Here is a 54,214-nt window from a genome sequence, read left to right on the forward strand (position 1 = left end):
GACGTACACCGCCTCCTCCCAGTCCCCAGACATGGGGCCAGGGGCCACAGAAAGGCTTTGTTTGGTGTGCTGTACCACAGGCCACCCTGTGCTGCTCGTGGGCAACCATCAAGGGAGAGGGGATCCCATCAAGAGCCACATACTGCAGCCATCGTACAGAAGCAGAAAGGAGAAAGCATCTGCCTTTGCAGCGGACCCAAGGACACTGATGGAGAGGCTCTGTGAACCCCAAACTGCTCTGAGCTAATGTCCACCATTTGGGAAACAGCTCCAGAAGCCGCAGATGAGGGAGGCGCTCTGAAAATCACAGACCATTCCATATTCTCAGGGTCAGTGGTTTTTGTGATGTTTCTGAGGAGTGGTGAGAGTCTCCTGTGCTGCCCTTGGGAGAGGAATGGGCCCATAGTGAAACCAGAGATCCCGGCTGCTTCCCATCCCGGATTGAAGCTGCTCAGCCAGACGCCAACATGCAAGCACAGCTGAGGACACCGGCTGCTTCTCCACGTCTGTCTGCACATCATACCTCAGAAATGATTGATTCATTACCGAGACCAAACAAAAAAAGTTGCCATTTATTCCCAAGGAAATAATTAATTAGACAGAAACATATCGTCTCCCAGCTGCCGCTGACTTGCAGTCCTGTGAAAATAGGCCAGGATTGCATCTGGATCCCTCTCTGCCACAGCAAAGCTTTGGCTTTGGGGAAGCCCCACACACTGGGGAAGCTGGTTGCGCACCAATGCCCGGACTTGAGGGGCAGAAGAGGGGGAAGGGGTGAACAGGCGACCAGCGCCAAGGCCCTCCAGGGCAAAGCAAACTGCCTCCTGGCTACTTTTACACCCCAGGTACATCTACGCCCTGCAGCGCAACACCATCCGCTAGAAACTGGAAGCAGCAGAGCACAGCAGGAAGGATAATTAACCTCGGTAACGAGGCTGCGCCAGCAGGACTGTGTCCTACCCGAGACCCAAGACTTTTGTGGGTCAACCCACTGCGCTGCAGCATCCCCTGCCTTTTCCCCGCTCCCTTGTACCACCGGCATCTGGGGCCAGCCCTGGCATGGCTCTCACACCTGTTTGGCCGAAGAAGATTTCTAATGACGACGCGGACCACGGAGCAGGGTCCAGGGCAGAGCCAGTCCTCTTGGCCCAGCTCCCAGAAAGCTCCCTGCCAGGTTTAAAAGGTGCTAAACTATTTAAAGAGGGGGGTGGGGGGAAGGCTAAAGGGCTTCCTTGCAGCTTGAAGACCCGTTTCTGGAGTCAGATTACAAGCAGCTTTTGGGATGGAAGCAAAGATCCTTCCGGTGCCTTGCTCCCCTCCCTTCCGCTCCCCCCTTGCACCTTCTCTTGCCAAGCTCCTGTGATGAAGCAGATCAGCAAAGCACTGAAAGGGCTTCTGGTATTGTCCCTAATGCTATAGAAAACAAGAAGAAAACATAGTTTTTTCACCTTCTTTTCATCCCTCTTGACTTATCACTCTTCTGATCTTCACTGGCTCCCCTTATTTTTTTTTTCTCTCTCTCCATTTCTATTTAGCCCGTCTTCTTCTCAACCCACACCCACAGCATATGGTACTGAGGGTCACTTAAGGACAAGGCCCTCCCCTGCCCCTGCTGCTTGAGTTCATCCTCACACCACTGCCAGGAACTGGCCATGGTGGAACCCATTCCATGAGCCGTGGCTATGAACATGGGGAGGGACAACACTTCCTTCCCAAGGAAGAAGCCGACTAAACAAGGCTGAAACTGGCTTTACTTTTTGGTGGGACACACTCAATGCAAAGCTGTTTTACCAGCCTGGGCACTGCATAAATACCAGGGGTTTTTTTTTTAGGCAGATACTTTTTTCCCATTGTCACAAAATCCAGGTGAGGAACCATCACTCTTTGACCAAACCCCAATTGCATGAGGAGAAGTTGGGTCACCTTGTCTGCTGCTGGAGGAAGAGATCAGTAACCCCCAGTGCCACCAGCAATCACACCGCTCCACTGCCTGAGCAGAAGACAAGTGGCATGACTTCACACATGAGAAGTAAGTCTCGAGGGTTAAACAAACTAAGTTTGCTGGAGGAGTTATTCTATTTTTCAACAACAGACAGAAAGCCAATGGCCTGCCCAAGAAGACCAGTAGTTGTCCTGACTGAGCACTCCTTCGGTTGTGGGTGGCAAACGACTTAAATAGCCATGGGCAACCTCACCCTCCCCTTTTGGATTTGGAGGAGGGGCAGCTTGAAACAGGTCCCTCCCTCAGTAACCCAGGTGAAAATAAAACGATGTTCAACCAGAGAGCAGCCCTGAAATTTGCCTGGTGTTAGATTCTTGCTTTAAAATTCAATCCCAAATGTCAAAGCCCTGGTCCTGCTAGTGACAAAGAAAGAGGCTATTGAACGACAAAAGTACCTAAATGTTTGAAGAACATTTTAGTCCCCACAAAATGAAATTGCTGAAGGAATTTGCACAGCTTCCCGCAGTCTAGTTACTGAATTACTAAACCAGTTTCTCCCAACCACTTACAAAGCAAAATTATAATCAACTGTAGGATCTGGTATTATGAGTACTCAAGAATGAGCTTTTACAAAATAGAAGCTAAAAGGTTTGCAGATCTGTTTCACATCTGCGACCCAGATATAATCAGCTCCTTCTCGTTCCCTCTTTTAAAGCATGCCCACAGCATCTGACTCGTGCTGAAGAGAGGTCCAAAGAGCTAAAAAGTTCCGAGTGGCTCTTAAAACTTCCAGAGAGGCTGAATCAAATGTGTTTCATCAAGAACTCCCTTCTCTCTGCATCCACTTTTCATTTATGCTACCTTTTCAAGGAGAAAGAAAAAAAAAAAAAAGACTACAAAGACTGTAGATGTCTATGCATTTGGAAGCCTGATTTTTGCCTTTGGAAGAGACTTTAAATGTTTCAATTTACAGAATAGCATCATCGCCTAGAGCTATCTGTGGTGTCTCTGTTTTTAAAACCTTTGTACCTTCATGTTTCTAAGGGTGCTGGAGGGAAAAACCACACCCTGTTCTCCAAGGTCTCTTCCCCTGCCTTCGCATTGCAGCCTCCTTGTCTTACTGTCTCTCTCGAGGTTTTGCTCCTTCCTCTGTATTTCGATATGTAAGCAAGGTGGGCGCACTGAGCTATTCTAAATGCACATCCACAAGGCAAAAGTTATCTCCCTTCTTCCTCTTCTAAATTGTATTTAGTGCTGCCCACATGGAGCACAAAGACTGCTTGTTCCCTTTGTCTTGGCCCCACCAGCAAACAACCATTCTCCTCCTCCTACGGGCAGGACCCACGGGTTTTTGGGAGGCCTGCAAGCAGCAGTACTGCTGCATGAGGGCTCTTGGCGTCCCCAGGTTATTTGCATTAGCTGAGCTGGAACCAGAGCAAGCCCCAAGTCATGTACAGAAGTGGCCGTCTTCACCCCGTTCAGCTCCCCAGATTTTAGAGGAAGGGAAGATCAGCTCAGGGTTTTGGAGACGGCAGTCCTGCAGCAGCCCCCAACCTGCTCACAGCCCACTGTATAAGCAGTAGCCAGGAAAAAACAGCTCAAACCTTTTCCGAGTTCGTTATGGAGGGGGACAAGGAGATGGGGAGAAACTGGAAAACAGCTTTCTTCCCGCTTGAGGTACTCTCCATTTCACTAGCAACGTGTCAGCATAAACCCACATGCACACTCACAGCAGGGCTGTAAAGCTTGTTACAGCATTTCAAAGCAACCCGGACAGCCTTGTTGGTAGATAGTGATTTATGCACATGCAGTCACCCCACTACACCGTCCCTACCTACATCTGCAGGCACGTTATGCTCGCTGCTCTCCCTTCTCTCAGCACCTCCTGACCCGGCAGTGCACGGATGCACACATGAAAAGGGAACAGACACCCCTGCACCAGTGGATTATCTGTCAGTACGGGAAAGGACTGTAACCTAAACCCATCAAACCTTCCCAGTCCAACATAAACTCAGGAGGGGCGCTGAAAGACAAATCAAAGCGCTCCGCTTGGCCAACTCCCAGCGCGCCTTCCCTTCCTGCGCGCTGTTGTGAGACACCACGTCCTGCTGAGAGACCCCCTTCCCCTTGCACCCACCCCACCTGCCCCGAGCTCCAGCCCGCCCCCCCCCCCAGCTTGCCGCACATACTTTCCCTGGAAGCCCTCAAATCCAGTTCCTCCCTGTAGCTCCCAGCAGTTCAGGTCCGGGGCTGGGACAGCAGAGCCAGTACACAGCAGTGGGAGAAGCTGTTTTGGGGCTTGAAGCCCTGCCCACCTCGACAGTCAGATGTTTTATTGAACTACTAATTCAGCTAACAGTATTGTACGGTAAGGTGTTGCTAGTGCTTCACTCAAGGCTCTGGGGCCAGTCGCCTAAGGTGGCAAATTCCTTTCTTAACCCATTTGTTATAGCCTGACTGCATGCAGCCTCTTTGCCCCGTATCTCCCCACTGAATTCTCCAAAGCTGATGTCTTCTGACTGTCCGTAACTGCGAAGCCTGGTTCTATCACCTACTGGGGTCAATCGATCGTATTTCTTATGAAGCCACACTTCATCCCTGAGCCCTGCCCAGCATCAAATACATTTATCTGCCCTGGTGGCTGTAGCTTTGCTGTCTCGAGGTAGCTGCAGCCCTGTGCCCTCACGGCTGGCAAGGGCACTGCAGGACAGTCCTCTCCTTCCCAAGTGACCCCAGGCTGCTGCCTCCCTCAGGCGGAAGGTTCAGCACACCAAGTCCCTCCAAGCATTGCTGCATCCCCTTTCTGTCAAAGGCTTGGGTTGGTAACGCTTAACCCAACGTTGCACCTGAAGCTCCCTCGCACCTCCAAGACCCCTGCAATTTCAGCAGAAGACTTGGCCAAACCAGAACAGCACCCTCAGCTCTAATTTCTGCTGAGCTACGTGCCACAGCCCCTTATGATTCAGATACCTGAGCTCTGGGCGAAGGCCCGGGAAACTGGTCCCTCTAGCAAAGCCTGTTCCTTCCATCAGCTTCCACAACCCGCAGCAGGAGAGAAAGTGCCACAAACGGCAGCGATCGGGTGTTGATTCGGTATCAGCGTTAAGCCACAAATGAAACAGAGCGTGATGAACTCGCATGTAAAGACACAACTCTCAAGGCTAAGAGCCTAGGACGAGCCCATTATCTTGTCTGTGCCAAATTCCTGCTTCTTACACACCTGCAGCCAGCTCCCACAGTGTTTTTACCCGCACAGCTCCAGTCTGGCAAGTCAGGTCTTCCTCCGAGGGGCAGGAGGGGACCATCAATGGCTGCGCACCCACGGCAGGCTCCGCAGGGCGGCAGCGGCGTTATTTCCTCTCCCTGCCCACTTTCAGGAGCTGCACTGCAAACAGCCCAGGGCTGGGCACTGCCAAAGCACCAGCAGGATGAGGGGGACAGATCAAAAGCAGAGAGATCACGGAAGGGCAGGAGGCAGGACGGAGCACACGGCCATCCCACCCTTCCTGCTTCCTCCCGGGCTTTAGTTCAGTGCTCTGTAGCCTAAAAACATCCATCTCCTCCCCCCCTCCCCAAGCAGAGAATTACCCACGTGGACGTTTCTCTCCATCAGCGTTTATACGTGTGCTGCTTATCTCCACAACTGTTGCATTGTATTATTTTTTTTCCACCACCCAGCAGCATCCTGTGGATTTTTCCAGCAAAGCTACGGAGAAGCTCTGCCGAGCCAGAGGCCAGGTACTCCCCATTAAAAGGGGCTTTCCTGAAGAGGGGGTACCAAAGACAGTCTCGGAAAGGCTGCTTCCATGTTTTCTCGGACACAGCTGCCGGTTTTTCCCAGCTCTGGGCATGCTGGTGACGGAAAGGGGAGGTGGGGAGAGCTACACCCACGGGCGCTGCTGGGGCGAGATCCCCGCACGACGTTAGAGCAGAAGGCAGGCTGGCGTCCACGCAAACAAGGAGCACTGGCTTTTCCTCCTCTCGCCACTCGTCCTCCCTGCCAGCTCCAAATAAGGAACTTTGCCACGAATCCGGCACTTCATAATTCATGTGCGAACGAGGAGGGAAGACAGGAGGCAGAAAAACCTGTTCCCACTCCAGTCATGGCACCCCCCCCGCCCCCCAGCTGCATTTGCTCCCCATCGTTTGAGATTTCAGGTGTTCAAAGCCAGTCTTTCTTCAGGAGTGATAAATGAGTTTGCATTTTACTGTGGCAGGGCAGATCAGAAAGGTCTAGAAGGAGGGTGACAAAAAGACAGCCTTCAAAGAGGTTAAGCCACATGTTTGCAGGGCCCCTCCCAGCCACCGCTAAGGAATGCTTGAAGGCCATTTCTTTTTTTTTTTTTTTTGCCTCTTTTTGTCTGAAAGGATAAGAGGAAGGAGTGGGACAATCGAATCTGGTTTCAGTTTATTTCCAGAATTTTACTGTACAAAATATGCAAAGTGTAAAACGGTTTTATGTTTCAGTTTAAAAACAACAAAACCCCATCCAGCTATAACTTAAGAGAACCCAGCTTGGAACAGAACAAGTTACTAGGCTAGACCCACAGTGCATTAATGTCACAGACACCAGGAATTTGCTTAAGTTCACAATTAGAAAAGAACAGAAAGACCATGTACCCTTGCAGTTAAAAGTCACATGTGCAAAGAGGGGGGGGAGGGGGCGGAGAAAGAAATGCTGGTTAGTGTCTATTAATTAGAAAACCTTGGCAAAACCCATCTTACTATAACAGAGTTTGTGTAGAAAAAGAGTATTACACAGTGATTAAAAGAAGGTGAGGGAAGGGCATTCGCTCCCACCCCCTTCCCCAAGACACGGTAACGCTGAATCAAAAGAAACAGGCACAGAAGAGTGTAAGATTCCTTCACAGTTAACGCCTGTGCAGGTAGCGAGCCACAGCATCCCCCCCAGTGCACGCTGGAGGAGATAGATAGATACCCCCAAGCTTCGTTAGCGCTGGTGAGAGGTGCCCGGGAAGCGTCCAGAGGGAAGGATTCCCTCTCTCGGCAGAGCACACCCCGGGCAGGGATGGTTGCCCACAGGGCTTCGGTATGGTACAGGGATAAAAAAGTAGTCTCTTGGAGGGATGCGGAGGGGCGGACGATGCCAGCCATACCGCTGGTGCTGCGGGAACCCAGCTCAGGAGTACCCCAAAGCGATCCGCCTCCCATCACAGAGCAGCTGTCGGAAACGGCAACTTTTGGTCATCATCTATCGGAGGCAGCAGCCTGGACGCAGGAGGATGCATATTCCTGTAGGAGACTTCATGGCCCCAAGCCATCTCTTTTAGGAGAACAGAAATTTGCAGGGGGTTTAATTTATTTTTTTTAAAAAAAAAAAAAAAAAACAAAAAAACAAACCAAAACAACCAAAACCAACCACCACCCAGCAGCTCAATCCCAAAAGCGCTTCCTTCTTAACACAGTTTAAAACACTGAACCACCAAGCCTGGCTTGAGGCTTTAGCCATGTACAATGCACACATCTATCAGGGAAAAAGCACACAGACACACAAGCTGAACGAGGAAACAGACGTCTGCGCATGAACAGGTCTCGTGAAACCTCTCACACGGCAGGGCAGAACCGAGGGCAACTGAAGAGCAGAGCCTGGGAGCAGACTACGGCATTTTTGCAAAAGACTGGAAGAGTTTTGTTTTACCTTTGAAAAGGGCAGATTTACAAGTTTTGGTAAGCAAGATGAAATTGGCTTGAACAGGTTTCCACGTTTAGCACGGTAGGGATCTTTCCATTTTCCTCAGCAGCAAGTGTTGGAAGCGAGCACATCTCAAACAAGACTTTTAAAAGCTACTTATGCAGGGCCAGCTTCAGAAACTGCTTCCCCACAGCTTTTGGCATACTTGGCAACAGCCGATTCCCAAGGCTTTGCATGGAGATTCCCATCCCAAAGGAAAAGGTTAAGAGGCTCCGATTTGTTCAGACCTCCCCTAAATTCGCACCTTATCATGAGCTGCCCCCAAGCTCCAAGCTGTAGCCCCAGCACCTCCCATCCCAGTGGATATTTGCTCTGCCTCACTATGGAACTTCAGGGAAAAACATGGGAAGGGGAGGATGGGAGCTGGAGTGACTGAAGTGGCTGGAAGGAAAACTTTTAGAGGCACAAGTCAAAAAAATAGCTATAGCAGAGGCTGAAAAAAGATCTGCCTTTCTCTGCAATATCCTCCTTCCGCAGGGGAATCGCTCTTGAAGGCACCCAAGACAACGCCAGAAGCAGAAGCTGGCCTTGCTCTGCAAGCAAGCTGCATCACACCACCCTTTCCATGCGCGTCCATCCCACCCCAGCTGCCCTGCTGCCTACAGGGGTGGGTGGGTGGCAACGTCTCACCTCCACAGGGTGAAAAACTGGTAGTTGGAAGCAGCACCCCCACCTCCCCAAGCTGACCACAGGGACTCGTTGAGGGACCACACGCACGCTATTGAGAGGAGCGCTAAAATGCTCACGCTTCTCAGAGCACTGCAGCCACGTGACAATGAGGGGCTAGGAGGTGCGCTAATAACCTTCACACAGCCCCAGTTAGAAGGCTGGCAAGGTATTAAGGGTCTGATATCCACCCCTAAACTCCTAAAAGCTGTAAGAAGTCTGAATCTTTCACTCTTTAGCTATGAAAGAGAAAGCCAGCCTTCGTGGGAACCCACAGCCACTTCCATCTGCTCCGTAACAGTTGAAAGTCTTAGCTGCATCTGGTTTTGGAACATCTCAGCATGGTTTTGCATTTAGGCTGTAACAAATCCGAGCGCTAAAAACCAAAGCCTTTAAAGTATCCAAGCAGCATATTTGAGAGTCATAGGAAAAACGCCAAATGTGGAAGATAGGAGTGGGGCAACACCACTCCTGGCTAGGCAACACGGCACCTTTAATCAAGGATGTCCAGTGCAATGATATCTAAGGAGGACACTGTCCACTTCAGCACAAACAGGGTTATCTTATAAACCACTTGAATTCTAAAAAAAACAAAAACAAAAACCAAACAAAACCAAAACAAACCCCCAACAATTCCCAGCCAGGTATGAGCATCCAAGGCTGGGAGAGAGGAGGGAGAATATGTGCAAGGAGACAGTGCAGGATAGGAGAGGCATTCGGAGGAAAACAGCCTGCACTTGGCTGGCAAACCCTACAAGCCTTATTTATGCTCAGCTCTTGGCAAGCTCTGCAGAAGTAAGGACTGCAGGATTTTGGATCAGCGCTTCATTCCCTGTGACTCGATTCTTACTCATTAGCTGGCTATAAACAGAGTTAAACAAACCAGCCTGCTCCCACTGCTCAGTATTTTTATGAAGAGTCTGAATTCCTATAGATGCCACAGATCCATCTGTGGATCTCAAAGCACTTGATGACAAGTTGGGAGTTTAGCCCCACAACACCCCAGTGAGGTAGGTATGACGGCGGTCCCCTGATTTTGCGTGGCGAGGGGAAATAAGAGAGACCCCCCCAAAATAAAAATGTCATTAAAAACCCCAACAAAACCAGGGAATACTCAGGAGTCCCAATTTCCCCTTTGAGTCTGTCCTCACCCCTAAGGTTTATCTCTAAAGAGGTGGTTTGAGAGGCCAAGTCCTCTCCTTCGGATTTCATCAGGCAAAGCACCCACGCTGCTCACACAGGGAAGCGCATTTAATGTAGGAGATGGCCCCCACTGAAGGTATCCTTCTCGGCAGCAGGCAGAAAAGGCAGCGCTGAACCACAGCACACAGATGAGGAAGCAGACGCAGAGCGAGCACGTGCCGCTTCTGTCTGGTTGTCCATGTGTTTAAGGATTCAACGCAATTAAGACATGAGTTTCCTGAGCAGATACTGACAGAAAACCACCCTTGTCGGGGAGGGAAAAGGAAAGGAAATCCTGGGAAAGTAAGGAAGTTTTGCAGGTGTCAGAGACAAGGTGCTCTCATGCACATGGCACACCCAAGCCCCTGGCGAGGTGGTTCTTGTTCTGGCTTCACAGAAATGAGCCAATTCAGCCACAGGCAGTAGCCTCCACACAGGTATAAGCGCTCCATAGTCTCCCAAGCTACTCCCCGTCTCCCCCACCTTGCTGGTTATGCACATCATAAAAGCCAGAGACAGGCATCTTTAGGAGAGCCAAGTGTGAGATGCTATATGCTCCCCTTCCCTCTCCCCCCCGCCAAGGAGGGAATAAAATAATCTATTTTTTGAAAAATAAAATACTGCAAAGGCCACAGTCAATAAATGAGTCCCCATATGGACTCCCAGAAAGCCTGACCTAGAAAGAAACCCAAACACTAAGTTTAGAGAAGGGAAAACTCTACCTGCTTCCCATCCTTTAAGGGACTGATCCCACCACGTACCGTGCCATCTGGTTTCTTCACAACCATGTCCGGCACATTACATGGAGAAGACAGGATCCAGGTGACTACCACACACTTGTAAGAAAGGTGCAGGAGACTGCAGGTGTCACTTGGATGGCGAATCACCACTTTGGACCCTCACTCACCAGGGTGCTCCCCTGATCCCAAGAGGACTATTTGCAGGTGCTGTTGGACACGCAGCTCCATTGCTGCTGAAGGTGGAAGAGGTCGGACCCCCTGCCCTGTCCCCTGCATCCCTGCTTAAGGTGGCTGCTCCCTCCCACTGGCTCGTGGTGGGCACCGTCAGCCCACACCAGCCATGCCATGCAGGACCGGCAAAGCCCCGCTCCCTGCTCTTAGCCAGGCCACCTCGCACTGGTGGGAGTGGGGGGCAGCCCCACAAGCTGGTGAAGGAGCCCAGGGAAGGCCTGGGGAAGGCCAAAGGGGATGGGAAGGGCTGTCACAACTCCCCTCGGAAGATGATGCACCCTGGCAGCGAAAGGCACTGGCTAACGTACCTTGCTGAACTGGGACCTTCTGCGTTAAGACATCTGTATGGAGGGCAGGTCAGATCCTGCCTGACAGAGACATTTGCAAGGCAAAAGACTCAGGGGGTGGGGGTAGGGGGAGAATGAATCTAGCGTTTGCATGCACACACGCAAATTTACCACCACCAGAGCAGGGGGGCTTCTTGGAGAAACCTGCCTAAAGGCAGGTCCCTGCCAGCCTTGGAGATGGCTCCAGAGTCACACGATGCCCTGTGCTGGCAATCTGACTTCAGATATCACTTTAGGGTCATCATTAAAAGCAAACCTTTCAAAACTCTGCAAACTTCAGACAACAAAAGTCATACACGAAAGCTGCACCGATAGGCAAAGGTGGCCTTACAAACCAAACTGCAATCTAAGACCTACACAACCCTCACAGGAGCAGGTCCCGGCACTGAGCAGAAAGTCCTGCAGTACAGAAAGCCCAAGAAAGGCAGGCAGATTTTCAACATTCAGACGTAGTTTGGTATTTCTTAGCTATAGCTGAAGGTGTACGGTGGGGAAGGACACACTGCAGTGTTTCCCAAGCACAGCAGTTCTCCAAAGCAAGTGCACGTGGCAAAGATCAGCCCTTCCCTGGCTCCTCTCCTCAAGGAGGGAAGTGCTTTTCCCCTTCTTTCCTCCAGATGCACTTGACGCCAGCTGGAGAGGGAGAGGCGCATTCCTACCTGCACCCCCCTTCCCCTCAAAGAGGCCGTCAGACATAGGGAGGGTCTGTGATTTATCTGAGGAGGAGCCAGGTACCCACCTACCCTGTCCCAGTGCAAATACGCAGCCCTTGCAGGTGCAAAAGTAACTGGCGGTAAGGCAGACCCCGAGGGGACTGTGACTAGAGGAACACATTGGGAAAGCCAGGCAGCAGGGGGCAGAAACAGGGAGCCCTGGGAGTGCCCGACACAGATGCGGGCAAACAGGAGAGAGGGAAGCAGGTGAGAGATAACAGGGAGCTGTGCCACGCAGAACAGTTTCACTAAAAAGCACTAGTAAAAACAAAAAATAAAATTAAAGAAACAGAAGCGCTGCAAGATGGGCTGATCCAGTTGAAGACAAACAGCTTCAGAGACACAGAGAGAAAAAACACACCCCGCTACTCTCGTACAGGTCCAGCACTGACAGAAGAGGGCACACAGAGAGGAGGAAAAGAATAAAAGTCTTCAGTCTCCAGAACAGGTGGCTCACAGAAGCAGCCCTCTCGCACCCGTTCTTTGATGCCCTCTCCTCCCAAAGCGAACAGGGACCAAAAAAACTCCCCCTGTGCAAGGCAGGTTTCTAGTGCGGAGAGGTGAGCGACGCGCTCTCAAAGACAGCGACAGGTCGCAAAAGCAGAGACGCAAAAGCGCAGGCGTGCGCATGGCGTAAGGCAGCGCTCCAGCAAAAATACCGATGTTGCAATCGTGCGGAGAGAGAGAGAGCGTGAGATTTACAGTATGCCTAGAAAGGTGGGGGGGGGGGGGTAAGAAAAAAAATCTGTTCTGTCTCCAAGGCTGAGCTAACTGAGCCAAGTCACCCTGTCGCCTCTTAAGATATTTCTTTCTAGATAAGACAACCCAACTCCCCCCTCCCCTTTCCAAATAAAGTGCAGATGGTCAAATATTACTGGTCCATCATCTGCCAGTTTCAGTCAGCATTGGGGAAATTAAACCCAAAAGCACAATATTGAAAAAAAAATAAAAATCCCCAAACAACCCACCCTCAAAATCCCTTAGACTGAAGTCTCAGACTGTAAGCGGAGGACAAATTTATGAGATTTAGGGTCTATGAACTCTTCCGAGAGTTTGATGAAGGGGATTTTCTTCACATTAACAACAAGGCTGAAGTCCAAGCACTTGAGGACAAAAACAATGCCGTCTTGTAACCCGCTTGTGACCGCTTCCTCGCTGACAAGCGTCCACTGCTTGGAGAACCAGCGATCCCTGTCGTACTGGAGGGTTGGGCCCGGGTTGAGGTAACGCTCCAGGAATGCCTGCCAAGAGAGGCACACGCGTTAGTGCTGGCCCTGCAACTTACTCTGTGTCGATGCTCTCTTCCCATTCCCAGGCACAGCTCCATGCGCATGGGCTTGCCATGCTGCAAATGGCTTCAGCATCCGTGCTTCAGGAGACATCCTCTCCCTAGTCCGTCCCAGCTTTTCAGACACCAGGAGCAGACACAACCAGCAGGAGATCCTCTTTCAATCCATCCCAGCAAGCTTGCAAAGTTATGGCCCCAACTTCTGCTGTCAGCACTGCCATCCAGCAGCAGCTCAGTAGAGCAGACGACATTTCTCCCCCACCAGCCCCATAACCCATCCCAAAATTGCAGTGCCAGAAAGGCAGGTGGGACAGGTGGCCTTCCTTTCTTCAGGCCAACCTAGAGGTGGAAAGCAGAGGTTTCCATGTTTGCAGCCTGACTGAGGCTGCAAAACTGAAAGCAGAACAGAGAGCGCCGTTTGATGTCGCTTGAGTTTTAAAGTCTCCTTTGCAGTCTAAATGGCAGCAGAACTCCCCCCTGCATACCAGGGTGAGGTCCCAGGTGGATCCCAGTAAGACGGTGCTAAGCCCCATCTCTTGACAGCATTTATGCTCTTAGCGTAGTAAAGTCCTGGGTAAATGCCCGGTAGTAAATTCTTGCATTTCTAACCCTTCTCTAGGATTGTGGGGTGTTCTTGGAGGTGAAGGTGGAGAGTGGGAGGGAGATCGTGTGACCCGTTTCCCTCATCATTCAGTCCCTCCCTGTGTCTGCAAGTCAACAGTCACAGTCAAGGTGCGAAGCAGCAAACTGACATTTGAGCAAGTGGCCCATAAATTAGAAATGCTCTAAGAAGCGGTCCAAAATGCAGCACTGTAGAGGGGTGGGGGGGGGAAGGTCCTTTGCAGGTTGCCATCTGCATCATGTCATCATGCTGCTACTGTGAGCCAGCTGGGAGAACATCCTGTGACTCCAGGAACAGGAGACTGGAGTCTTGGACACTCCTTTGGTACTCCCTCTGCTGAACTGGATATGAGAACAATTATCTCATAAGCACTTTCAAATAGAAAGAGACAGATGACGATGTAGAGGAAACATTACTTCCTTTTAAGACCTGATACAACCTACAATGCACTGATCATATCACAGAGAGCAACCGTAAAAACCTCTGCACACCTCCCCTGACAATTTTCTGTTCTGCATGTACACACAGATGTGCCATCCCTTTCTCCCTCCTTCCTGCACCAATGTTAGAGAAAGCATTACCTTTGGTGTCATGTTGTTGGTGATGCAGAAGGACAAGTGTTGCAAGATGCTCTCCATGCTGTGGTACTGTTGCTGGCGGGTGGTGCGAAGGTACTTCTGCAGAGCTCTTGCCATGGAGGGAAAGATTGCCTGGGCTGCTTCTCGGGGGTCCATCATCTCTCCTGGAGCTTTCTGCTGTTCCTCTGCCTGGAGGCGTTTGATGTGAGTGAAAGCCTCCTCTACTGCAACCACAAGCCTGCAGAAGGAAAACCAGCACAGAAAGAGTCACAACAAGAGAGGTAGGATGGGTCTGTGGTTAAGGCAGAGCCTAGGAGTCAGGATTTACAAGCTCCTATTCCCATCTCTGCCACTGACTCACTGCCTGCCATCACACCATTTACATAAAATCTTCTCTACTGACAGTCTGAGAGGCAGACAGCAGCTTTTCTTTCCTTGCCCAAGCCGTCCAGCAACTGAGGGCCATAAAACAGGATTAAGACTTTAAAAGCCTGAGTGTCGTACTTGGTTCTGCCAACACAGCATAAACATCAGCTACATGAGTTAAACAAGACACAGCTGCCCTTGGGTTTAATGCACGTCTCTGAAAACAACGGTTCCAGCATACAGTACTGCAGCATGAAGCGTAAGGACGGGCAAGCAGTGAGGAAGGGGCTGGCTATAGCCTAGCATGACCCAGGACACAGACTGCTCCGTGACTCTCTGTGCTCAGAAGCTGCCATCCGCTCCGATTTACACCACCTGGGTACAGACCTTGTGCCACCGAATGATTGTTCTGCACCCCTCCACTCCCGCCTTCACTCCTAACACTGAAGCTACAGACATCCTCTGCAAACCATTCCCCTGTTGGCACAGGTGAGCAAACACTAAGACCACACCATAGGAAGGCAAACAGATGCCAAACGACACTTGCAAGCATCTAAGGACTAAGGAACAAGCGAGGGCCTACGCTGCAGTAAGTGAGGAGAAAGCAATGATAGTGGGAGAGCCACCCAATAAAACTCTTTTAGCCCTCCAGACAGGACTTGTTTCACACTAAATTTCCACTCAAGTCACCAACCACTGTCCACACTGCCCTGAACACCCAAAGCATCTTAAAGCCAGGGGAAGCTGCGTCACGACCAGCAGAGGTATAGCATACTGCATTCAGACTATATATGAGGAACAGCATGAGAAGCCCTCATCCCTGCCCATTTTGTTTAATTTGGCTTGGGAGACGTGGGGGGTGGAAATCAGTTTCTAATCTCCTCACGTCTTTTTGTTACCGCTCTGACCTTTCTCCTTTGAAACATCTGGCCTGGTCCTCTAGTGACTGATGATTTTCCTCTGACTAAGCAGCTGTTCTAACCAAACTCGGCAACCAAGGGAGCTGTGCGCGAGTTACGATGCTACACTGCATGGAAAGGAACGTTTAGTTTCCTATTGCTCCAAGGCTGGAAGAGAGCCCAAAAGACAACGGCTACGGAGCACAGGTCAGACCGGAGCAGGCTATGGGGGGAGACACTGTGCCAGCACTTTCCTGATGAAATATAAACTGCCAAAAGAAAACACAAAACAAGACAGCTCCTTCCAGTTACGGCACATTCCTTCCAAACACAGCTCAGTTCAGGGGTGCCTGCCTGTAAGCAACTTGCCTCAAACTGTTAGGTACGTTAACTACAAACTGTAATTAGGTTCCAGAGCAAATAGAGGCACTATCGCAGGTCACCTCAACAAAGCATCAACTCTGCAGCCCATGTGCGACTGGCAGGAAACATACCTGTGTTCCAAAATAAAATGCAACCAGTTCTGGTCAAGCCTTTCCTCCCCAAGCCCCTGAAAAGGGAAAACTGCCCCTTTTAGTAGTCTGCAAACACAAATATTCTCCTTGCCCATGAACAGGCAACACCAAGTGCTCCACCGATCCTGCCCCTGGATTACTTGTGCTGAGACGACAAGCCTGGGCATGGGGAAAATAATGGGATTTCCTACAGTAAGTAACTACAGATTTGTCAAGCACTGGACTGCTCCCTAATCCGTGACATTGCCATTAGCTTATCCGGCATAATATACATGAGCTCCGCTTTATGCACGTTCTTCAGATAATTCCAGTTGCAAGCTGTCACTGTCCCTTGTGCATCTGGGTTTCGTATGCTTCTTTGCTGTGACAGATTTACAGCCAACCCCCAGCCCTTAACCATGGGTGTCCCCCGCCTCGTCAAGCCCCATGCGACTGAGTCTTGCAGCACCAAGGAGTGGCACCTGGGAAGGAACATTTTTACCTTGCACGGCGTTTTTTCACTCGGCGCTCGTGGTCGGCCTCTTCATAGTAGAGTTCGTTGTGACTGGAGTCCCGGCGACGGGCTGCGGCTGCAATCATGGCACGGGACTGCCCTGAAGCATTGTTACCTGGGCCTTTGAGAGATGAGGACAAGCAAGATGCAGACAAGAAAGGTGGCATTAATGCCACAGGAATGGGGCTGGGACAGACCAGCACCCCACAGCATCTGTCACAAGTGCTGTGCGGCTCCAGCCTTCCCAGCCAAGGCTACAAACCCTTCCCAGGTCCTCAGGAGCTCTAACAGAAACCTTGCTAGACAGCACAGGCTTGCAGAGGGGGCTTTGGCTTGTGGACGAGGGAAGTTAGTTGGGATGAAGGATCTCACGCAACGTACACAAAGGCAGAGGTGAGGTGTACATGCCAAGGATGCAACTTACCACCCATTATATATGTTTTCAGTTTGAAGGCAAAGGCAGCTGGCACACACCGCATTTCAGCAACAAGACAGTGTGAGAGCACGAGAAGGGAGGAGTTGGAAAGGGGAGAAAGACAAACACAAGAACATCAAGAGACATGAAGATGAACGAATGAAAGCCAAGCTCCAGACAGTTACACGCAGAGAGGACAAACAGGATGCAGAGGCAGCGGGGTCACCTTTAGAAAAAGCATAGGGTTTTCCAGAAGGGCAGATGCTGTCAGAGCAGCAGTCCTGCAACAGGGTAGGCTGGGGACTATATTCGTAGTAGCTCCTCAAGGCTCTCAGAGAAGTACCTGCCATTAGCATTTCTGTTGCTGTTAACGGATCCTACACACCTACCGGAACAGGGAAGCTGCACCTGGACAAGCGACAGAGCTGTCTGCTACAGGACCTTAACTAGTGACCCTAAAATGCAGTAGTAGGTTCTGCGGTTCCCCCATGAAGCTCACTTCTCTGGCTGGTTGGGCAGAGAGGGGAGGAAAAAAAAAAAAAGTCACTCCAGAAGAGTCTACCAACCTGTTTATCTAGATAGAAGATAGAGGTGGGTCTAACCAGAGGGACAAAGGAGAAATCTAGGACAGTCTCCAAACCACCAAGAGCTGCTTTTCTGACTAACTGCTCTGAAAGCCCACGCTCTCAAGTGGCAGTGGTCAAGGCCAATCAATTGCACAGACATGCTTAAAATTGTTCTGCTCATCCAAGGGCAACTTGTTCATTTTTTCTTAAAAAGCACAAACCAGATTCCAAGACAGAAGCCTGAAGCTCAGCAGTGGGAAGGACGAGCATTCACACAGACAGCTTCTTAAGAGTCTAAACGCTTCAGACACTGTTTGACAGCCCTGAAATGGAGGATATGACTCAAGGGAGACACTAGCTCCCAAATTTGGGTTAGAACTGCAATTGGACTTGTTGACTATGCCTGGTGATGAAAATCCTGGTTTTGAAGGTGAGTCTCGCCATTCCGTATAAGAGAGATTACTGCAAGATGTTTCTCCTTCCTGGCTACTCCAGTATCAAATACGAAAGCTGCCAACAAATTAGGCTGCCTTAATAGCATTACTGTCTTTTCACATGGAGGGTGTAAGAGACTGTCAGGATGCCAACGTAAGCTGCAGCCAGAACTATGCTCCACTTCATAAAATGGATGGGAATCTTCTTAAGGACATGCCTCTAAGCCTGAGATTTCCACATCCACAAAGGCAGCGGCATTGCACAAGGAACAGCCCAGGGAACTGGTACTGCTCCAGAAGGGAAGGCACAAGTTTTCAGGCCCTGGCAGGCTCATGAGCTTGACACTTAGAAAGGCCTGTCAGCCACATCTGGAGCTTACTTCTGGTTCCTTCTCTTACAACAAAGTTTTGTGAGCTAGCAGCTCCTAAGCCACTAACACTACCAGACTGGCAATTTTTCCTCCGAGCTTGGGAGTCCCAAGATCCCAGCAGGTGCTGCAGGGGCAGGGACCCTGCCACCTCCTGAAGAGATGCTGCAGCATCTCTTGAGAAGACAAGCCAGCTACTAAACAGAATGTCACACCCTGCAGCCAGCCTGGTGGGGCCGCTGGGTTTGAATGGTGTGCTGACACCTGTGGGATTGGGAAGCCCTCACTTTCCACACACCAGGCCTCATTGAGAGCGAGCAGCTGGAATGGAAGATTTCACCTCTAGGGAGCGCAGGGCAAGTCTGTTTGCTTGCCCTCTTCAACTCATCTCATTCTCTCCCACCTGAGAGCTTCTTCACTCCAGGGCAGCGGGGGACACACAATGAGCAAGGCTGCCCCTCTCCCTCACCCCTGCTTCCATTCACCCCTTCCCCTGTCAGGACAGGGACCTCCAATTAATTTTACAGACTCGGGAGTGCTGGATCAGGTTTAGGGAAATGCTTAGAATAAGGTCTTTAAAATTTCTGAAGTCACCAACAATGCAAAAAAATTAAAAAAAAAATTAAAAAAACCCATAAGGCACTGGAGCTTTATTGAACGCAAAACAATCATGTCTCATGTTTTCCCACGTTTATCATGCCTGCTTATCACGCCTAGCTTTCACTGATAGGGTTTAAGAGTGTCAAATGATTAAGTCCAGTTTTCACTGCTTTGAACGTCCACAGGGATCCACCCAGCCATCCTCCCACAGACCTCTACAGAGCCCAAAAATTTGAAACAGGTTTGCAGAATGGCAAAGCTCAAGGGGGATAGTTATCTGTCTCTGAATTTCCACGAACTGCTTAGCGTCACGATGACTTGGAAGCATGGCCATGCATAAGCCAGGCATAGCTAATTTACTGCTAAGGCTGCTGCTTCTTCCCACATTGGTATCAACCTCCTTCACTTTCCTGAAGGCTGCCTGCGGAAGAGGCACGGTAAATGGCTGAGGAACTCATTTAGGTTAAAAGTTGTGTTTATTGTACTAGCACAACCAAGGAGATGACCCAAGGGTGACAAAAAGCAGAGGCTGCCTAAAACAAGCAGCGGTGCTGAGAAGTGCTTGTCAAGCCACATAATAATTAAGCCTGACCAAAACCTTGGCCGTTTCACCTGGCGAAGACAAAAGCTTCATTGTGGGCTCAACACATCTGTAAAGTCATCTGGAACCGGCAAACTCAGCACCGTTAGGAAGATTTCCAGCAAGAGACAAGGATTTGGCAAAGCAAGAAGGTGAGAATGTGTGCATAACAAAGCATAACGCCAACCCAGCCCTTCCCCATCCCACCCAGTCTCAGAGCCTACATTTCACCTCACCTACCATCAACATTGTAGACTTTCAGGCCAGCCATGTGCTTGGCTGCACGGGATTTGGAGGCTGTTAACAAGGCTGGGTTGTAGACTGTGAAATCTTTGTAGTAATTTTCCAGAACCACCAGTGCAGCTCGCTGGATGCTAGGGAGAAAAGAAAAAAACCAAAACAAAACCAAAAACGTAAGACAAAACCCCCCAAAATGCAACAAGTTCTTTTGTTTCATTAAAAAAAAAAAAAAGAAGAAACAGTCACATTATTTGGAACGGGCTGCCACGCCCACGGCATTAGGCAATGTACAGAATATTAATTACTCTCTCTGGGACTAACATTTCATCTGAGATGCAAGATAAACGTGTCTGCCCTCACCTCAGTGAGCGGATGACAGGGAATCCCTAAACAAGGGCAGCACAACCAGAAGCGCCCAGGCTGCCCGCAGCATGGGAAACTGCAGAAGAAGAGCTCAGCCCTCCTCGGCAGTACGATAGCTGCAAAGCAGAGTCTTTGCCCAGGCTGAAGACCGCAGCACCACGCTGGTTTTGCTGTAGCCGGCTGGCTCAGGATGGAGGGACTGGCTCAGGATGGCTGCTTTTCCCTTTGAGTCATTTCCAGCCACACCTCGCAGCTCCTCAGGTCTCCTCCATCCCAGCACTGACAAGAGCCCAATCTCTTCAGCTTTCACAGCAAGATAAGATCGCTGCCTGAGGAGTGCTGCTGCTGCTTGTTAAATCCCAGGCAAGGGACAGAATAAGGAGCAGTGGCGCTCCCTCCCTCCCTTTGAAGGGATGCCGCTCCATAAAATAATGACACACGGGAGCAAAACAGCACACGCGCCAGCAGCAGGAAAGGCTCGACCCAGAGGTATCTTCCTTTGCAATCATTTTGAGAACAGCGAGACAGATGTCTGTAGGCACTGCTACTAACAAATAGGACTGTATTTCAAAACAAGCCAGAGCTATGGTATTTAAAAATGCCAGCACACGTGCGGGATCTAGGACATAGCTCTCCCCACGTTGCTCTGGCTCTGTGCCCCGGCATGGCACTACGTCCGGCTGGCCGTAGTATTCTCAGCAAATCGCCAAGATCACCGATTCAGTCAGCTGGAGTTTGCCAAGAACCCACGCTTTAAATTCATTTTGAACCCACAAAAATTACAAGGGAACTGCCAACACATTTGTTGCCAGTTAATTGTAAAGTTCACACTTACCAACAAAGCCTCTCCTAAGGAAAGCAACCAAGTATTCTCACACATGTTACAACATAGGAAGAAAACATTACAAGGATGGTAACGTGGGAAAATAAGACATGAACAAATTAAGACCTAAATTCAATTCTCAGCACTACCACCAATTCAATGCACACTCCCAGAGGAGCAATTTAAATGTTCCTGTGCCTTGTGCTAATATTAAACTTTTGCATCACACCCCAGTAATTTAAACACACACACACCCTTCTGCCATCCTCATTCTCCAGCTGCCCCCCCCCACCGATCACTGAATTAAGCGTAGATGCCAGCCCATTCACGAGATTCTGAGAAAGAAGAACAAACCCAGACTTGTTCACTGTGTACCTTCATCAGTCAGTATTACAGTACAGCGCCATATATTTCACTAGCTTTGTACCTTTAAGATGATGAATTTAGCTTTTGAAGCAAATTCCACCTTGAGCACCGTTTAGTGGGGTCTTTTGCATCAAGGTAGAGCATCTTAAAGAAGCTTTACTTTTCAGGCGTCAGTCCTTCCTATCTCCTCATATCAGGTTTGTTAAAAGCAACTCTACTTAAGCACTCAGCTACTGATATGGAATTAAAAGCCACTATTTAATCAAGGAAATAATCTTCCTTTAATGAAGTAGTAGAGACTGACCCACTGCCACACACGTGTAGGTGCTGACACAGAAGAAGTGAAAGCCGGTTTATTTCTCCCTGCCAATCTTTTGATTTCTACCGTGAATTTGCTGCAGCTTAGAACCAAAATTTCATAAAAGAAGCCGTGTGGCGGCAGCACATATTCCCCCTTCCGACTACATTCAAATATGAACGAGTTTTTCCATGTCCAGTTCCCAGGAAGGTAAAACTCCATAGTTTCATCTCAAAACGCAACATTTGGAAAACTAGGATCAACTGAAAACAAGAAGATAAAAATGAACAGAGTTATACTCTGCTAGTACACTGTGCTCATTTCAGGCAGCATTGGGACTTCCATCCCAGCAGTGGAGATGTTTGGAAGGTGCTCCACTGACCAACTAGCTCTATTAGGACAAAGCACAATGCTTCACAGGACAGAATCATTTATTTTAATACATACGCGTTTTCCCTGGACCCCACAGAGAACGTTAGCATCAGGACGACAGCTTTCCCCACCCACTACCCCTTCCATCCCCTCACTAAATAACCTACACTACCCCACCAATTCATTGGCACACGCACCCAAAATCCAAACGCTATAAAGCTTTTACATTGCAATAAGCAAGCATCATTGCCCTGAAAATTAAAGCCCAGCTATTTTTTGCTGATGCAAATCCAGCATAGGCTCAGTCCTGCACAAGAGATACCCCAATCACACAGAAGATCTGCTCTAAAGGGAGAGAACTGTAATTAAACATCAGTTTCCTAAATTTCTACCAGCCCATTCAGTCTCCCGTGTAGTCCATCCTAAGCATGCCAGGTTAGGAAGACTGCTGGACTGCAACTCTTAAAATTCTCTTTTAAAAGGGGTAAAAAAAAAAAAAAATATATATTAAAGAGAAGATGCTGCGTACAAGAAAATTAGAAGGGTCACAATAATTAGCAAGAGTGAGGAGAAGGCTGAATCAGAGCCTTCTGGGCTGTGTTGCTCAACCTCTTCACCCACATCAAGGGGAAGCCTCACCCTGCGCAGCGCAGGACGGCCAGCCCTGCCCCATGCGGGAGCTGTAAAGCAACAAGAACCACCACCCCCCCAAAACAGGCACAGCCGTCACAAGCCTGGCAGAAAGGGACCCAACACACTTGTGCAATACAGTGTGCAAGCAGGAGGGTAACTGGAAGCAATCAAACACCCAGAGCTTTGCTCCTGCTCGTTCCTCAGGGCTGCGAAACACTAAGGAATCCTGCTGCCTCCTCCCAGCAGAAATTCAGTTTTCCGGGACTTTCTGCTGCAAGGCAGACCCTCTGGCTGCCTGGCGAGCAAGGCGAGGTGGCCGCAGCAAAGCCTCCTCTCCACCCAACACGCCAGTTCCGATGGGAATGGAAACTGGCAGTCTTCCCGGGAGCCCGCATTCGGAGGCTGTTTCCTCGCAGAAGCGTCTCGGGAGGAGATCACCACCACCATGTCGGTCACTGCATTCACTCACCCCACGCTTCAGCAAACTCCGGCTTTCCTTGCATTTACAGCTTTATAAAAGAATGGGGAGGGGCAGGAAGAAAACGAACAGCGAGTCTCAATGCTTAATTGCCTGCTCGCAGAGGGTCAGAGCGAGGATCCTCCTCACGTCCTACACAAAGCGGGTCCGGCACACCAATATATTTCAGGCGTTGTGACAAACTACCGGCACACAGAAAAGCGTATCGGGACACAAAAAGCATTTCCATGCAACAGTTCAGACTCAGAAAACCTATAACACAACAAAAAAAACACAAAAAACAAACCACCAACTCTTGCACAGGCCAGTGACCGACTGTAAACCCAGTTTTCCTTTTAGGCAATATTGGTAAGGCTCTCTGCTCTGTTGCTTTGCATTTTGTGTGGTTGGAGGGTTGATGTGTTTTGTTCTGCTTTTTTAAATTATTATTATTATTACTACCCTGAAGAAGGCCATGTCACAGCACGCTGCCAACAAGGAAAGCAAACAAGCAAATCCAACAGAAGCACGGGGCACCTCAGTGGCATTTGGCAGCAGAGAAACACAGTCCTTTGCAAACAGCAATGAATTAACTTTTACAGGGCATCCAAGGAAGTGGAGGAGGGGACTATGTGACACAAAGGCAGCAATTATTGCCAATTTTTTTTTTTTTCCCCTCTAAAGGTAAGTCAGGAACAGTTTTGCCTGAATACTTGCTGCTACACGGGATTTCGATATTTGAGATCTTGCCATACTCTGTAGCTCAGAGGCCATTTTGGCTTTGCATTTGCTTTCTGTGACATAGCTACACCAACACTGAATTTGGCTTTTTTAGAGGATTTCCAAGAAAACAAGCCAGTGCTATACTGAAGCACAGCACAAGGAAAGAAGCCTGTTTATATAATCAAAACACCGGCTTTGGGCCCTGCCGGCTTCTAGAAAAATGGTTTTGACTTTTCTCAAGTGGTGGGAAAGGGTTAGCGAAAAAGAAAATAAGGAGGGGGGGAAAAAAGGGATTGAAGCCACACCTCTACGCTCAAAGTTGCCATTGGACACACTAGGGTCAAACCCAACCGGCTGCAGCAGCCATCATTCACATGGCTTTAGCAGTTTCAAGCTTTCCCGTAAGCTAGAAATGTCACTTGTCACGGTACTATACCAACCATCAGCCAGACACTGCTCGTCACTGAAGGCAGAGCAGTGCCCCACACTTCTCCAACAGGTACGGATATAAATGCACATCCAGAAAAGAGCTGCTTGCTACCAGAGCGCCCACTTCCTTACCTTGCTACGGATGCAAATCCTGCAGCACCAGAGCTTAGGGTGAGCCACGCACCCAAAATCCACAGGGATACTCAGAGAGGTCTGATCACGGCTGTGCTAATTGAGGGCTGAGGAAGCCTAGGGCTATTTAATCAAATGGTTCCCAACACAGACTCCTCTCCTCCAAACAACTTTTTTTTTTTAAACGTTCTCCAAAACAGACACAGCATCAAAACAAGCCAAGGTCTCTGGGCACACGAAATACATGCCACAGCCAGTTGGGAGGCTTTGGCGCCTGAAAGAGGAGCTGAGCAAGGATTGCACACAGCAACCTTCCACGCAGAGCCAGCTTTGCCTTACGTGTTGTCTCCAGCCTACAACTGCATCAAGCTTATCTACTGCAAGAAAAGCTGAGGTCTCCTGAAGTGCTGAGCTACTCATCCACAGCACTTCTTACTCTCTAGCGCTGCTCTCATCTCACACCCAACAGGCTCAGAAAGCTTCTGTGCCTTCCCAGAAGCACCCTACAATCGCCTCTCCCTCCCCAAAAACCCCTTTCCTTCACATACTCTTTTGCGAGGCACAGAGCTGAGGCTTGAGTTCCTGGTCCTTCACCTCGCTTAGCTGCTCTTCCCAAGCAGTCACCAGGACCAAAGCCTTGGAAATAAAACTGGAAATAGACAACTGAAATTAAAAAAGCTTCCCACACCAACAGCCCTGCCGAAAACAGTTACAGACGGTATTTCTGCCATCCTCCACCCAGACTTGCTACCCCACTCTGCCAACCATAGGTAGGGGTGTAGCAGGTTGCCCAGGAAGATGCTCCCCGGGAGGCACGGCTGTGCCAGGGGCCATCTCCTGGCAGCTGGCGGAGGAGGAGGGATTTGGTACTCGCCGTCTTTCCCAAGCAGCACCTTGATGCAAGGCTCCCAAGAGGGCTGAGGTTGTGCAGAAGCACTTTGCAGTGCTGGCAGTAGCACCACTGCCTCAGCTACACTTTTGTCCTCTCCGGTAAACAGAGATGCAGTCAGATCTCAGCAAGAGATGCCAAGACAAGGAACTCCTCCTGCAGCTGTGGCCAAACAAGCAGAGCAGAAAAATGCCTTTTGATCGTCGTAACTACAACAGCATTTCAGTCTGGTAGAGTCAAAAGAACAAGACCGCAGCCCCTAGGAACAGGAAAACCACGTTTTCTTGTCAGACAGCCACAACTGAAGTCTTCACTCAGCTAAGGCAGGCAAGCGCAATCCTTGCCCTCCCTGGAACCAGCACCAGGCGACCAAGATGCAGCCAGTTTGTTTTAGGTACCTGACTGCTGGTATTTGGACAGGCAGGGAAGAGAATCTGCAAGGTCAAGCCTTTATTGGGGAAGGGAAGGACACCTCAGTGTAGTAACAGGTTGTCACTGTGATGGCAGCATGGCTGATGCCCCCAAGGAAGCAAACATCCATCTGTTAATGGTGCAATATATATGGAGCCTAAACACACACACACAGAGGGTTCATCCCACGGTTTGCAGCAACCAGTCCCCATCTGTTCTGTCCCCTCCCAGCCTTTTTTAAAAAGAAGTAAAAAAATAAAAGAACAGGAACTGAAGTCTGTGTCTGTGCCCCTCAAGGCTGGACATCTGAACAACTGTCACATGAATATTGTAAGTTTTAGGAGAGCATCAGCCGGGTTTCTAGCCACAGATATCCCCTTTTTCTGCCCTGCATAGTCCAAGATACAGTGCCCTCCAACACACATGCTCTACGCCAAGTCTCATATTTTGTGAGACAAAAAGCTGAATTAACACACCAGTTGTGCAATACAGTAGTTCACTGCTGATGCAGAAGGGATTTCAATGTACAGATTTTCTGAATGAGAAGGGGAGAGCAGGATTCATTTTAAAGTTGGGTTTTTTTTTTTTGCTTGTTTTCTTCAATAGCAGCCTAGCGAAAACCCTCTAGCATGGATAAAAAAGGAAAGGACCCATGCAAGTCTACTACTGATGTCGCTGCTATGTTCTAATCTTTTTATTTGGAAGAGAAGCTGTAAGTATGGAAACAGGAGCTTTTAAAATAGAGGATTTTACAGGAGGGTATAACCAAACTTTAGGAAAAAAAAAAAATCCACTCCTTTATGTCATACGACCTAAACAAGCTACTTATTTAAGCCTCCCTGAAGAACCCTATAAAAGTATTCCCAGGCCTGTACTAAGAAGATGTTGCCACAGAAGTACAGAGCGCTACGTTTTAGCAAGCAGCTATAAAACACCAGTAAACCCACAGGCATGCTCCCATTGCAATTCTCCTTCTGAGAAGCTTTCCAGCTTGATACTTCAGGAAGTTAACTGGTCTTCAGGGTACCAGCACATGGGCTGAATGTTTTTCCCAGTCACCTTTATTGGTAGAACTTCAAATTTCAATGAATGCTTTCCCAACAGCTGCACTGCCCTTGCTTCCACATCCAATAGCTGGAGGTGGCAGCTAGTATAATTAACTAGGACAAAACCCCAAGACACTAGTGGTAATACGTCGTGAGGAAGAGGAAAGCACAATCCTCTCACTCGAAGAGTGGTCTGAAAGGTATAATAATACGGTTTACCAGCAAAAAGACAGTCACTGTGTTGAGGTCAGATACTGTGACCGCACCATACTTCTCTTCTTCGGTAACACAGTGAACATCTCATTTCATGGTATACAGTGCCAAAGGAGGCAAAGACCATAGGGATGCTTGTTACCCTCATGAATATGATGAATACATCATATTCAACAGATAGAAAACGAAATTAAGAAATAAGCTGCAAAATCCCAACGTGAGTGTTAGAAACAACGAAGGTCCTGGAGTACCAGAAGAACTTCCTATCGGGGGCAGGAGACTCTTTTCACAAGGAAAGGAAGACTTAAGCCCTTGCTGAGCTCAAGCTTCTTCCCAGGTCCACTGTACGCCAATCCTCAGATGCCTTACTGCAAGGGGTCAGCCTAGGTAACCAGAAAGGCTGCCTTCCAGCCCCCTCATAGAACAGCAAAGGGGAGTTTGTTGGCATGCGGCAAAGGGACGTTGCACCGATTACCTCAGCCCATCCACTGGGACGGGTACGCGAGCGTATAACAAGAGCAGCTTCAGGGCCGCGTCTGAAAGAGCAGCTTGTGAACGCCTGAGCACGTGGCGCGACAAACCTCTCCCCCAGAAGGCTGATGGAGACAGCTGCCAGGAGAGCAGGCTCCAAAGCAAACCACTCGCATCCTCCTACGCCAGGACCGCCTCTCCAAGACGAACAGCCTGTGTGTGTGGGGGGATGTTGTTTTCAAGCACTTACAAGGCAGATACCTAGCAGAACCACTAAATCTAAACGGTACAGCTCACAGATTAGCCAGTGGACAACAGCAGCTTTCAGGCACTAACAGCTTGGGCTGGATTTCAACAAGTTCCTCAGACACCAATAACCACAGGCAGATGCCCCAACAGCTCTCAAACTAGACATACTCTTCCCTTTGATCATATATAACACATTCAAATAGGGGAAGGCGCTACCTTCTCATCAGACAGAGAGCAAACCCTTGCGACCAGCACCTCATTGCCCCAGGGTCTGCTCCAACGCAGAGAAAAACAGATGAGAGCAAAGGAGCTGCCCATGCCTGGCCACGTACCCACCACGTCCCAGCCACCCACAGTGAACCGAACCAACACCTGGCCAGACATCCCCACCACAAGCTCAACCCAGCACCCTCAGCAGTAGTTGAATTGTATCTGGAGAGCAGCGGCTACTGGGATCCACACGCTAGAGCTCAGGAATGGGTTTTCTTTCCAAGGGCACTGCCAGCACACCAAGCAGTCTGCCTCCATGCCATGGTTTTGCAAAGTGATGGGGTATCCTCAAGGGAGCTACTGAGAATACAAACTTGCTTATTTAGAAAAAAAAAAAAACCAAACCCACAACAGAAAAACCAAACCCCAAGCAACTACCATCTGCTCACATTGAAGCAAAACCAAAGCTGTGAAAGGCCTCCTTTATCTGTTGAGCAAACTGTCAGGTTGGGAAGGAGGGCAGTGAGAGAAGAGCACAAAGGGGTCAACTTAAGCAAAAAGAGGATGGGAGGAAGCTGCTGCCAAGCTGTCCCCATGAACCTGCAGAGCACGGCAGATACAGGCACAGGTCTGTCTGCTGACAGAGAAGGGGCAAGACGGCTTCCCCAGGCACCTGTGGGTGTTGCACCCAGCTGCCAGCAGCCCAAGCAGGCTCCGCTTGTCCGCACCCAACTCGAGACAGGCCCATGACTGATTTGAGAGAGTTAGGGACACTGCTGAAGTAGATCTTACAGTTAACATCTCCATAACTCAGCAGACTATTGAGGCCAATGAACCCTGTGGAAGGAGACCCGCACAACTCAATAATTTAGGGAGTCCCATCTCACAGCTGGTAATTTGACTCTACACCAAGCCCACAACAATAAGCTGCCATGGCGTACACCATGTCCGACTCTGCACTTTAACGAATGTGGCCTGGGACACGAGACCTGTCCCTCATGTTTGGGCCACAGCTGGTTCCCTGTAGGCCTGCTGGGTAGGGGAGGAGAAGCAAGGACTTGATGCTGCCCTTTGTCCAAGCTCAGCAGAGGAGCACACCTTTGCAGACAGAGACACGTACCACCAGGGACTGCTCCTGCTCTGCAGGCAGACTGCAGCAATGCATGGGCACAACCTATCTCCTCACGCAGACAGCAGCAGGACCACTTTCAATGAAACCATCACCACCACATGAGCACGCTGTCCTCCCTCTTTCCCTCTGCCCCATCACACCTTTCTTCTGCCACCACAAGCCTTTGGAACCCTTAAGCACTAGAAGGGTAGTTAAAAAGACTGCAGAAATTGAGCTGGGCTAAATAATCCAGGAAGAAAAACACACGCACAAACTATAAAGCTACACAGATAATAGAGATACAAATTACCAGTTTCACCATTCAGATCCTTGTGCAACCAGACAAGATTTCTTTGGGAGGGGTGAAGAAGGATCAGACAGTTGACAGGATTTTTTTTTGCAGCAGCAGCATTAGTTTAAGAAGTGATGTGAAACTATGATCAAACGTTTATGTAATTGAGGGGTGTACTGAGTACTTATAAGGAAGGCTTAACCTCTTTTAAAAGTTTCTACATATTTGAGGTTATATTTAGGATTTAAGCAACTTTCAAACAAGTCAGGGTGGACAGGATGACACCAAGGTGTGCTCTACCTTCTGAGCACAGGAGTTGGGAACAAGACCAAGAGCTTGCCCTGCACGCAGGAGTGAAACAGGCACTCAGTGCAGACACATAAGGGATGAAATACCAGACTTCCCTGAGCTCTGGGGCACCCATCACCCTCTAACTTGAGCTTGTGTCCTGCTCAAGCACCTGGGCACCTTGCAGCAGCCAGCAATACACGGTACCCTGGATTACCACTTCCAGTCCCTGGGAGTAGCATGATCTGTGACAGCGATGCATTTCTTCTTCCCAAAATACACGTGTGCTATGCCTCTGATTAGTCTGAGCCTCAAAAGAAAAAGAAAATAAAAATGCAGGATCTGGCAGGTATGGCAAGTTTATAAGAGTCTACATTTTCAAAAGACAATTTAAAGCCTGACCATGCATCAAACAAGGCCAGAGCCTTTAGACTCTAGAAGGAATTCTTCAAGTTACATTAATAGTTATGAAGTAACTAAGGGTGCGGTGGGGGTTTTAAGTGGAAGTTGAGAAATGCAACTTTAACTCCAAGGAAAAAGCAGAAAGCGTTCGAAGTTCCTACTGGCAGCAAAACTATAGTGCTGTAATAGGACTTCACATTTAGATGCTGCTGCCGTGAAACCTCAGTATTCAGAGCTCTTGTTCTAAAGGCAACCTGGTAGGGTGCTCTCTCAGGAAAGAGGACCACCCCTTGACCCCCAGCAGGGGACGGGATTAACCCAGCCAGACTTGGAATGAAGTTTGCCATTTGCATCAATACAGCAGCTTCAATTTCTAGGATCCCTCTCACAACACCTTGGAGCATTATTTCCCTGCAAGCGTACATGGACAGGCTTGAAGAGGCAGCATCGACGCTACCCTTGCACACAGAGGAGTATCAGCTCTCAAACTACAGCCCATCCCTCCCTGCACAGCATCCCTCCTCCACCCCTGCAGGCTTTACACAAGCAAGAGATGCCTCATTTTAAAGCCAGCACCCAGCGGACCCTACAGACAATGCTGGGGATGCAACGGGCACGGTCCGCGGTTCTGAGCTGGGCATCAAAAATCCATCCCCCAATAAGGATGCAGATGACCCTCCACCAGGACCTTCAGGAGCGCAAGCTGGCGTCGGCAGCCTCCATACCACAGCGAAGGGGCTCACTGCTGTGCCAGGAGGCTGTTTTGCCATCAGCTGGGGAACAGCTCTCCCCAAACTGTCAGCTGAGGTCCCCGCTTGACCTAAACTGCTCAAGGGGAGTTCAAGCAGAGAGGTTTGTTTAAGGGGATCGAGTGCTGGAGGGGGAATCAAGTTATAACCAAAAATATTGCCCTCAGTTTTGTGGGGAAAACAAAAATAAAAAAACTAAAAAAATTATTTTACTACCACGCAGCTCCCTATTAACTCCTCCTTATTCCTTCAGGGTAGGCTCAGGAATTATCTTCCAGCTTTCTTGTACACATTACTTGGTTGTGCTGTACTAGAACTGTAAATTCACAGTTTCTTGCACTTTTAACAAAAAGCGAGCCTCCTCCTTTCCCCCAAAGGGCACACAGCTCACTCCTTTGTGGAATATTTGTATTTCATCATTCGCCACAAGAAACGGATGTCAAAGGTTGAGGGGGTGGAATTTTTTTTGCAGCATTTGAAGATAAAAGTATCTTCACAGCCACAAAATTTGTTCAGCAGCTTAGGGAGACCATCTGTCTCCGTGGGTGGTACACGCAGGCGATTTGGAGGGCACCGACAGCAGGGGAAAAGGAATTACATGACAAACCCCTTAAGTACAGGGTAGGCTGGAGTGCACGCTGTTCTTGTACTTCTGGGCAGTGTTGATTTTGAAAGACAAACCAACAAGAAGGGAAATCCCTGCAGATGAAACCAACGGCACTTCCTCCACACCATCTCTTTCAGAAGGACGAAGCCTCGCAGCTCCCGTCTGGGAGCAAGTAATACCATACTAGCGAGGGGGATTAATAATTGACAGCAGGCCCTTCACTTACAAGTAGGCTTGTAAACTTTTAAAGTATTAAGTATTCCAAAAATGTGAGACCGCTCCAGGGTATAACAATCACCCTGCACCACTCGCCAGTGCTGCCTGGTGCGTCTGCAGGAGCACAATACGACTGGTACCCGGGCTGTGGTCTACTACACTCAACTCCACGCTCCTTCTGCTGAAAAGGAGAGGAGAGGTGGTGTGTGCGCAAGGGGGGGATCAAAGATCAAGAAAAGCATATGCAGAAAGGCAAGAGGCTAGGAAAACACGCTCCTTTCAGAAAAGCGGGGCCCTCCCAGGCTTTGGAGACAGGCTTTACCACATCAGAAACTCCCAGATGAGTTGTGCATGCAGTCAGATACTGACAGTCCACCCTAGACTTTCCCCTCCCCTCTAATGAGACGCACCTGGCACTTCTGGAGTCTGGCTGTTCACTACTGTCACAAACAAACATCCTCTTAATGAGGTGTTGCTCTGACCCGAGTAAGATGTCCTATCTGGTCTCTGCTGACAACGCACCCCATGCGCCATCAGCCAGATCCTCGTAAAACAGAACAAGGCACAGCTCCCGTAGCTCATCTGGAGCATCAAAGGAGACTGCACCCTGCTCAGCAGGCAACAGCACACATTTTTTTTTTTTTTTTTTTTCTTTTCTTTTCTTACGAGGCTACTGGAAAATTCCCTTCTGCAATTCCATGGGTACCCTCACAGCAAGAGCAATCAGGTGGAGCGCTCTCTGCAGTGCCATCCTCCTGCAGGCGAGGCAGCAGACACAAGGCGGGAGGGGGAAAGGTATGACCTGTGACTAAGAATGCAGTTAAAAGTCTTTTCCCATTAAGTCATTATTAGTTCAGCCCTAAGTCAGAGCTTTCTTCCCTACTCCATGGAATGGGGTGTTTGAAGGGTGTTAATGCTCAACTGCCCATACCACACAGCTGTGGACAGAGAGTTCTGCAAGCTCAGGAATGGGAGCATGGAGAAGCAGCCCAGCTGCGGAGATCATGAGTTGCAAAAAGGTGGTTGTAAACACCCAGTTATGTGAAGTGCTGCTGGAAGGACATTGCCTCGGAGGTCACAAGTCTGACACCTCTCAGTTAGTGCTAAAGAAGCTGCTCTGGAGCAGACAGCTCAGCTTCTTCAGGAGCTTCACACTTGCAGATGCAATTAACACCCATTCAGCCAGCTATCCCAGAACTTCTTGGGAGGAGAGACTATTTAATGCTGGTGCTCATCAGGTTTGGTGATAGGCAGGGGGACGGTGGAGGGACAGTCACACAAACGCTCATCAGGATGCCTTGTACAGATTTCAGGACAGAAAAAAAAAAAACCGCATTCAGGAATGAGGCTAATTTTACACAGGCTCAAGGCTCCGGCGACAGAACTGCTCTGCAAAGTCGTTGGTCCATGGAACATGTTGTTCTAAGAAGCTCCTGTAATCAAGGCAGCAGGACAGTTAACAAGATGTTTTGCTACAGAACAAGATAAAAACTCATCAGCTCAATCTCTTTCATCACAGTGTTTATCACTGTGGAAGATGGTGAGGGCTGAAGAAACCCCAAGGAGAAAGGAGGATCAGTGTAATTCCTGCAGGCCCTGGGAATGCAGACCAAGCAAACTGCACGCAGGGGAGAAGGCACAAGCCCAGAGTGCCTCCAGCAGGGTTTAGCTGGGCAGGTACAGCATCGCACCAATGCTGGTGTTCCACTGCTCACCACCCGACCGGAAACAGAAATAGCCCACAAGTGCATGGGATCAGTCACACTAGGAACGACCAATGTAATTAGACACACCTTCTGAAGTACCCTCACCAGAAGACAGCAAGATTTCAGCAGCTCTCGCCTCAGGCAAGAGGTCCAGTTTCTTGAACCCATGGTTAAGCTGATACATTTCACCACACTAGAAACAGAAAACAAAGATGCCTATATGCCGTGGAAGCTTTCCTTTTTTGGGGGTAGGGAGATGTTAGGACAGCTTAACTTAGGCAGAAGTGTTGACACAACTCTAGGCAAGAGTGCTCTGTACACTTCAAATGTTGACCCAGTGCTCTTCAGTAGAAAATTTTCATCCTTGATAAGGGGAGGCATATTCGAGCAACACCTCATTGTTGCAAGATCAGATGTGTGAGGGATACAAATGCAGGCTGGTGTATGAAAAAAAACTTATTCTTACGCCTTAGCCCTCTATGTACTCCCTCAGTAGGGAATATGGCCCCAGTGGCACCGAGGGACACAGACAAGAGAGTGTTCATCACATTAGATAAGTAAATACCGACAGCCTAGAGACTGCTTTTATAAGCAACAGGTCCAGTAGATATGAGACTGCCAACCCAAAGCAGCTGGGTCTAAAGTGGCATCAGCTTCCACCACACAATTATGCAATTCTGTTTCGGCTCTGGTTTGTGTTAAAGGTAAGGGCTCACACACCACCTAAGAAACAGCTACGCTGCTGCCTCCAGTTGAGCTGGGAGACAGGCTGAACGTCTTCCCCTTCCACAAAACACATAGGCATCTACTTTGTTTTGTGAGCACGTACAAGCCATGAGAATTTCCAATAGGATATTGATAGCTCCTGCAGGGAAGGTACAGGCCCTTCAGAGACAGGTACCTGTTTTGAGGAAGCAGTTGCTCCCTTCCTGGATTTTTAAACCACAGTTCAGCAAACATCCACCCAAACGCAGACAGGTAACACAGATACGGGCAACGCTCTAACAGACTTTTTCAATACAGAGCTGGTATTTCCGAGTACTAAGCTTCTCTTGGTTAGATGGACAGAGAACATCAACCAGCTCACAGCTGTCTGCAAAAGCCGTACCCTGATTCCAAAGGCATACAAAAGCCTCCGCACTAGATTCCCCACCAGCTGGTTTGTAAAGGCAAAGCCCATGCCAGTAAGGACAGAAAATCAGACTGAAGCCCTCGGTACTTTATACAGCCTGACACATGACAAACTATCATGGCCCCAGCTCCTCATATCCCTACCGCAGGGATGAGCAAAAGGGAGGAGAAAGACCCACTCTCAAACATTTCTAACCTCAGAAAGCCAAGACTATACTAGAACCCAACATCCAGTCTACGTGTAAGATCACTAATTACCAGATATGTTTGAAGCCATTAATTTTCTTGAGCTGGCTAGACTAGCAAAGCTCTAGGGTGGGGAAAGAGCATTCACTGAAGAGGAAGGGGATACGTTTAACACCCTAACTACAGAAGAGGAGGGTTTTCTCCAGCAACATCCTTCCTACACAGTTTCCGAGCCATCCAGAAGGAACTGAACAGGTGCCAGCAGTGTCCCTATCCGCAGGGACAAACCAAAGCCTCAGCTGCAAATCCAAGCCTCAGCTCACAAAACTACCTTACTTCCAACAGAAAAGTTATCTACTGTTGCTCTCCCTCACCTTTGTTTCCCTTTGTTGTTGCTTTCAAAAGTCTCGCCAGCATCCCCACCCAACCTCTCTCGCATTTTCCCAGGCTTGACCTTTCTTGCATCTACTCTATTCCCTGCTCTTTGCTCACACGTACCACCATAAAGCATTCCCCCTGCATGACAACCCTTCCTACCAGGAGCAGCAGAGCAGTCAGCGAGCTGAGACTTGGCACCACATTCACTGGGACTCCAATTTAATTTTTACCTCCCCCCTCCAAGCTCCTGAACCGATGCCAAAGGGAACGCTAGTTTTGGCAGTCAAGCCTCCCAGAAGAAAAGTTACAGCCAAAGTGCTGGGGGTGGGACCAAGCCAGCCTATTAATAGGTTGATTATAATATGAATTTGGGGAACTACTCCCAAATATGCTTACCCTCCTGGACCTAGGGCCCTCAGGGGTGGAGTGGAATACCTAACTCAGCACTTTCAGCTTCTTTGCTGTGTGTGGAGCCAAGGAGGGTGGAAAATCCTGTCTGTACCCTGCCTGGCAAAAGCACGGTTTTCCAGAAGGGTGGCTGGGCTATTGTTTTCTTCCCTTCTCTCCCAGAAAGCCTGCTCTCCTCACACTTACATAGCAGCTCCCTCTGCCACATCAGAAAAGATCTAGAATTTGAAAGCTTCCACCTTGGATTAAAAAGGTTATCAACAATTTTCCTGTGAAAAATCCAGAGCTATCCAAGAAGCAACACTGAACAAGACGAGATGTCTCAAGAGCCTTCTTGCCACCAGCTTCTCCGGAGCATGCTGGACCGTTCAGGAAGACAGGCTCCATGGACAGCCAGGGAGCAAAACTTTTAAGGTATTTGGAAGCACGAGGAAAACAAGAAGCTGGACTGAGGCAGCAAGGTTTTGATTTCAGGAGGCAGTCAGATTGCTATACCTGTTAAAGCACGCCTCCTCCTTCCGACTGGCAGCCCACAACATAAGACCCTGTTAAAAGTACTGCAGTGAGGCAAGCATGCATGGTGGCAAATGGAGAGCCCAGAGGCAGCAACAAGTAGTATATGCGTACTCCATACATAGCTACAACCAGCTCTCCAGCACACACACAAGGCTCCTTCTCCAGTCTTCCTGAATAATCCAGACTGTCCTTCCATGTCTCCACATTTTCCCACCAACAGACCTCCCATTCCAGCCCTGTGCCTCAGCCAGATCGCCAACCAGAGCAGCCCCTTGTGACCTTGACTGACTATTCACCGACAAGCATGTCAAGACCTTTACGGAAACTTTGCAAAATTATGCCGCAAAGGTGTGCAAAAGTTCCAAAATTTCTCGTGTTTTGCATAAACATCTTGCAATCCTAAATCTTTAGAAGCTGAAGGAGATACATTAATTTCTTAGAGTGCTTACCACATTGGGGCCACGCTCGGTGTCAAGACCAGGAGCTCTTACAATTTACAATGCAAGTAACTCTCCCCATTGGTTGTGGGGGGGAGAGAGAGAGAGAGAGAGAGAGAGAGAGAGAGAGAGAGAGAGAGAGAGAGAGAGAGAGAGAGAGAGAGAGAGAGAGAATGAACTCTCCCTTAGTTGGGAGACACCACTTGGCCACTGATCAAACCTACACAGTTCTACCTTTACATTAGTAAAGACAGAAACACATACAGGATTCAAAACACATGTCAATAGACGTTACACTCATCTGTCAGAAACTAAGGAAAACGCAACACCGGTTCACCATTATTAGACACGCTTGACAAGCCCCTCCAGTAACACAAGATACTGAAGCATCTACATGCTTGCACGGTTTGGATTCAATATGCCAAACAAAATTACAATCAGCTTGCCAACAAATGAGAAGTTATTAATTTTTCATACTTCTCAGATTTCATCCTAAGTTTTACAACAACTCCTTGCTGCCCTCGCATCACCCAAGGCACTTCAAAACCTTGCTGCAAAGAGAGAACTGGAAAGAACACAGTTTCTAACACATATGCTATTAAATATTTAGGCCTTGATTCTCAAGCAAATTCTTTGCCTCCAATAGCAAGTTTACTTACATGGTTAAAGCCAGGCATGCAGACTTTGGCAGGCATAGGATCTTCATTTCTCTGAACCCAAACCCACAGTCTACCACCAAGCAAACAGCAAACTGTCTCAAAACAAACCTGCACTACGTGGGTGTATAGGTATATACATACACGTATACATAGGTGTACTGAACTTTTTGTGCAGAATTCACTTAGGAGAGAACTGCCCCAGCACACCTCCAGGCGCAAAGCTGTGGCACAGGGGAACTCTTTGGTGGTCATGTCTCCATCTCCCTAGTCTTAAAGGCTATGCTGCATCTGTTGTGTACCACAGAGGAATTTTTAAGTTTAAAAAAAATTAAAAAATAAATTAGTTTCACAAGAAAACCAGCAGAGATCAGTTGTTTTTTTTTTTTAAACCCTGAAGGTGACCTTTCATCAAGTCAATGGCTGCCCTTTCATTACAGAAAAGGGGCTCTCCTTCACATTTTACAGACAAGGAAAATAATAGCAGAATCCAGATCTATCTCATCCAAAAGGCCTTGAGTTCTTCCACTAAGCCAGAAACAACATCCAGGAGTCAACTCCCAGACTTGAGCTTCAAGCACTAAAATCTGCTTCAAAGCAATTCCAAAGCAGCTAATGGCTGCAGGAGACTGTTCCTACATCCACTTAAACCAGCAGACACTAATCTCTCCATCTGCAATAGATAGGCATGCCATAGGGGTCTGGACAGGATAAGCAGAACAGATGTTTAAGTGCACATACAGTCTGGGGAATCATCTTCAGAGCTCAGCTGCTAGCTTCACGGGGTACAGGAACTGAGAGCTTTCTAGAGAGCTTCACAGGACATGGGAACTAAGGAGACTGAGATACCTGTCCTTTCTTGTACCTTTGCTGAGGGAAGCATTAATCCCAGCAGGAAGGTGGAAGCAGGCATGTACGTGTCATACCTATAGACATTGCACAGCTCCCAAACACTACCAGATCCATCTGACCCAGCAAACCAACCCATACCTATGGCAAAGAGCATCATGCTACAAAAGCAAACCAGGAGCAGCGTAGCGCTGCCAAAAGAAGCACCTACACGTGCCCCAGTACTCATTAGAAATATTATTCCTGAATGCCTGAACTGCTGGGAGATTTTGGCTGGGTCAAGGCAACTGTTTCAGCAGGACTAAACGCTATTTCCCTCAAGCCAACACAAAACCGCAGAAAACTGCCGATCTCAGAAACAAGGACACTGGAAGCAGCCTTCAGATCCCACGATGTAGCTACCTGGCTAAGCCCTTCAAGGTAGCCACAGCCTGTCACAGTAAAAGGCTTCAGAGCACAAACACCTGAACACAAGCACTTCCACTGGCCACGGAAGGCGCATACAGGATCCAAACGACAGTGCTCGATCTGACCCGATGGGATCGGGTTCCTCGTGCGACTCTTGGCTGCACAGGGCAATGAGGACAAATGGATGTTTTCAACAGCATGTTAGGTTGCTGAACGCGTTCTCCCACAGGGCCACTTACTTCTTCCTTCAGCCCAATGACCAGCCTAAAGTTGTGCCATCAGCTCTTTTCATTTACAGAAATGCGCAGGACTCCTCTGAAGCAGGGACACCCCTCCCACAGTCGCAGAGGGGAAGAGAAGTTCAGTTTAGTAACTTTGGAGAGATGCTAGGACTCCCTTGGGGGAGGATTCAAAAACCAACGACGCCACATTTACAAAAGCATTTGATGCTTCACACTACAGCATAGCCACATTTATCTACACTGCTGAACTCAAAGGACTTGTACCTACCTCAAGTGCCCCAAACTGTAGTATCGCGACTCTCCGTCCGTTGACCGAACCACCTTGACAGTGAACATGGGCTGCAGCTGCCGCAGCTCCAGCAGCACAATGGCCAGGTAGTGAATGAAGAGCAGAGCATCCACCAGAGACACCGCATACTGCACTATTCCTTGGTAGTTGGTGTCCTTTGAGTCCAAGATGCGAACACCATAAAAGAGCCAGTAGGAAAACACAAACAGGAATATGAGGACCAACAGAAGGGCCCGAAATACAAACACCCTCGGTATATCTGCCTTAGGCTGACGGAAAAACAGAGCCCAGGTCCCAATCAGAAGAATGAGGAGTTTAAATGCCACAGAGATGAACAGTCCCTCACAGACAGTACCACACGGCTCCAGATCATCCCGCCACAGGATCTGGGGTAACAGAATGAAGGCGATGGGGGTAAGGAAGACAAGGAGTCCAAGCACAGCTGCCACTGTTAAGCCCAGGTAACGTTTGCAGTCCAACCCAACGCTGTCCTCCAGATCCTTACTGATCCGGGCAATGTCCTCCTGGGAAATGCTGTGCTCAGAGGTGCCTGTGATTGCTGTCGTGGTCTCACCCCAGTTGTCATCCTGAGGGAGGAAGAGATAAACAAAAATAATATAGAAACAATCGGGTTATTTTTCCAAGCAAGAAAAACAGAAAACCTGGAAGGAAAGATTGTTACAACAGACTTAAGTCCCAGAAAAAAAACAACAGCAAAAGCAAAACCCTCAATATATTGAACAATCAACCCTGAAAATTAACAAAAGTTTTGATACAATAGCAACTTGTCCAAACCAGTGACTATAAATGTTAGGTATTAAAAACCTGTAACTGTAGAGCAGGTAGCTCAACTTGCTATGCCACTCACTGTACCCCAGAGGTTCCTCTTCCAGCGCACTTAACAAGTAATATCACATAACTCTTGGAAACTGCAGTAATCATCAGTTCCCATGTGCAGGGCAAGGACTAGCACTCTTCCAGCCCACAAATTCCGTGGTGCAAGTACACCACAGAAGCACCTGGAAGGGAAACTTTCCTTTCAGTGTTTCAAGCCAGTTGTTGTTGTTACACAATCAAAAACATGTTCACACATTATTTTTCCATTCGTAACAGAAGCAACCGCACTTCCAGTAAGTTCCTCCACTTTGTTTTCTTTTATTCTCCTCTACAGTAGCACTGCCCTTAATAGCTGACATATTCTAAAAAAAGTTTGGTTAAACCAACAAACCATAGGTGATTTAAGAGAATATTTTCAGGTATGGGGCTTTAAATTCAGAGGATCCTAGACTACCTAGTAGCTCTAGTATTAAGAGCCCATGACAATGTCAGAAGCCACTCAGCCATAAGTAAGCTTACCTGAAATACAGCCGCCATATAGTCAAGCTTCAGATTACATTATGTTTTCTGAAAGTCTCATTTCTTCCCTAGTTTATATCAGAGGACTTCTGCAAGCTAGTTTTCCCATCCCGCGATGCCTCCAATTGCTCTTTACTGGTGCTGGCACGGCCAAAGAGTTCCACTGACATGTACGGATTTGACTCACAGCTGCTGCTGCTCGAGTGACTCATGCACATGAAGACTCCTGATGCTTCCCACAAACACACACCAAACAGCAGCAATGCATGTGCTTTGTTGCTTGGCACCTGACGCCTTTGTAGCTTCAACGCTCATTCATTTCTCTTCCTCCTATTCTTCTGAGTGTACCTGCCTTCAGCCTGTGTCATTAATAGGACTGATACCTTCCTCCAGACTTCTGCAGCTACACATGCCGACTGAAGCATTTTGTTTTAAAGAAACAGGCGTCATTTTAAACCTTTATTCACTTATTTAAAAGAGTTAGAGGAAAGCCTTCAAGAACCTTCAGGAAAGGAGCAGACAGAGGCAGCACGACTGCTCTGAACAACAGCAGGGATTTAACTTTTAATGCACTCCAAGACACGAATACCTCCCGTGCCTAGAGCAGTAGGGTTTTGAGACAGACCAACCACAAACAGTCAACATCTTGAATTAATATGAGGGGTTTTTTGAGTCACTTCTCACCAAAACAGAGGCCCCATAAGAGATATCTGCACTGTAGTATGTCCTGAAAGGCAGTATAATCTTGTCACGCTTCCCTCTTTGCCAGTGTCTCCAGTAAAGCAATCTAAGCATTTCAACTATTTTATGTATATGTATGAAATAGCTCTGCATAGTTTCCTTCATTTGACAGACTGAGAAAGTGTGCAGAAAAGAGAAGGCACAGAAACACCAGAGCAGCTTAAGGCTACAGCCCAGAAGATAACAGGCAACCCTAGTCCCAGTCTATCCTTTATAACAGCTTTTCCCACTTTAGGTGGCAAAAGCAAAAAGTCATGCAGTTACATGGAACCAAGAATCTAAATCTCCAGTGGCACAAAGTTGTTGGACCCAACTCAGGACACCCTGTTCCCTAGAAGAAAAGTCTTGCTCATGCATCAGCTTATTTTGCTTTGACTTTAATTCACATCGAGGAGGTCTGCATGAAAATAAGGGCTAAAGAATTCACCAGCACCTTTAGATCTATTCAAAGTAATATCTGGGATTCATGAAAACAAGCATCTGAATACAAAATACCAAATGGCAATACCTGAAGTGAGCCCACCTTGTAGCTACATGAATACTGTTAGAAGTACCACCACACACAATTCGGGTGGAAACTGGGCATATATTTTTATTTTTTTTTTGAATGGGCAGAGGTGGAGCCCCACAGCCAAGGATTAACACACCCCAAATCCAAGCCAGGAGGCACCAAAACATCCTGCTTTCCATCTTGCAGCATCAGCCATTCTTTGAAAATGAATGTGCACCTTCACATCAACTGCTAGAGCAGAGAGAGTACTCTAAAGCCGGCATTATTGCATTCTTTATTTAACCCAGTGTTAATATATTAGCTTTCACTGAGTTCACCCTCCTTTCCCAGCTATTTCACATTATTTTTACATTTCTTGCCTCCTTTCCCTACTGGGATCCTGGTCCTAATGTACTTTCCATGATTACCCAGAGCAAATCCTGCTTAAAAACATACAGGTGAAAGGGCTGACCTGAATAATGCATAGCAGGATGACAGAAACAAGATGATTCTATAGAGCTTGGCAGATGATGCTTTGGAGACAGGGACAAATTAGTGCCCCAAGAGTTGTCACATCAGCACTGGTGCTGTCAGAAATAACGCTCTCAGAAAAAGACAAAGTTGATTGAGACCTTGACTTTATGCATGAATAAAGGGTGCCCGTAAATCGTGATTCTTTATTAACAGCACGTGACCAACACTATTTTCTATTCGTGTGCCAGTACGTCATATGCTCTGTTCCATAAACCACACTCCGTGTTAGCTTTCCCTCCCTCCTTACCTGGCCCTCCTCCGCCCGAGAGGCATCGTTCCCAAGCAGCGGCTCTGCAGGAGGTGTCTGGATAGTGACAGACTTCTCAGACCGACTGCCGTCTTTGCTTCGCGGCGATTTGTGCCTGTCCCGACTCCTTTTCCAAACAGAGCAAGAAGAGAACAACATTACCAGGTAGTTTCTGGCGCAGGGCCTGGAATCTGCTACACCTCAAGCTGCGGCAGGTGCCCTAAGCATTAGGTTGTAGTCATGCTTGCCCTTCTCTTGATCAATATTTACCCAATCTATGACAAAACAAGCTTTGCAAGAGCTAGAAAGGGACCTTGCCCAGAGCTGCCTACAGCCTGGTGGCTGAGACAGTCTGCCCTCTCAGTGATTGGAGAGGGGAGCAAATGGGATGGGGGTATATCCCCACCACCTCATCTTCTCTTGAAACAGCTTCTGCCAGTGCTGCGCTTCAAAAGGAAGCTCACGTTCTCCCAACAACTGGTAACTCCATTTGGGATTAATTGGTCTACACAGCTCTCTACCTGCAATACAGCATCTCACAGGGAGATGTACAGTTAAAATTGATCAAGACGGCTTTAGTTCCTGCAAAGTAGCCTTAACAACTAGGACTTCAACACTGTAGGACAACTGGTGAAGTTTATTTCGACTGGTTCATAACCTGCAGTTAACCTCTTATAAAGGCAGCAAGAACATCAAGGGTACCAGGGTAATGCTTACTTCCAGAGTACCCTTTTAGACCTCATTGCTTCTTGTCTGAGAATGTCTCAAGATGAGTTAGGCGCCATCAACCTGCTCACCAAGATTTTCCTCCCCCTTCCTACCCGGATACGAAAGCAGCCTTTGCGCCGGAGACCCTCACTGTGCTCAGGGACCAGCTTAAAGCTCAGGAGCATCCAATGTTCCAGATCCGCTCTCTCTGTTCCATCTCTCTTGGAATTACCAAAGCCCAAAAGGTTTCACAGGATGAGACTTTTCCCTGGTCACAGTAAGAGGCTCTAGGATTTTGAATGTTGCTTTGGGAACTTTGAAGGCATTTTTCCACATGGCATTCTAAACTTCAAAGGGCAATCCATATTGGGGGTGGGGGTGTTAAAGAAGGGAGAAAAGGCAAACAAGAGATGTTTTACTCAATAACTGGACTGCGAGCAAAAAGACTTAATTTCATGGAAGAATTATTTTTCCAACCACACAAGATAATCGCTTCTGAAATGCAAAGTTATTTTGGATCAACTCATTTCTCAGTTGCAAAGACTGTAAGCGGCAAACATTTTGCATGTAAAACTAACGATGATGGAGGGGGGGAAAAAAAAAAAAAGGATAATGTTTTCAAGTAATCAGAAGTTTTAGAGCAAGATGTTTTTTGAGGCTGCTGAACTACCACAACAGAGAGGACCTGCTACTGAAGTTCAGAAAAGCCTGACTTCTAATCCAATCAATGCTGATATAGGACTTGTTGTGGACTCAAGTACCACTCAAATTCTATCAAAAAACCCCAACACACTAGCAAGAGTAGCCAGGAGGATGGTGGCAAGAGATAGGAAGCCTTATTGTTATACAATAAAGAAATGGCATCAGAAGAGGAAACAAGTGGCAATTATCAGTTTATGAAGTCTGACACACCTTCTTCCCAGAGACTCTACTCATCCCTCGAACTTTAAGAGTGGAGTTAAGTGACTGTTTCCTTCTGCTGGTGCTTTTCTCAATCTTTCTGGCCATACATGACCTCAGAGCGCATCCAACAGGTTGAATATGATCAAATTTGCAGCATTATTACTTCCAGTCTCCTCACTGGGTTCCTCGTGAGGACTTTCCGCATGTATCTCCCTCCAGAGTTGTGGCCCCACTGATTTCATCCTAGCTTACAGGTTTTTTCCCCACGGGCCATGGTACTAGCTTAGAGCAGCAAGTAATTAAAAATAAACATTTCCTTACCCTTGTCTGTGGGCTTTTTTGGAGTGACCTGAGTAGTGGGAGTATCCCGAATACGTCGATTCTGTATCCATTGCAGCAGACATTGGGTCTGCACAGAAGGGGCACAGATTTTACTTAGAAGACGAGTTCCTGGTGCTCCTGAGGTGGAGTCCGTGGTAAAAGTGCTTTCCTGGGTACTCTTTGCTTCCCAGTCATCAGTGAGGTCTGGCCCTCGGGGAGCAGGTGAGCTTCATTTACAAGGAATCTGATCGGAGGGGCGGGAAGGGAGGGTGCTTGGCTCCTCACGATCGACCTAAGGAAAGAAAAATGGGCATGGAAGTGCACTCTTAAGCAAAGCAGAACAGCATTCTGACTGCGGCAATTCCTTCACCCTGGTCACACATCACCACTCATCACACTGTGCCCAATCTGCAAGCTTGTCCTGGCCAATATCTCTCCAGTCTAGAGAAATGTATGCATTTGTAGACCTTTGCAAAATAGAGATATGTTATCAGCTTATTTAAAGTCTAGCCCATTCATCTAAAAATCCAGAAGAAACAGTGAAAGTCACTTGGAAAAGACAGTGACTTGGAGAAGGCTCAGCAGCCCAGATACAGCAGTTCACCCCCAGGAAAAAGTACTGGGTTTGACTTCCACACACCCATCTCTTCACCTGTGAAACACACAGCCCAAATACCCCCAGATTCAGAACGCCAGCGTTATAGCCTGTATATAGGATGACTATATAGGTGACTTTCCTAGGAGACACGCAGGAGAGGATCAGACCACCGTGTCTGAACCTTCTTTGCTCTCACAACTGCAAGGTGTGCCCGTTTTACAAGCATTAGTTACTACACAATCAATGGCACTACAAGCACCTCCCCTTCTCTGTAACCTTTGCCTCCAGAAGCTAATTTGGGCCTTGAAGAATTGAATTTTATTAAAAATCATATCTATATATACACATACTAATAACACCGCGGAGAGCTGATTAGAGATCACATCTAGCTTATATGGGCCAACATTTCTTACAACGTACTTCCATTTGGAACAGAAGCTGAAGTCCCATCCGTAAAGGGCAGAAGAGGGTCATGGTTTTTGGAACAGGAGCAGGGCGACACCAGAACAATTCCCAACAGTGACAGGTCAAAAAGCCCTTGAACCCTGTGGGGAAGAAGGGTAGATGCCAACCCGCTTTCCAAACCCATATCCTGCATTAGGTGAGAAGAGAAACGGAAAGGAGGGGAGTTAGTCACCGGTTTGGGAAAAATGCATGCAGATGGCAAAGAGGTGCAGACGGAGAGGTTGCAGCTATGGACAGAGGTACCTTGTCAGAGCCCAGCATTTGGCACGAAGGAGCACTCTCACGTGCCTCCTGCCCAGGTGATCGCTGCCTCCAGCCAACACTGGTGGAACTGAGGGCTACAGCCATGCTGTACTTTCAGAGCGGGCAAAAGACCGCTTTAAAATTACATTCGATCCCTCCGCTGTTCTCTGCTCACAGCGGTTTTCAAAGCTGTTAGCAATAAACCACTGCTTTCCGCCCTCTCCCTCCCCAAACACAGAGGGACAACAACAGAAGTTGGGCTTTATACTTGGCCAACTATTCTTTCCAGCCATAAGTTTCCTCCACTAACACCTCCAGAAAAGCTCGTAAGCGAGCAGAGAGCTCTACCACACACAAGCCGTGCCAAAGAATGAAGCCTCTTCCCCACAGGGTTCCTTGGCTGGTGGTGCGATCTGCAACGACGTGAAGCAGCATTCCCGCTGCATCGGGAGCTGCAGGTATTTGCACAACACTTGGGCATGCCAGGGCTTTTGGAAAGAAGGCGGCGGGGGGGGACCTTCTGTGTACATGAATTCCCAGGCTTCTACGGGCATATCATGCCTCGAGGAAGCTCCTTAAAGGCAGCAGAGAATCTAGGAAGGACAAATAAGGATGGGAACATAAGACCCGGGTTGGGAGGGAAGGAACAAGGATGAATTTAAACACAGCAAGACATAAAGCCAAGGCACGGCACAGTCTGGAAAATGGCATCATTACTGTAGCAGGAATAAAAATCCCCCAGCCTGGGACACATGATGTTAACGCTTGTTAACTCCCTCGGCTTGCACACAGCCTGTAGCTTATGGCTCCAGCAATAGACTAGGACTCATTAAACCTGATTTTTACCTCTGTCCTAGGCAACCTTGGAGAAATCCTTCCTCCGTGTCTGTCCTTACCCAACAAACGGAGGGGAGGCCGTCACCCCCCCGCCTTCAAAAAGCACTACGATACCAGTAGAGGAGATGGCTACACAGGACTTTGTAAACATTAGGCATTACAAAACCAAAACACCCCCAGTTGTACAAAAGGTACTATAGGCTTAAACCACTGACTATTTGTGATGTTACTAGAGTCACTTTGAGAACAACCACTGTCTTCACAAATACACACCACCACGCTACAGGAACAGGGAAAGCAAGGAGAGCTTTCGGCATCCATCAGTAAGGGTTACGCATTTTTCCTCAGCTTCTAGGAAACTATCAACTCCCAGCCTTCTCCTCTCACCACAGAATTTTTCCCCCCCCAACTCCCAGACAGAAGAATCGGAGCTGAGACAGGGACTGGGAACAGAGCCCCTCTTTCGCCCTCTCTCATCCCCAGCAGCACAGGGTCACCCTTCCCTGGAGATGCCGGAGAACATTTCAGCAGGTAGAAGCTGCTGTGGAAACGCACAGGCTGCCCAGACAGGAATCGGGAGCGAGCGGTGCCCATCTGATGGTGGGTGAAGCAAGGCAGCGCTGGCCACCACGCACAGAAAGCAGACTCATGGGAAGACTAACACAGGAACATCGGGGCAGGCTGGATCATGCCAACTTTCGTTTTCTGTGTAAACAAGAGCAACGGTTTTGACACAGCTCTGTGAAAAGTCAACAAGAAGGGCCCCAAAAAATGTTAAGCCTCCTGGATTGTTGTCAAAAGCAATACGATGAACCTGGGGACTCAACACCACCTCCTGGCCCCAGCTGCAGGACACAATGGTGGCTAAATAGATCTTCCTGACAAGGACTGCCAGGAATAAAATACATCTGCCAAACTTCATCTGGAAAAAGCAGAAGACCACTTTGTCTGGTGCCCAACTGAGGCTGACAGTCCACAAAGCTTCCTAGATTTGCCCAACAAAGGATAGCCTAAGCAGAATGAAAAGAAGAAACAAAGGAGGGAGGAGGACAGTCCAAACACACTCCTCATAGCCAAGCCAAGCAGGTTACCTGCCTCCTGGTCTATTTTACAAAAGAAGGGCACCAGCCTTAGCCCAGAAAAGCTTCTGGAACCACTGGGGAAGAAGTAGGGAGGGGACCAAAAGACAACTAATATGCTAAACTACATGTCTGGGTTGGAGCTTTCACCAGCATAGACAGAAGCCAACCCTGGTTTAGCCACCACTCCAACAGCGCCCACCACTAGAGCCTGAGCAAAGGTAGAGAAGACAAGCTGTACATGTATCCTACATAGTTTGGATATGATTGTGCTAAGCGCAGTCTTCAAATACCTCCACTACTAAATCACGATTAACGATGATTCTTACCCTACCCCTCTGGGCAAGGACATCTTAGTTTGGGGTTGTTTGGCCTGGAGAAGAGAAGCCTCTGGAGAGATCTTATTGCAGCCTTTCAGTACTTAAAGGGGGCCTACAGGAAAGATGAGGAGGGACTTTTTAGCACGGCCTGTTGCGACAGGGCAAGGGGTAATGGCTTTAAACTAAAAGAGGGTAGACTTAGGCTAGATATAAGGAAGAAATTTTTTTACAACGAGGATGATGAAATACTGGACCAGGTTGCCCAGAGAGGTGGTAGATGCCCCATCCCTGGACACATTCAAGGTCAAGTTGGACGGGGCTCTGAGCAACCTAATCTAGTTGAAGATGTTCCTGCCCACTGCAGGGAAGGTTGGACTAGATGACCTTCCAACCCAAACCATTCTATGATTCTAACTGTGCCACATAAAGGAGCAGCCCCATCCCTCCACAAACAAGTGTGAATTGAGAGCCCAATTTAGCCAATTGAAACGGCTTCACAATAGATCATTACATCTTGCAGGATGCCACCGAAGGCATGGTCTGTTTGCAGAGCTTCTGGCCCTGTGTGAACGCAAGCTCCTCCAGCCTGAGCGTACAGCTGCACTGTATTTTGGCATTGACAAGAAAGCCGGTGTAAGTAGCTTCCACCTCCACACCATGGTTCACCACTCTCGGTTGTGTCAACACAATTCTCAGCGAGCAAACAGCACCGCTGGAAAACAAAACAACAAAAAACCTCCTTTTCTCCCCCTTGCCACGCTTTTGTCTCGGATCCTTTCCGCAACCTAGTTCACAGCACAGCCCCAAGCAGCAAAACCAACACCAGGGTGAACAGCAGCGCAAGCGAACAGCTAGAGGGGAGATGGGAATGCCTCCTCCGCTCCAACCACGGCAATTGTGTGTCTGCACACACCAAGCACTTTGCTCCCACTAGGGCCGGCCCTCTCACTTTGCCTTTCCCTTACTCACCAACGACAGAAGGATGCGAAGTACTAGATGGGAAACAACGCCAAGGACTCCCCAGAGGAAATTTTGGGACCCTATTCTGGCAAGGATGGCTGCATCTTGCACGACAGTGGAGAAATTTAGTTACTCCTCAATACCACAGACATCACTGTAATTACAGTTTCTACGCAGCTACACAACTCATTGTAACTCCCTCTTTTCATATGCTCATAAATCTCCAAAAAGAGTCCTTTTGAATTGCTATTTTCCATGCTGGGAGCCCAATCCCATCTCCAATGAAGTTCGCTTTGTGATCGTCTTCAAGGGAGCGCAGTTTGGCTCCCAGCCCAAGGGAAATTTAAAAGAGCAAGTTACATCTTTAAATCAAAGAGGGCAGACGCAAACAAGAGCGCTCTTTTACATCCCATGCTTTCCCGATGGATTTTCCCCTGTGAAGTTGAGGCAAATAACTCCAAAGCAGCTCAGCTTTGAAATCCTTGTCTGTACAGTTCCAACCTTACTCCGTTTAAATCTTGCCATCAATTAGAGTTGATTTACCAGTCAGTTCATGAAGTTACGTATATTTGGCAGTGCCATCTGGAGCACAAGCGGCCACAAGTGTCCGCAAGGATGTGCGCACACTCGGCTCCGTACACTGTCGGCCTCCCTTGTTAAACAGCACCAGCTGTCTACAGGGTAACGGGTGCCCACGAGCTATCGCGCTGTGAAATCCTTTTTTCTCCGCTTAGTGAAACGAAGAGCTTTGCAAATTAAACACGCAGAACCCCAAGAGCTAAGCTATGGGACACCGTTAGGGTTCAAGAGTAAAACTAATTAAAAGACGGCTAAGCAGCGAGGAAGCCTTCCAACTCTGGCATTAACTCGGCTGCACGGTATGGCTGCAGCATATTCCTATTATTCACCTCAGAAAAACGAGAAGTTGCGTAACATGCCGTGTTCAACTGCATATATAGGCAAGACCTATGAGCAATGCCACAGGAACCTTTTGCTTTTGAATTTCCTGAGATGGCCCCAACCCAGCAATTTGATCTGTAAGCACAGAAGCTCACCCAAGCTGATCTACTCGCAGAGCCAACGCTTTCCATTTTAACAGCCAACAATCTTTGGGAAAGAAGGCTTTTCCAAAAGCCTTCTATTTATTTTTGCATGTTACTAAATACAGTTCATTTTTGCCTTAAATATATATATATAAACCAGGACTTTTACTCTACAGCAGTGGCTCTTGATTTGCAGGCCCCTCATCCTAAAAAAATGTTTAGTAGTCAGCAAATTCAAGCCCTCTAGCAATAGGTTCTCTTTTCTTTCGCTTCTCAGAGGCTTCTTCGAAATTCCCTCAGGAATTCCCAGCCCCTAGGCTGAAAACCATCAGTCCATGACATGGACATTTCAAAAAGAAAAGTCACTCGGTTTATTGAAGCAATCCACCTGCACATTTAATCAGAACATGCAACAACACAGGCCTGAAAACATTGCGAGGCTGTTTCAATTGACAACAGAAATGTCTGGCCAAAACCACCGCCCAACCAAGCGGTGTTTCCAAGTCATAAGCCCCAGCCTCCTGCCTCCCTGACGCACAGCTGGAAGTTGGAAAGTCCTCCGCGTGGGACCGAACAGTGAAGCACCTCCTTGGAGGATGCCCTTTGCCCACTCCAAGAAGCTGCACTGTCCAACTTTTTGAAGCACAGCCAGCTTTCAAGTCTATCATGCAAATTATACCTCAGCTGCCATCCTGTCAGACTGGTGAAAGCTTGCGCTTCCTCGCTCGTATGTCTCTCCGGAGTTGCTAGACCTTCAAGTCCACCAGAGCCAGGCAACGTGGCAGAAGGTATTGTGACCTCACGATACTGGAGCAGCTGGGACTGTGCACAGGAACGTAGGTTTCCATACTGACATTTACAGCCCTACGGCCTTACTGAAACGAAGAGGGGAAAGGCTCGTGCAAGACTCTTCAGGCTCTGCCTATCCACGCAGGCAGCACCTGTACCTTATTTTCAAAGTTTACTTCTCACCATAGCACCTAGACACTGAGATAGTATTAAAGGCTATAAACTACAAAAGGCTTCTCTGCTGAAAGTGTATCCCCTCCTTTAGGATACTGCGTGTCTTCCTGCATTTTCTATTTGAACTTAAAATTAAAAAGAAGTCTACAGACCCTGATCAAATCCCCAGTACACAACACAGTCGGACTCTACAGTCTCCCTCTACCTCCCTGCTCCTGCTCAAGCCTATAAAAAGGCAATGACGTTCTGACCTCGCAAGGAGAAAGGGCAAGGGTGTTGACCCCTAAAGACCACTGTTTTTCAATTTGACCCAAATCAGAGAATTCTGCAGTAAAAGCTAATGAGAAATTAAAAGAAGTCCTAAGATAGTTTTCACAAGGGTTCATCTCCTCCTTCCACCAAATTCCCCAGTGACGGTACCAGATATGGAGCAAGATGACACTTGCTGTTTCCTACCAGCAGAACTGGACATCACAATTCTCCACTCGGGTCTGCCTCTCAGGTCCCTGCGCAGCACAACGCGCCCTGTAGCAGCGCACAGCCATGTTTCTGGAACCATTCTTCACTTTGGTTGTCAGAGATAGGGTCGGAAGGAGGGCAGGCTACCACAATATGACATGCAGCTTTGCTAGGACAATGGCAGTCATCTTGGTAACATTTTCCTAGTACCGTATCCTGGTTTCCCAAGGATATAAGCCCTCCCTAGGTGCACATATCCATAAGACAAGGGCCACCAAGAACACTGCCATGACTAACCAAAACCAGAGGGCAAGCAGCAGCCACAGGGAGCTGCTGGCCAGTGACCGTGGGCAGCTGGCTACTTGCCTGGGTGGTTCCGACACAGGCTGTAATCCTTCCAAAAATTTCAGCTCATAGGAAGCATTCCTAAGGGAGGCTTTCTGTCAGACTCTCTTCACCGTTTTTTTTTTTTTTTCAAAATTAACATGTGAAATGATCACAGAGCTGACACTGGCCCCATAGTTGTGGCAAGCTATACAGCCAAGCCCCAGAGGGGGAAAAGAGCCAAGCATGTCAAAATGAAGCTTTTCAAAGATGGCAAAGCATTGCTGAAGCTCTCTTCTCCTCAAAGTCAGGATGCCCTGGTGATAGGCTCACAGAATATACTCCACAACATCCTAATTTGCTCTTCCAGCCAGTATGACTTAATTTCTTAACTCTTTATAGCTGCAAAGATCTTGTGGGCAAGTCATCATTGACAAACTCGGTGCCAAAAAAATCCACCGCTTCAAACAGTCGCAGAATTGCTAAGTCTGCCTCCCCTGACCAAAACCCTGCCGACAAGTCATTTATGCTTCCAGAGACCCTACAGTCAAGGCGTTCTCTTGTCATGAGAGAGTCAGTTTACAACCTTGATGGTCTTCTAAATAAGAAAGCAATATCGCTTCACAGCGGCTCTCCAAAGCGTGCCACGACTGACGCTGAAGAGCTAACGCAATAGCTTTGCCCTCTGTTGGGCGCCCTCAGCAGCGTGCAGGTACCCATCCCATCCCGGGCCAGCACTGCCAAGGCGCAGGAGGAGACCCCCCTCTCCCTGCCTGTGGCTGGAGCAGATTTATCTCCGGCCGTGCGAGATGGACCTTCCTTCCCCACGCCGTAACTTGCTGAACGGAAAGAACCGTTCAGTCCTGCGAGCCCGGGGCTTCAGGCATCGCTTCAGCGACCAAGCCCGCTTCCCGGCCGAGAAGCGCCACCCTTGTCCTCTCTCCCTCTCCCTGGCAGTGACCCCGGTGCTGCCCGGCGGGGTGAGCCCGGGCATAAAGCAGCTTCTTCCACACGGCCTGGAGAGGCGAGGCACCAGCAGAGCCATCGCACCGGCGCGGACTCACCCGTGCTGGCGCACGAACCCTTTGGGGGTTCCTCCAAAGGCCAGGCTGGCCAGAGGAGCTGCCGCCCCCCCCCCCCCCCCCCGCCCCGGGGCTACACCCACGTCCCCCGACGGCGTTTAAGGGTTTTTACCCCGGGGAGCGGAGATCTCTCCCGCCCGCGGCATCGTAGCCGGGACCCGCCGCCCCGGCAGCCTCCCCGCGGGGGAGGGCAGCGCCGAGGCTGCCCGGCAGAGCCCCGGGACGGCAGGAGGGAGGCCCGGCGGCCGCCCCCGCCCGCCTTCCCCCTCCGCCCAGCTACGGCAACCGGCCCCCAAGGCAGCCGCCCCGGAAAGCGCCGGGCAGGGGGTGCGGAGAGGCAGCGGGCTCCCCCCCGGCAGCCGGCACCGCCGGAGCCCAGCCGGGCTCTCAGTCCCCCGCTCCCCGGCCGGCGGACGGACCTCTGCCGCCGGGCTCGGGAGCGGAGGGGGCTGCCCCATCGCTGCTCCCGGGCACCCCGGGGCAGAGCGGCGGGGTCCCGCCGGCGGGAGGGCGTGGTGGAGGGCAGCGCCGCCGCCCCCCGCACACGGACGGACAGACAGGCAAACAGACCGACAGACGGACGGACTCACCTCCCTGCCGCGGCCGCCCCATGCCGCTCCCGGCACCGACCCGCCGCACCCCGCCGCCTTCCCCCGGCGGCGGCCGCCGTCGCTGCTGCTGCCGCCGCTTTCCGCTTCCTGTGCCCGGCACCGCCCCGCAGCTCCGTCCCTCCCCCGCCGGAGCCACCGCCCCCGGGCCAGCCTTCCCTCTATCCCTGCCTCTCTCCCTCCCTGGGCTCCCACCGGGAACCCAGACCCCGGCTCCCGAGCCTCCCGGCGCTGCCCGCCCGTCGGACCCGGCATCTCCCGGCCAGCCCTTGCCGCAGCCATACGCGGAAGGGGTACCTGTGCCCGGACCCGCTGCTCGCCCCTTCGAGGCCCGATGTCACCCTTTGAACGTCTCCCTGCAGCTCATCTCGGCTCACAGGCTTCCCTCACAGCCCCTCTTTCCAAGACCTGTCTGTTGCCCCCCTTCCTGCTTCCCTGGTGTCCACCTCCGGAGCCCCACAGCCCCTCCAAGGCTGAGCCCCTTCCTACCGCTCTCCACCACCCAGCCTTACCCTTCAACCTGTCCTTACGCCAGCACACTCCAGCAGAAAGACCAGTCCCTTCGAGCTCATGCATCCAGGACAATCATGTCCTCGGGTGTTCTCCAAGGCCAAACGTATTGCCAGGCACTATAGCCGTCAGGACTGCTTGGTCTTCTCCTCCACCCATAGCCTGCAGCTGCAGTGCACTTTGCCCCTGGTCAAAAGAGGTCTGCGGTGAGGAAGGACCTCCTTGTCCCCCAGGGAGAAGGGCCTGGTTTGCCCGAAGCCTGCCTTGGGCACCAAATTCCTTACACCGCTTGCTCTGGGGAGGAAACGGTCAGAGTTCTGCATTGCCGTGCAAGTCACCTTGTCTGTATTCGGATGTTGCTCCTTTTTCATTTCACCTCTGGGTTGTCTTACCCTTTAAAATTAGTTAAGTTTTCGGGTCGTACAACAAACCAGCAGTTGAAAATGCATGAAGAAAATCTAGATCTCCTAGATTCCAGCCCGGCGCTTTGAACTACTCAATAACAATCCAGTCTACAAAAGGAACACATGCAGAAGATAACTGAAGTTACTCCTATCAGATAGCTTCTGTGTTGCGTTATTGTGGCTGCTGTAGATAGCATCTTTTATTTTTCCCCTCCCATTTCCCCTCATCACTCTCTTTTTCCAAAATAATGCCATGGTGGTGCTTGCCCCCTGCTCAAAATCCCTACAACACTGAGTCACTTTATAGTGGAACAGTCAACTGGGAGTTAGGAGAAACATTTCCATATCACTCGGATTTGGTAATTACCTTACCTCCTGTTTTGCATGGCGTACATGCTTACCCAACCCTGTGACTGACGGGAAGAGGCCGATATCAAGTGATAGGCTCCATCGTGTTTTATGCATCAACATGTGTCTAAACTTGCCCAAGGCCCGAGTACTCTGCTGCATTCCAGGCAATGGCCCTGCCCTGGAAAGCATCTAACACCCTGTTGAAAGCCTGACT

At 49.1% G+C, this 54,214-nt stretch overlaps 1 protein-coding gene across 3 annotated transcripts; it reads right to left on the minus strand.

Moving 5' to 3' along the window:
* Positions 1–6,338: 6,338 nt before the first annotated feature.
* Positions 6,339–52,852, minus strand: VANGL1 (VANGL planar cell polarity protein 1). 3 transcript variants are annotated; one of them, XM_074594023.1, is made up of 9 exons: positions 52,718–52,852; positions 43,755–44,046; positions 41,823–41,949; positions 38,434–39,041; positions 19,499–19,632; positions 16,284–16,416; positions 14,026–14,260; positions 12,503–12,775; positions 6,339–7,226 (listed from the first exon to the last, which is right to left on the minus strand). In XM_074594023.1, exons 2-8 carry the CDS (start codon positions 43,835–43,837, stop codon positions 12,515–12,517), a joined length of 1,581 nt encoding a protein of 526 aa, XP_074450124.1. In that variant the 5' UTR covers positions 43,838–44,046; positions 52,718–52,852; the 3' UTR covers positions 6,339–7,226; positions 12,503–12,514. The 3 variants fall into 3 exon arrangements, with proteins under 3 accessions (XP_074450124.1, XP_074450134.1, XP_074450140.1); XM_074594033.1 differs by lacking the exon at positions 52,718–52,852 and adding an exon at positions 44,773–44,944; XM_074594039.1 differs by lacking the exons at positions 41,823–41,949; positions 43,755–44,046; positions 52,718–52,852 and adding an exon at positions 39,811–39,941.
* Positions 52,853–54,214: the final 1,362 nt, after the last annotated feature.

This window comes from Larus michahellis, chromosome 1, assembly GCF_964199755.1.
Source record: "Larus michahellis chromosome 1, bLarMic1.1, whole genome shotgun sequence".
In the NCBI taxonomy this organism is placed as follows: domain Eukaryota; kingdom Metazoa; phylum Chordata; class Aves; order Charadriiformes; family Laridae; genus Larus; species Larus michahellis.

What these genes read in the sequence shown, in the direction of transcription:
- VANGL1 (XM_074594023.1), bottom strand. Translation starts at nt 43,837, where the DNA reads ATGTCTGCTGCAATGGATACAGAATCGACGTATTCGGGATACTCCCAC. An exon ending in AAAAAAGCCCACAGACAAGG is followed by an intron (nt 41,950 to 43,754) that starts GTAAGGAAATGT and finishes TGTTTGGAAAAG; the next exon opens with GAGTCGGGACAGGCACAAAT. An exon ending in GAAAGTCTACAATGTTGATG is followed by an intron (nt 16,417 to 19,498) that starts GTAGGTGAGGTG and finishes CATCTCTCAAAG; the next exon opens with GCCCAGGTAACAATGCTTCA.